At 31.7% G+C, this 72,089-nt stretch overlaps 5 protein-coding genes, 1 long non-coding RNA gene and 1 other non-coding gene across 7 annotated transcripts; 2 read left to right on the top strand and 5 right to left on the bottom strand.

Moving 5' to 3' along the window:
* The first annotated feature begins 3,797 nt into the window (after positions 1 to 3,797).
* On the top strand, positions 3,798 to 4,951 carry LOC104645967 (uncharacterized). Its single transcript, XM_026029097.2, has 3 exons — positions 3,798 to 3,939; positions 3,981 to 4,120; positions 4,166 to 4,951. The coding sequence occupies exons 1-3, from the start codon at positions 3,798 to 3,800 to the stop codon at positions 4,949 to 4,951; spliced, it is 1,068 nt and encodes a 355-aa protein (XP_025884882.2).
* Positions 4,952 to 28,390: 23,439 nt separating this feature from the next.
* LOC101261193 (anthocyanidin 3-O-glucosyltransferase 5) lies at positions 28,391 to 30,252 on the bottom strand. The gene is made up of 2 exons (XM_004233458.5): positions 29,293 to 30,252; positions 28,391 to 29,180 (listed from the first exon to the last, which is right to left on the bottom strand). Exons 1-2 carry the CDS (start codon positions 30,184 to 30,186, stop codon positions 28,527 to 28,529), a joined length of 1,548 nt encoding a protein of 515 aa, XP_004233506.2. The 5' UTR covers positions 30,187 to 30,252; the 3' UTR covers positions 28,391 to 28,526.
* Positions 30,253 to 34,169: 3,917 nt separating this feature from the next.
* Positions 34,170 to 34,694, bottom strand: LOC104645966 (uncharacterized). Its single transcript, XR_740206.3, has 2 exons — positions 34,556 to 34,694; positions 34,170 to 34,446 (listed from the first exon to the last, which is right to left on the bottom strand). It is a non-coding gene; the product is annotated as an uncharacterized lncRNA (long non-coding RNA).
* A 3,437-nt stretch (positions 34,695 to 38,131) lies between these two features.
* On the bottom strand, positions 38,132 to 40,758 carry LOC101260897 (BES1/BZR1 homolog protein 2). The gene is made up of 2 exons (XM_004233457.4): positions 40,245 to 40,758; positions 38,132 to 39,551 (listed from the first exon to the last, which is right to left on the bottom strand). The coding sequence occupies exons 1-2, from the start codon at positions 40,479 to 40,481 to the stop codon at positions 38,829 to 38,831; spliced, it is 960 nt and encodes a 319-aa protein (XP_004233505.1). The 5' UTR covers positions 40,482 to 40,758; the 3' UTR covers positions 38,132 to 38,828.
* Positions 40,759 to 50,900: 10,142 nt separating this feature from the next.
* On the top strand, positions 50,901 to 53,311 carry LOC101260602 (uncharacterized). Its single transcript, XM_004233456.5, has 4 exons — positions 50,901 to 50,994; positions 51,562 to 52,188; positions 52,269 to 52,444; positions 52,524 to 53,311. Exons 1-4 carry the CDS (start codon positions 50,990 to 50,992, stop codon positions 53,213 to 53,215), a joined length of 1,500 nt encoding a protein of 499 aa, XP_004233504.2. The 5' UTR covers positions 50,901 to 50,989; the 3' UTR covers positions 53,216 to 53,311.
* A 185-nt stretch (positions 53,312 to 53,496) lies between these two features.
* TRNAD-GUC (transfer RNA aspartic acid (anticodon GUC)) lies at positions 53,497 to 53,568 on the bottom strand. Its single transcript has one exon. It is a non-coding gene; the product is annotated as a tRNA-Asp (tRNA).
* Positions 53,569 to 64,745: 11,177 nt separating this feature from the next.
* On the bottom strand, positions 64,746 to 68,905 carry LOC101260301 (uncharacterized). The gene is made up of 5 exons (XM_004233455.5): positions 68,178 to 68,905; positions 68,043 to 68,087; positions 67,647 to 67,958; positions 66,869 to 67,077; positions 64,746 to 65,147 (listed from the first exon to the last, which is right to left on the bottom strand). The coding sequence occupies exons 1-5, from the start codon at positions 68,374 to 68,376 to the stop codon at positions 64,941 to 64,943; spliced, it is 972 nt and encodes a 323-aa protein (XP_004233503.2). The 5' UTR covers positions 68,377 to 68,905; the 3' UTR covers positions 64,746 to 64,940.
* Between the last annotated feature and the right edge of the window lie 3,184 nt (positions 68,906 to 72,089).

The following is a 72,089-nucleotide window of genomic DNA, read 5'->3' on the forward strand; positions in this document are numbered from 1 at the left end:
TTTTCCAGATTGTACATAGCTCCCAACACATCCTTAGTATTGTTTTTTTTTTACTTTGCCAGATTAGCTTCAGGTGTTTACATCATTATATTTTGATTCATTCTATTGTAGTTAATAATAAGATAAAAATAAATTAGAGTATAACTTTGTGGTTTAATATCATTTTCAAAGATGTTTAATATCATTTCGTCAAAGCTAATGGGTATCTTAATGAACTCTCACAAAATTCAAAAAATTTAACTTTACTATACTATTCAAAATTCCAATCTCCTTTTTAACGTAAGGTCAAAAATTGGACCATAGGAATATTTCTTTCATAATTTATTTTCAAATTTAATACAACATAGATATTGAGCAACTAATCCTCTTATGAACTTCAATAATTATCTCACTAACAAGCAGAAATGAAATCTAAATTAGGAATACGGAGGAATGTTAAATCAGCTCTTTTTCCCCCAATATTTTTACTATTCCATTGTAAAATAAAATTAAAATAATTTAAGAACATGTAGGTTATAATTTACTCCGTGAATCAGAACCATTAGGCAAAATGATACTATACTAGACACAAGATGAGATAAATGAAACACATTCGAAGTAAAAAAAATATGAGATGTTAAAGAAATACCTAATTTATATAATTTATAGGGACGGATTGTTATGTTTTCGGGTTGTGCTACTCCAAAAATTTGATTTATTTAGTGTGGGGCCGCCTCAGTTGTTGGATTGGGACCATCAATGTTAATCTTCAAAGTGTAAAAAAGCTTAGAAGCCATGAAAGGGAAAGAGAGAAGGAGAAGGTGAGAAGGTAAAATAATTTTCTATAAAATGAAAGATAAAATTCCACTTTATAAAGTGTAAGAAAAAGTTTCGTTATACGTTAAAGATACACATCATTACACTAACGAAAAACGTTTAGAAAATTAGATAAAGTGAAATTTTTTCTTCCACTAAGCTTATTTTAGTTAGAAACTAAAATAGTGATTTATTTTGGTCATTTTTATATTTTTGTTGCTTATTTAGGTTTCCGACTCTTCATAAAATTTACTTTGCTAAGCATTAAAACTACATGCCTAATATGATCCTATTTTCCAATTTACACTTTTGCCCATAGAAGAAGTATCAGTGTATTAAGTGGAATGAACATGTCTGTTTTTGGGGATTAATTTTATCTATCAAGGATTTTTTGGTCATTGCTCACAGCCTCCCATCCCTTTCCTTTTCAATTCTCATATAGCCAAACAGGAAATTGGTTCTTCAAAAGCTCTTTTCAATTCTCTCAAAGGAAAGAAAAAGGTATTAACTTTCATATTTCATTCTTCCATTTTGCTGCAAATAATTACTTTTGGGTTTTCGTCTTTCGTAGTGTCTGCTTCAATTTTCAGGTAATTTTCGTTTTTAGCTTCGGCTTTTCCTTTTTAAATTTTTGAATTGTTGCTGAACTCTTCTTAGTTTTCGAATTGTTGTGTTTTAAGTGTATGTATTGCGTGTCTCGATCTGAAAATCCTTATGGGTGTCTGTTTAATTTCTTGTACAAACTCAATTTACGGTGGTTCATAAATTCTTTATACTTTTATCCTATGTGAAATTCAATACTTAGTTTCCTTTATGCTTTTATTTTTGATTTTTATGATACTTTTGACAAAGTTAGCTCATAAAGCTTGAACTGATCCACCGTTGATGATCGACATAAGAGAAAGGAGAGAAATTGATTTGTACTTTTTTATAAACTGAATGAATATCAAAACTGAATTACAATGAAATAGTGTATGTTATCTATTTATATAGATAGATGGTTCTAGAATAATATAGTTGGGATTTATAACAAATTGTCTAACTAACACTAATATATAAATGAAATGAATAACTAACTTTATGAAAATGGAGTTCTCAATACCACCCTCAAGTTGAAGGTGATGCAATCAATGCCAACTTGGATAAGATATTAGAGTGTTTGATTCCAGACAATGCTTTAGTGAGTATATCAACTAACTGTTGAGTAGTGCCAACATGATGTAGAGTAATAAGACCTTCTTGAAGTTTAGTCCGGACAAAGTGACAATCTATCTCGATGTGCTTGGTTTGCTCATGAAAAACAGGATTTCGTACAATGTGTAAGGCATATTGACTATCACAAAACACACGAAATGGCTCAGTGCTAGGAACAGTCAGTTCATCAAACAGTCTTTGCAACCATACTAATTCACCAACGAGCTTTCTAAGTGATCTGTATTCTGCCTCAGCTGAAGACAAGGAAATAGTTTCTTATTTCTTGGACTTCCAGCTCACTGGACTATTACCAAGCAGAACCACAGACCCACTAACAGATTTTCTAGAGTCGGGGCAGGATGCCCAGTCTGAATCACAAAAGGCTCTCACTATATAATCATCTGTATTGGACATGGAAATACCTAAGGTTGGATCTTGCTTCAGATATCTCAACATGTGAAAAGCTGCTTGTAGATGAGGCTCTCTAGGTGCATGCATGAATTGACTTAAGTGTTGTACCCCATAGACAATGTTTTGTCTAGTATTTGTGAGGAAGTTAAGCTTACCTACGAGCTTTCTGTAATAAGCAGGATCTGAAAGTAATGAACCTTCTTCAGCTCTCAGCTTGATTAATGGATCAAGAGGTGATCACAAAGGTGTGAAATGACTGCAATTATATTCCTTGAGCAGAACCAAAGTAAACTTTCTTTGAGAAATGAGAATGCCATATTCCTTATACAAGACCTCTAAACCAAGAAAATAGTGTAACCTCCCCAAGTCTTTTATCTTGAAAGTCTCATGCAGAAAAGTCTTCATATTTTTATCTCTATGAGATCAGTACCAGTGATAAGTACATCATCCACATATATAGCTACAAACACCATTGAAGAACTTGATTTTTTATGAAATAAAGAATAATCATTCATGGAATGAGTGTATCCTCTAGAGTTGAGAGCATCAGTTAACTTTGCATACCATTGTCTGCTGGCCTGTTTCAGGCCATATAAAGATTTATTCAATTTGCAAACAAGATTAGGATTGCCAGTATCTAACTCTTGTGGTATATCCATGTAAACTTCCTCCAATAAATCCCCATGAAGAAAAGCATTATTGACATCCAGTTGAAATATATCCCAATGTTTCTTGGCTGCAGTAGCAAGCAAAGCTCTGACTGTTGTCATTTTTACAACTGGGGAAAATGTTTCATTGTAGTCAACTCCAGCATGTTGGGTATAACCATTCACAACTAACCTGACTTTCAGTCTTTCTATAGTACCATCTGCTTTATGTTTGATCTTGTACACCCATTTACATCCAATAGGTTTCTTCCCAGATGGTAAGGGAACTAGGTCCCATGTATGATTTTCATGCAATGCATTAAATTCTTGTGTCATGGCTGTTTTCCATGCAGGATTCATTGCTGCTTCTTCATAAGATAGTGGTTCACATTCATGAGAGATATTCATTACAAAAGACTGACTAGAAGGTGTCAAATCCTGAGGGGCAATATGACTGTTGTGTGTAAAAGAAGTACAAAGGGAGAGTGAAGTAGTTTTGGGGGCTAGGTGAATGTAATATTTTAGGTAAGATGTTGTTTTGTGAATTCTGGTTGACTTTCTAGGAACATGCGCAACTTTAGGAGAATTAGAAGAAGGATGTGTTAAACTAGTAGTTTCAACAGAACTAGATGTTATAGGTGATATTGGTATCAGAGCTTTAGAGGTTTTTTTTTTAATCTCTGCTCAATTTCATATATGTTAATTGTTCATCTTCAATTTCATTTTTTTCTCTCTTCTTCAATTCGCACAATGATTGAAGTTGTGAATTACGTTGTTGGGTCCTCATCCTCTGTTCCAGCTCCCACCAATTTTGATGCTGGAAGCCCACTATACATCCACCCCTCTGACAGCACATGTTCAGTGCTTGTTCCTGTACCATTTGATGGTGTTGGTTTTTGATCATGGAAGAGAATGTGTTGCGTTCACTTTTAGTAAAGAACAAGTTAAGGTTTATCAATGGAGAATGCATGAAACCAAGCCCACAATCTCCTGATTATCGTCAATTGGAGAGATCTGATGCCATGGTTACCTCCTGGATACTGAATTCCTTAAGCAAGGACATTACAGAAAGTGTATAGTAGGTGTTTGATTCATTGGAGTTGTGGAGTGAATTACAGGATCGATATGATCAGACCAATGGCGCTAAGCTGTATCAAATTCAAAAGGAAATTAATGACCTCAATCAAGGTATTCTGGACATCACCTCCTACTACACAAGAATGAAGAAACTCTGGGAAGAACTCACCACACTAAGTGCTAAGAGTATTTGTAGTTGTACTTGTACATGTGGTGCTAAAGAGACAATGCATAAGGCTGAGCAGGATAGACGACTCATTCAGTTTCTCATGGGTCTTAATGAGGTTTATACCATCATTCGAGGAAACATGCTGATGATGAACCCTTTAACTTCTATGGGACAAGCTTTTGCTCTTTTGGTTCAAGAAGAAAAACAAAGAGAGTTCAAACCAAACAATCAATTTTCTGCAGACTCTTATTCTTCCCTGAATGTTAGTTCCAGTTCTTCACGAAACTCTGGAGGTCCTTCAGGTGTGCGAGGTTTCCAAATCAACTATGCCAACAGTAATGTAAGGACAAGGCCTTATGGTGATCATTGTAAAAGAGTTGGACACACAAAGGACGGGTGCTACAAGATCCATGGATATCCTAGCAGACCAAATGCCAATTCAGGACCTAATAACCAGCCTTACAATAACTATCCACCAAGAAATCAATACAACCAGAATCAAAACTCTAATCCTTCCCAGTATAAAGGGCACAAAGGTAAAGGTACTGTAGCAAATGTTCATGGAGATCTGCTAGAGAAGGGTGAATCTAGCGCTCAGAGCGGTCCTGCAGGTGCTTTGTCTCAGGAACAATATCATCATTTGGTCAGCATGTTGTAGTAGTTTCAAGGAGGAAACATGGGGATGGATCTGCATCTAATAAGCTAACACCCGATAATGGATCTGTCAACTTTGCAGGTATAATTGCTTGCAATTTCTCTGTAGATTTTGATAAACTTTCATGTGGATGTTTCAAAGAAAAAACTGATTCTTGAATCTTAGACTCAGGGGCTACTCATCATACTATATCCAATGCTTGTTAGAAATGGTTATAGAGTCAAAGTAAAACAAGTTGGAGAAGTGAGGCTAACCTTTGAGATCACATTGTCAAATGTTCTTTTGATACCTACTTTCAAGTATAATTTGATTTCCATCAGTTCCTTGAATAAACATCTTCACTGTATCACTATCTTCACTAATTCACTTTGTCTACTGCAGGGCCCTTCACTGAAGAGGCCTCTGGAGATTGGTAAGATACATGATGGGCTGTACTTTCTTTGTTCAAAGTGCCTACAAAAGAACAATTCTATTCCTCAACAAAATCACACTTTTCCTTGTCTTTCATCTCAGGTACTCAACACAAACAAACCACAATATTTATCTAGTTCCTATTTCTGTTTCCCTAGTACAGATATAAAGAACTGCATTATTGCTTCTGATCCTGTTGTAAAGGATACAATTGTTACTAATAAAAATAGTGATAATTCTTGTTTCACTTCTTTTATATCTCATGCAAATGCTGCTGACTTGTTATGGCATTTTAGGCTTGGTCATGTTCCCTTTGTGAAGATGAGAGGGTTAACTTCAATACCAGTGAAATTCTTAACCAAACAACCTTTTTTTTTTGTCCAATTTGTCCTATGGCTAGGCAAACCAGGTTACCATTTCCCATCAAAACCTCACAGTCCACTAAATGTTTTGATTTGTTGCACATTGATCTATGGGGACCCTACCACACCAAGACATACAATAACTTCAGTTATTTCATCACTTTAGTAGATGATTGCAGTAGGGCTATGTGGACCTATCTCTTAAGCAGTAAAAGTAATGCATTACCTGTAGTGAAGTCGTTTATCTTCATGGTTGAAAATCAGTTTCAAACCTCAATAAAAACAATCAGATCAGACAATGGATTAGAATTCTAAAACACTGAAGCCAATTTGTTTTTTTAATCCAAAGGTATCATTCACCAGAAAACTTGCCCACACACACCACAACAAAATGGTGTAGTGGAAAGAAAACACAAATATCTACTTGAAACAGCCAGAGCACTCCTTTTTCAATCTAAACTATCAATAAAATATTGGGGGGAATGCATTTTAACAGCCACCTACATCATCAATAGATTACCCTCACATACCTTGAACAATAAATGTCCTGTTGAAGTATTACACCAACGAAAATCATCATATTCACACATGAGAAGTTTTGGTTGCCTATGTTATCCTACCATACCTAAAACACAGAGAACTAAATTTAACCCTAAAACTAGTTCTCATATCTTCATAGGATATCCTCCTAACGCAAAAGGATACAAAGTACTAAGTCTATCTACTAAAAAGATCCATGTTTCCAGGGATGTGGTGTTTCATGAGACAATATTTCCTTTTTCTTTGACAAAAAAATACTACTGCTTTTCCTGCATCTCCATTTTTTCATTCTGATATTCCTTCTTTTTCTTCATTATATCCTGATCATGTTTCACCTCATCCTAATCCTGCACAACGTGCTCCTATATCACCTCACACTAATCTTGAACAATGTGATCAAAGAGCTTTGATACCATGACAAAGTTAGATCATAAAGCTTGAACTGATCCACCATTGATGATCGACATAAGAGAAAGAAGAGAAAGGAGAGAAACTGATTTGTACTTTTTTATAAACTGAATGAATATCAAAACTGAATTACAATGAAACAGTGTATGCTATCTATTTATACAGATAGATGGTTCTAGAATAATACAGTTGGGATTTATAACAAATTGTCTAACTAACACTAATATATAACTGAAATGAATAACTAACTTTATGAAAATGGAGTTCTCAATAACTTTATTATATCATTTTGAATTGTTTGATTGAATTTGAAAAAGTTCACCACCTCCTTAGTAAATAGCACAATCAAGACAGGTTCTTTCGTCTCCTAGACTTCACATATAAGTGAGTAAATGCATTATCTGGTTCTACAACTCGAGGATTAGTGCTTTCGATTCTATTGTAGGTCGTGCGTTTCTTTCAAAAATACAAATGTTGACGTTGCAGTTCAATCCAATATGTGGAGCAGTAGTGGTAATGTCAATTGAGAATCGATGATCCAATTTTGGTCATGGAGTTAACATTAGTACTCTCAATCTGTCTTTCTGAGAACATTAACTTTGGATTAGGAAATGATGATTATGCCTTTGATTGAGTACTTTTTATTATTATGCTAGTTTAATTTATGTGTTTGATATAAGTATTTCACATCGATCAATACAATTATATATAAAAATAAGAATTGATGTTAAAATATTATATCTATTTAAATGATATAAATAAATATTATATCTCAATAATTTTTATTTGTCTATGACATTAAAAATATTTTTTTAAATTTTTTTATTAGTTATTTTTAAAATTATTTTGCAATATCTAAGATTAAACATTTATTAATATAAGTATTGACATACTCATGTCAATTGGTATTTCTTAAAGGCGTTGATGGTACAAATTGAACAAGTAAAAAAAAACCCACAAAAATTTTGAATTTTAGATTTTTATTATATATTTAACTTTTTTCTTTTATATTTCTTTAAAGAAACATTTTTCTTTTGATTAACATTTCCATTTTATAGTTGGTGAGGATACAAATCGAGAAAGTTGATGAATAAAAGAGAACCAGAAGATAAATGATAATTGATTGCATTTAAATAAAAAATAAGAGTCCATTGCAATTTATATATAAGAAAATAAAATAAAAAGGAAAATGCACAAGTACCCTCCTCAACCTATGTTCAAAATCTCAAAGACTACTAAGGTCATGTTACCCTCCTCAACTTATTTTATAAGTAATTTTCTACCCCTTTTTGGCTTACGCGATACTGATTTTAAAAAAAATTAACCAGTGTTAAGCCCACAAGATAGTGTCACGTAGGTTAAAAAGAGGTAGAAAATTATTAATAAAATAAATTCAGAAGGTAAGTATAAGTGTGTCTCTGAGATTTCGAACATATATTGAGGGATACTTGTACATTATCCCTAAAATGAATAAAATAGGAGAATGTGACATTTTCAAATATAATCTTAAGAACATTGTAATTCTTCTAATAGAAAACACGCTTAATAATACAGTGCGAAATCGAAATGCAACTGACAAAATTTGATACATAATTTAAGTTGTAGCTCTCATAAAACAACCGAAATCAAATAGTACAAATCTAATAACCCACACATATCTTAAACTCAAACTTTGAATACATAATTTAATTTAAGTTTTAATTCGAAAAAAGATTGAATAATTTTGAAGATTTTTGTATTTTCAAGAGATTATATCTGAGTAATTAAGTATTTCGAATTTTTTTTCTTTGCTAGATCGATCAATGGTGCATTTAAAACACACCGACTACTATGATTGCTGCAACTTTACTGAAAATAATAGCTGGAAAGCATGTGCTATATAACTAGGCCTTATATTTGCATAAAATTATGAATAAATTTTTAAAATTATATAATTTTAATATGAAATTACGATCTAATCATTTTTAATTTGTAATACATCAATCCCTCAAAATTATTACTCCTTTGGTTCCATTTACCTTACACTCTTCCATTTTTAGTTAATCTTTTAAATAATGACATTTTTTAATATTTAGCAAAAGTTTAATTTCAAATTTTTTATTTTATTTTTAATAAAATAATTTATAATCACAAAAATTGTTATATAGAAAATACTAAAAACCATATAATATCGACATCTTTTCTTATGTTTCTCTTAAATGTTATAATTAGTCAAGTACTTTCACGTTATTTGGAAAAGAATTACCTAAGTAAATGTTCTTTTTTATCTAAGTGCTTGCACTGATAAAGGTTCAAATTTTTCTCAAGTATTCATCAGAATTCCATCTGAATAATTAGACTCTACGCTTTGGATCATGCAATTGCGAAATTATAGATCATTTCGTTCCAACATTGAATCTTGATAGAGAGTACTTTATTCTTAGTGAACATAATTACTATGAATTTAGAATAATTGATTTTTTAAACTTCGAATACTGAATATTTTTAAAATGTAATATATACCTAATCTGATATGCATGAAAAGACAACAAGGCAACTTATTTTTAGTTGGATCACAATTATCTTGTAGGATTTTTAGTTTTTTAGCTTTTCTAGGGGTGTTAAATGGGCGGGTTGGGTTACAATTGGAGATATTAAAATAAGTTGAAATTGAAATCGGATTGTGTCTTGACCAGTCCAAGTTTACTTTGGGCTCAATGTGCTAAAAACGGGTTAAGTCTTAACCCACTCAATTTTACCCGATTAATCTCAATAATTTCAACATAGTTATATTTATCTTTTATAATCACAATTCAAATTTCATATCAAAGTTTTTTTTTAAAAGAGTAACAAATTAAATGGATAGATAAAATTCTAAAAGATGTTAATTAGATTATAATCATACCTTTATAGGAATATATTGTAGTATAGAGTTTTTAAAATGGATTGAAATTGGAACTTTAATTAAGCTCAATTTAGAATTCTCTTAAAATATGTTAGGCTTGAATGAGTTGAGATTATATACAATTCAAATTATTTTGAGCCCAATCCTTAGAATTTTGGACGAATTGAACGGGTTACCTATATTTGTGTTCATTTTTGACACCCCTAAAAATTTTCCTTAATACTATTCCCTTTTGTATCCATTAAAATCCTCACCATTCCTTGAATCTCCTCTCTTCACCAGTTTTGAAACTATGATGAGTAGTATTGGGATGGTGGCAAATGGGCGGGTTGGATAAAATGTGGGCAGATTGTAAATGGGTAATAATTCAACCCTCCCCCATATTTGATATGGGTAAAAATTGATTAGATAATAAATGAGTCAGGTAAAATACTGTTTTACCTATATTTTCATGAATAAATAATACTTTAGTTAAGGATTCAATATGAAGAGATATTTAATCTTTTTTTAGATGAAAAATGATGAAGATGCTTTATTTAGTTTTATTATATCATAAAATTCTATAACTTTTCAATATAAAATAAATTTATGTAATAACAAGATGAAAATATTTTTCATTTCAAAGTAAATGAATATTTGCATTTTAGGACTAAAACATGCTTAATGCACTTTAGACAATGTCAATAATAATACATAATTTGTTTATTTTTACACTATTATTGATTATCCAATATAAAATTAATTTTTTTTTTAAAAAGAGAGAGATTATAATTAACAAAAAAATGTCCATTTGAATTATATATTTTTTGAGAGTCAAATACTTCACCTTTTCAATTATAGAGAATAGTTAGTTCTATAGAATAACATAAAAAAAAAAGAAGAGAAATTACATTATTTTTAGTGATATCATCAATTTTGAGTAAACAAAAGTCAAAAGCTTAACTCATTTAACTAATTCATATTTTACACATGTGAAAATTATTCATCCAACAATTAAAATATGAAAGATTTTAACGAATCACCAAAATTTTGGCTTATTTTACCGACACTAACGGAATTAAATGTTCCATGGGAAGGCTTGACACTATAGCAACATGAAGTTGTTTGTTATCCATGGAAAAAATAGAATTAAACACTATTGGTAGGAGTGGAAAAGAGAACAATTAAAAAGTTAATGAATTTTACAAAGTTTGAAAAAAATCATAAACGGAAAAGGGTCTAAAATATTCTCAAACTATTGGAAATGATATAAAATTATCTTCCATCCACCTATTGTTTCCAAAATATCCTTCGCACCCACCTATTGGGTCCAAAATACCCTTGTCATCCACCTTTTGGTTCAAAATTGACCACTTATTTAACGGTTTTATATTTAAACTATTTAAATATTTTCTTAAATACGTGATGATCAACTATTTGTTATGATTTAACTTATTAGTATAATTTAGGGAAAAGGGTCTGATATACCCCTTAACTTTGTCATTTGGAGCTGATATACCCCTCGTTATAAAAGTGACACATATATGCCCTTACCGTTATACAAACAACTCACATATACTCCTGCCGTTACAAAATGGCTCACATATATCCCTGTCGTTACAAAATGGCTCACATATACCCTTCATTTAACGTAAGTTAAAAACTTATTTTTAAATTTATATTTGTTACTTCTAATTTTTTTAAAAAAATTTTTTAGGGGTATATATGATTCTTCTATCAAAGTTCACGTATATTTTAATTTTTTTCACACATAAATTATTTTTGGACTTCTTTTATTATAATTATTTGAGTTTCTTATTCTTATTTTGTTTTTTTTCTTTCAATCCTTAGTTTAAAGAAAAAAAATTTAAACTATTTTTTTTGTGTGTATTGTAATTTAATTTCGTATTCGAAGAAAAAAATTGGTCATCTACAATAAGTTTTACAAGAATACTAGTGAAACATAAATAAATTTGATTATCAAAATAATAATTATAAATTAGTCATTGAAACAAAAAAATGTCAAAAAAATATGTTTGACGAGGATTAAATTTATTCATTTGGGATTATATTTTTTAGAAAAAATTAATAAAAATTTAGATTAAAATTATTTTTTTTCATTTCCGTTAGAGGAAAAGGGTATATGTGAGTCATTTGTTTACAAGTAGGGGTATATGTGAGCTATTTGTTTACAAGTAGGGGTATATATGAGCCACTTTTATAACAAGGAGTATATCAGCTCTAAATGACAAAGTTGAGGGGTATATCAGACCCTTTTCCCGTATAATTTATAAATCAATCTACTACCCACCAATTACTAATTAAACCCCTCCAAATTAATAAACCTATCACATTATTAATGCAACAATAGAAAAGCTACTGCCAATTAGTGTTTTTAAAAATTTGAGGCGAGAATATCTATAAAAGTAAATTATCATACATTCAAGTGTCTAAATAAAAATTATCGATAAACTTAAAAAAGTTTGACTATGTTCATCGTAATTATTCTTACGTCTCAAGTATGTGATGTTACTTCATAGGTAACTATTTTCCAAAATAATATATTAAAGGTTTTAAAACAAATCATAAATATTTATAAAATTATATTCTAAGAAAGTGCATGAATTAATTCGGGATGTATTACTTCTTTACCTTTAATCATAAATTTCTAATTCAATTTTGAAAGAGAATCCTATTGCAAGTGTCCTCCTAAATAAGCTGCTCAATCTAAATTTAATTGGGCTTCGATTCGGACTCTAACAATTTTAAATGTTATTTTCAGGAATCTATAATTTCATCGTGTTTTAATAGTGTTTATGACGATTTTGATATTATAATTGGATTATTAATTGGGTGGATTTTAGTTAGTAATGAGTGCGTAGTAGGTTGGTTTATAAATTATATTAATAAATTAAATTATAACCAATAGTTGAACGCCAAGTATTTTAAAACATATTAAAGAGTTTAATTTTAAAACAATCAAAGAAGTGATCAATTTTGAACTCAAAGGTGGATGACAAAGATATTTTGGAGGCAATAAAAAATAATTTTATACCATTTTCAAAACTTTAAAAATATTTTAGACCTTTTTGCAAATGATAATTAATTTAACTTCTATGATGGACATAACTACATGACTAGTCTTTTTCTTAAGGGACATAAACAAATTAAGATAATTCCTCTAGCAAGGACCACAACTATTCAAGAACTTCACAATAATACTACAAATATTCAAGAACTTCACAATAATACTATAAATAATGTTTGTTTGCTTGGTGCCTGGTGGTTACAAGTGCCACGCCATATTCAAAGAGAACTCCTCTGTTACAATTTATTTAAGATGATAAGATTAAAAATATATTTGGATGGATTTAAAGTTGATCAAATTGATTTAAAAGTTAATTTTTAATTTATTAGAGTGTTTGACAAATATAAAAAATAATTTATTTTAAGTTAAAAATAATTTATTTTAAGCCAAAAGCTAAAAGTTAGGTAAGAGGTATTTTTTTTTAAATTTAAAAGTCATTTTATGTTGATCGTGTATATTACCTTTTTATGCTTAATTCTTTTATTTATTATTTTTAATTATTATTATTATTAATTATTTTATTATTAATATTATTATTATAATAATTATTAGTATTATTAATATTTAATTATTTTTTGTATTATTATTATTATTATTATTATTATTATCATATATTATTATTATAATTATTATTATTATCATATATTATTATTATAATTTATAATATTTTTTTTTTATTATTATTTATTATATTATTCTTTATTTTATATATTATTATTATCAATATATTATTATTATTATTATTATATTATTATTATTATTATACTTATTATACTTATCAGTATTAGTATTATTATTTTCATATTGTTATATTATTTATTTATTATTATTTATTATTATTATTTATATTTAATTATTATTATTGTTGTTATTATTTATTTTATTATTCTTTATTATTATTATTATTATTATATATTATTATTATGTATATTATTATTAATATTTTATTATTATTATTATTCTTTATTTTATTATTATTGTTTATTATTATTATGTATAATATATTATTATTATTATTATTATTTTCATGTTATTATTATTATTATTATTATTATTATTATTATTATTTTCATGTTATTATTATTATTATTTATTAATATATATTGTTATTATTATTTATTATTTCTATTATTATATATTATTATTATTTATATTATATTTATTATATTATTATTTTTATTATTATCTTATTATTATATATTATCATTATTATTATAATAATTATAATTACAATGATAATTATATCATAATAATTATTATTATTGTAATTATTATTATTATTATTATTATTTCACATTCTTATATTATTATTATTATTATTATTATTATTTCACATTCTTATATTATTATTATTTATTATTATTATATACTATTATTATTATTTTATATTATTATTAATATAATTATTATTTATAAAAAAATTATAATATTAAAGAAATATGTGAATGATAGCAAAATATAATTACTTATGGATGTAGAATATCAATTAATTTTTTTTCATATTGTTATATTATTATTTATTATTGTTATATTATTATTTATTATTATTTATATTTAATTATTATTATTGTTATTATTAGTATTATTATTTATTTTATTATTCTTTATTATTATTATTATTATATATTATTATTATGTATATTATTATTAATATTTTATTATTATTATTATTCTTTATTTTATTATTATTGTTTATTATTATTATTATGTATAATATATTATTATTATTATTATTTTCATATTATTATTATTATTATTTTCATGTTATTATTATTATTTATTAATATATATTGTTATTATTATTTATTATTTCTATTATTATATATTATTATTATTTATATTATTATTTTTATTATTATCTTATTATTATATATTATCATTATTATTATAATAATTATAATTATAATGATAATTATATCATAATAATTATTATTGTTGTAATTATTATTATTATTATTATTATTATTTCACATTCTTATATTATTATTGTTTATTATTATTATATACTATTATTATTATTTTATATTATTATTAATATAATTATTATTTATAAAAAATTTATAATATTAAAGAAATATGTGAATGATAGCAAAATATAATTACTTATGGATGTAGAATATTAATTAATTTTTTTTCATATTGTTATATTATTATTTATTATTGTTATATTATTATTTATTATTATTTATATTTAATTATTATTATTGTTATTATTAGTATTATTATTTATTTTATTATTCTTTATTATTATTATTATTATATATTATTATTATGTATATTATTATTAATATTTTATTATTATTATTATTCTTTATTTTATTATTATTGTTTATTATTATTATGTATAATATATTATTATTATTATTATTTTCATATTATTATTATTATTATTATTATTTTCATGTTATTATTATTATTATTATTTATTAATATATATTGTTATTATTATTTATTATTTCTATTATTATATATTATTATTATTTATATTATTATTTTTATTATTATCTTATTATTATATATTATCATTATTATTATAATAATTATAATTATAATGATAATTATATCATAATTATTATTATTATTATTATTATTATTTCATATTCTTATATTATTATTATTTATTATTATTATATACTATTATTATTATTTTATATTATTATTAATATTATTATTATTTATAAAAAATTATAATATTAAAGAAATATGTGAATGATAGCAAAATATAATTACTTATGGATGTAGAATATCAATTAATTTTTTTTAAAGTATAAAAACCTTAATTAATCAACTTTTATCATGTTAACAACTTTAAAGGGTATTTAAGACATTTTTATTTTAAAAAATGTTTACCAGCACTTATTTGTCAAACAACATCAATAATTTTTTTTAACTTTAGCACTTTTATCCTAACACAACTAATTATTTTAAAAATAATTTACAACACTTTCAAAAGTACTTTTAAAAGCTATTTTTTTAAGCACATTCAAACGGGCTCTAAAAGACACTAAAAATAAGTATAGTATCAATATTATTGATTTTGGGAAATAGGTTCCTTAAATTTATCTAAACAATAATGTAGAACACACATAAAGTTATCATTTAAAATACTCATCACCCCATAATCAAGTCAAATATTATGTGATAAATTAATTTGAATTAGGTGAATCAAATTCAAATATTGAAACATGTAATTAAGTTATATACTATTTCATTAAAAGTAATTGTGAACATGACAAACACATGCACAAAACTTACATATATAAGACTTGTGGAGAGCTAGTAATGTACAATATTAATAAACTTGGTCCCCACGCTATATTTTGCCAAAAAAGTTTAACTTATATAGAACTAGAATATAAGTAGTTATGTATAATTGTAGTCACTTACTTCGTGTGCTTTGGCATCCCCATTCAATATGTGGTGAAAGTACCACATATTGAATAATTTTTATTAATCTATTATATGAGAAAATTATTTTTATCTATAATTTTTAATATACTAAGATAAAAAATATTTAGTTATTTTTCTATTTTTGCAATATGTAAAATCAAACATTAATCAACATGATTATTGTGAAAAAGTATATTGATTGATATTATTTTAAGGTGTAACATATAGGGGTGTGCATCGGTCGGTTCGATTCGATTTTATATATAATCGGTTCTCGGTTTTAAGATATGCTAACCCAATAACAAACCAATAAGAAACTTTTTATCGGTTTATCGGTTTTTGATGTTATCGGTTCGATTTCGGTTAACCCAATAAGAAAATGTCGATCAAATAATATATAATGGTACGTATGTTATAATTACATGTTACCAACTTACCGCCAAAACATAATAGAAAACTTTGAATGTTGATCAAATTACTAACATTCACAAACTTGCAAAAGCTATCGCCTACAATTACGAACTAGAATTAAAACTAAAATAAAATATTTCAATGAGACAATCTTGAACAGTTGCTTGCTCCACCAAATAATCAACAAAGTTCTCACCAATTTCTTAACCAAAAAATCACATAGCCTGAAAAGCTAATATTGAATCTATTTATGTATTAAATTATGTATATTTAATATTGAGGAAGGGTAAAGTAGTAAATAACTATCGTCTTATTGGGTTATCGGTTTACCCAATAACCCAATAGGAAAAACCGAAATCGACCCAATAACCTAATAATTATTTTTTCTAAACCCATTAAAAACCCAATAACCCAATTACCCAATAACAATAACCCAATAATATTTTATCGGTTCGATTTATTGGTCGGTTCGGTTTTTGCACACCCCTAGTAACATAGTTTAAATAGAACAAGTAAAGGAAGTTTGCTTTTATGTTTTATTTATATAATTTTACTTTTATATTTTTATTATTTTTGTTTGCGATTTGAACATTTTCATTTTACAACTGGTGAGGATAAAAATCAAGAAAATAGATGAATAAAAGGAAAAGAGAAATAAATGATAATTAATTCATTGTACTTGAATAAAAGAAAGAGAGCGTCGCAATTTATACATAAGAAATTAAATAAAATTAATAAAATAGGGAGAATGTGACATTTTTTTGTGAATACTTTTAAGAACATTTTAAAATTTGATCATAATTTGTCCAAAAATGTAAAAAGGCTAAAATATTCTTCCTTTGGATGGCTTAAAAAAAGTATCTTTTAAAAGGTACTTTTGAAAGTGCTGAAACTTATATTTCAAATAAGTTATGTGTTTGAATAAAAGAACTGAAGTTAAAACAAATTGTTGATGTGTTTGACAAATAAGTGCTGGTAAACGCCTTTTTTAATCAAAATGTCTGAAATACCCCTAAAATTTATTAACATGATAAAAGTTGATTAATTTAATAATAATAATAATAACATATAATAATAATAATAATAAATAATAATAATAATATATAATAATAATAAAATAATATGTAAATATAATAATTATTATTATAATAATATAATAATAATATATAATATATAATATATAATATATAATAATAATGTATAATAATAATAATAATATATTATAATAATAATAAATAATAAAATAAATATTAATAAAATATTAATAACAATATATTATAATAAATAATAATAATAAAAATAAAAATAAAAGAATTAAGGGTAAAAAGGTAATATACACGATCAAAATAACTTTTAAGTTGAAAAAAAAACACTCACCTAGCTTTTAGCTTTTGGCTTAAATAAGTCATTTTTGACTTAAAATAAGTTATTTGATATTTGTCAAACACTCTAATAAGTCAAAAACTGACTTTTAAGTCAGTTTGACCAGCTTTTAAGCCCATCCAAACAGGCTCTTATTTCGTCAATACTTTTCCCTCCAAACAAAGTTAATTTTTTTGTAATTCTCAAACTCCTTAAACTACTAAACATTAACACTATGTTTGGATCATTGTTATCCATTATATTGTATTGTATCGTTACTATACCTACAATGTTTGTTTTGATTGTTACTTAAAATGTATTGTACTATATAGTTAAATTTTATTGTTACGTAACAATGAAAACTCTTGTTTTATGGAACAACCAATTTGGTGTGTAGTCATTGTTACTTAATTTCTTTTTCCAATTATATATTTACATAATATTTCAAAATACTATTTTTACCCTTTACCTTAATTATTTAAATCTAATCAAACCTCCTACCCTAGAATAATTCAGGACATTTAAGTAAATTTATAAATTACAATACAATACGATATAATCAAACCAAACAATTAAAATATTATTAAACAACAACACACAATGCAATCTAACCAAACATTATATCTACCATACAATACAATATAATACATTACGAAACAATTGATAACAATGATCCAAACAAAGTGTAACTATTTGGCTGCCAAGGAGGATGAAAAAAAAATTATAATTTTTTTGTGTGTATAGTTCATCCAATTTATCTTTAAAAAATAAGTATTGTTTAGTTAATAAAAAGATGTACGCTTTAATTAAAAAAATATTAATTATGATCCTAAGGTGTCACGATCCAAAACGAGCCGTGAGTGGCACCCACACTTATCCTACTATGTGAGTGAACCAACCAATCTAAACCCCAACATTTCAACCATAATAAACAGAATATAATGCGGAAGACTTAAACTCATTAACGAAATCAATTAAATAACTTCTAAAGTTTATCAATTACTATCCCCAAAACCTGGAAGTCACCATCACAAGAACATCTATCCTCAAATTACTAAATCTAAGAGTATCTAAGAAACTAAAATAAGTAAAAGAGATAGTCCATGTCCGAACTTCAAGACATCAAGACGCGAAGGAAAGAATCCAGTCCGAGCTAGGAACAATAGCTCACCCTGAAATCTGATTATGCTGAAGTCTTGCTAGAATTGTGGTTAAGTTGAAGACGACGGCACGTTTGCTGCACTCCACAATTAACAAAGAAAGAAACATACAAGTAGGGGTCAGTACAAGGCACAAGTACTGAGTAGGTATCATCGGCCAACTCAAAATAGAAAGCAATATATATCAAATAATAGCATAAAATCGACTACAATACTCAACAGGTGGCAACAACAAGTACAAGAACCATTGGCAACAATACCAATGAGGACTCAAGCCTCCACACCATACTCATTTGGGAAAAAGGTTCTTTAAGTTGAGTATATTAACATAATTCAAGATTTATTCTTTTTACTATCTTGGTGTCGGAACGTGACACCCGATCCATTAATACTATCCTGGTGTCGGAACGTGACACCCGATCCATTAATACTATCCTGGTGTCGGAACGTGACACCCGATCCATTAATACTATCCTGGTGTCGGAACGTGACACCCGATCCGTTAATACTATCCTGGTGTCGGAACGTGACACCCGATCCATTAATACTATCCTGGTGTCGGAACGTGACACCCGATCCATTAATACTATTCTGGTGTCGGAACGTGACACCCGATCCATAAATACTATCCTGGTGTCTGAACGTGACACCCGATCCATTAATACTATCCTGGTGTCGGAACGTGACACTCCGATCCCTTAATACTACGTGTCGGTTCGTGACACCCGATCCATTAACCTCATTCTTTTAGTTCATCAAGCCTTCTTTTATACCAAGGCATCATCATTAACAAAGAGATTTTAAGGTTTTAAGATTCAACAGCCTCATCATGCTTATTTTATCACAATTATATAATCACATCATGCAAGCACACAATTCAGCATATAGAAGACTTTACAATACTACCCAACACATATCATTCGCTATCAAGAGTTTACTATGATATAGCATAAACCATAACCTACCTCCACCGAAGAATTCGTAAATCAAGCAATCTACTTCTCAAATGCTTTGCTTTCCTCTTCGTTTCTCCCTCTCTCGTTCATTCTTCCTCCCTTTCTTCTTTATGTTCTTTCTATTTTTCCTTATTCCAACTCTTTTCTTTTACCCTAATTACCATATAATTAAGTATAAAGAATGGTAAAAGTAACCCACTAATTAATTCAAGGTTACCTCCTTTAACCCCCAAGTAATTGAATTATTAACATTAAACCCCTAACTTTATAATTATAAGCAGGAATAGTCCAAAACGCCCCTTAAAACTTTTAACAGAAATCCGACCCAGTCAGGGTTACGCAGTCTGTGACGGTCCGTCGTGCCTGTGACAGTCCGTCCTGCTGCTTCCGTCACAAAGTTTAGAGACTAAATTTCTCTAAAGGGTCTGTGACGGTCCGTCATACCCACGACGGTCCATCCTGCCATGTCGTCGTGAAGTTCAGAGAGTTGTTCTCAGTACCCAAATTTTTAGATTTCTAAGTATTTTGGAACGAGACACCCTCGACGGTCCGTCGTGCCCATAACGTTCCGTCGTGGGATCCGTCGACCCAGACAGTTATTACCAGAAATAAACTCTACTGCTCAAAACGACTAAATGGTCGTTACAATAAATACCAGTTTACCTATCGTTCGTCCCCGAACGATCACAAGAAGAAAAACAAGGGCGAAAAGGAGTACCTGAATCTGTAAGCAGGTGTGGGTATTTTTCTTGCATATCAGCCTCCTTCTCCCAAGTGGACTCTTCCACTGGCCAATTCTTCCATTGAACTTTGACAGATGCAATCTCCCTTGACCTCAACTTGCGGACTTCCCTATCTAAGATAGCAACAGGCTCCTCCTCATAAGACAAATTCTCATCAAGAAGAACTGAGTCCCAACGAATGATGTAGTTTTCATCCCCATGGTATCTTTTCAGCATAGACACATGAAATACCGGGTGCACTCCTGAGAGTCCTGGGGGCAAGGCTAATTCATACGCTACCTCCCCCACGCACTTCAGAACTTCAAATGGACCAATATACCTCGGACTAAGCTTACCTCGCTTACCAAACCGCATCACCCCTTTCATGGGTGAAACCTTTAGTAAGACTTGTTCACCCTCCATAAACTCCAAGTCTCTAACCTTTCGATCTGGATATTCTTTCTACCTACTTTGAGCCGCTAAAAGCTTTTCTTGAATGCATCTCACTTTATCTAACGATTCCCTCAGAAGGTCAGTACCCCAAGGTCTAACTTCAAATGCATCAAACCACCCAACGGGAGACCTACATCTTCTCCCATACAGTTCCTCAAATGGGGCCATATCAATACTTGAGTGATAGCTATTGTTGTATGAGAATTCTGCTAAGGGTAAGAAGTTATCCCAATGACCACCAAATTCTATCACATATGCACGAAGCATATCCTCCAAAACCTGAATTGTTCGCTCAGACTGACCATCGGTCTGAGGGTGAAATGCAGTACTAAGATCCAACCTAGTACCTAACTCGGCATGCAATGTTCTCCAAAATTTAGAAGTAAACTGCGTACCTCTATCTGATATGATGGAAAGTGGAACTCCGTGCAATCGAACAATTTCTGAGATGTAAAGTTTGGTTAACTTCTCCGTATTATAAGTCACCTTAACCGGAATGAAGTGAGCAGACTTAGTTAATCTTTCAACAATTACCCAAATGGAGTCATACTTACCCATTGTCTTTGGTAGACCAACCACGAAGTCCATTGCGATTCTCTCCTACTTCCATTCAGGAATGGGCATCCTCTGAAGTGTCCCTCCAGGCCTTTGGTGCTCATACTTTACCTGCTGACAATTCGGGCATTGAGCAACAAAATCAACAATATCACGCTTCATTCTACTCTACCAAAAATGTTGTTTTAGGTCACGATACATCTTGGTTGCACCAGGATGTATAGAATACCTTGAACTATGAGCCTCTGTAAGAATAGTGTGAATCAAATCATCGACGCGGGGTACACATACCCTTCCCTTAATCCTCAAAACACCTTCCTCATCGATTTTTGCTTCTTTAGCCTCTCCTCGCAACACCTTATCTCAGATCCGGATCAGTTTCTCATCAGTAAATTGCTTTCCTTTAATCTTATCAAAAAAGGAAGATCTTGCCTCCACACAGGCCAAAAATCCTCCCTTCTCATTTACTTCTAGCCTCATAAAGTCATTAGCCAGAGTCTGAACCTCTCTAGCCAATGGGCGTCTAGAAACTTGCAAGTGGGCTAGACTTCCCATGCTCCCTGCCTTTCTACTTAAGGCATCTACCACTACATTAGCCTTTTCCGGATGATACAAGATAGTGATATCATAGTCCTTCAGTAGTTCTATCCATCTCCTTTGTCTCAAATTCAAATCTTTCTGAGAAAAAACATATTGTAAACTACGATGATCCGTATAGACTTCACACTTAACCCCATATAGATAATGTCTCCATTGCTTTAATGCAAACACTACTGCCGCTAACTCCAAATCGTGGGTCGGATAATTACATTCATGCACTTTTAATTGCCTCGAGGCATAAGCAATTACATTCTTCTCTTGCATTAGCACTGCACCCAAACCCGAATAGGATGCATCACAATAAACAATGAAATTCTTACCTTCCACTGGCAGGGTAAGAATTGGTGCAGTAGTCAACAAAGTTTTGAGCTTCTGAAAACTTTCTTCACATTCGTCCGACCATACAAATGGAACACTCTGCTTAGTCAAATTTGTCATCACCAATTTTGATACTAGAAGGGCACAGCCCGTGCTCCCTAACATGTATGATTACAAAGAAAAATGGTTGTAACAATACAACAATACAAATAAACTAAACATGATGTGCTTGTTTACATCAATAATTCTTGCAGTGGAAATTCTAATTGAATCGAATGACACATAGAATTTCTTTGCTTAGAAGTCTAAGAGATATACAATTGAGTTGCCTATAGATTTCACGTATGACAACGTAACATACAAAGATTACTTGATATATGGACTGTGAAATAGGTAATGTAATTTAGGATATTACGTCTTGAAAACACCAAATGAAATAGGGTTAAGATGTTTTGTTTTTTTTATGGATCTCTAAGAAATTAGGACATATCTGGTTGGCTAAAGATGGTGCATATTGAGCAAACCCCCTTGATTGAATGTAGTAATTGTTGAAATGGTATCTCTGTTAGCATATATACTACTAATCATGTGCTAAGAAATAATATTTATTAGAGATTAAATATTTGCTAAAATTTAATAGATCATATATTCGTTTATGATGTCTATTTACTTATATAGTAGATGGTTTAGTGTGTAGAGTTTTAGCTTATATACAGAGAATTAAATCATCGATTCTTATAAGTATAAAGTTTTTAATTCACAATCTAAAATGAAAAATGAATATGCCATCGAGTAAGATTGTAGCACAAGATCATTGTACAATTATTTAATGTTGTGATAGACCACCCCTTGTTGGCTTATACAAAAGCATATAATAATAAGGAAAAATTTCTTAATTACACATCATTTGTTATCATATTTTCTTATTTTCCCTATTATTTCAAAAATATCAAAAATCCCTTCTTTTTCTTTCAGCATCTCCTTTTCCTGATACATTAACTTGAAATCTCATACCCGTGATTTTCTTGCCTTTTTTCATGCCACAAATCTCTCTATAATTACATCAATTAATATATTTTTGAATTTTAAATCTTTTTATTTCCAATTAATAATTTCAAATTATTCAATAGGTAGATTTCTTTCCATCTCTTCAATCTCTGATTTCTTTTATTATTATTTTTTAGCTTTTCATCTTAAAAAATAAAAACAAAATTATCTCCTCCCCTTGACCCCATTGAAATCTTATTGAACCTTTGTAATTTTAGTTAATCATATCGTCGTTGAAATTTATTCTTGAAAAATATTTATTTTCTTTTAATGTATCTACAGTTAAAAACGTCCAAAAAAATTGTTGAATCTGCCATTGCACGCCATCACTGTCAAAGATACATAATTTTAATGTATCTCATTTATTTAGAGTCTTAAATTAGTGTCACGACCCAAAACCGAGCCGCGACTGGCACCCACATTTACCCTCCTATGTGAGCGAACCAACCAATCTAAACCTTAACATTTCAATGTAATATCATCATAAAATAATGCGGAAGACTTAAACTCATTAATAAAAACCAATTCAATAACTATTATTTCCCAAAATCTGAAAGTCATCATCACAAGAACATCTATGATCAAATTACTAAATCTAAGAGTTTCTAAGAAGCTAAAAATACATAAAAGCTAGTCCATGCTGGAACTTCAAGGCATCAAGACATGAAGAGGAAGATCCAGTCCAAGCTAGAAGCATTAGCTCACCCTGATATCCGGAGTAATGAAGACTGGCTAGAGTTACTGTTGAGTCGAAGATGACGGCACGGTTGCTGCACTCCACAAATAAACAAGAAGAAAACATAAAAGTAGGGGTCAGTACAAAACACGGGTACTGAGTAGATATCATCGGCCAACTCAAAATAGAAATAAATATATACCAAGTAATATCATAAAATCAACTATGATACTCAACATGTAGCGACAACAAGTACTATATCATTAACAATTACCGTCAAGTTCACACATGAGGACTCAAGCCTCAATACCATACTCATTTGGGAATTATGTTCATTAGATTGAGTATATTACCATCTTTCAAGATTCATTATCTTTATTTCTCTTGTGTCGGTACGTGACACTCCGCTCCCTCATATTCATTACTCCTCTTGTGTCGGTACGTGACACTCCGCTCCTCTAAATCTACGTGTCGGTTCGTGACACCCGATCCCCTAAATCTACGTGTCGGTTCGTGACACCCGATCCCCTAAATCTACGTGTCGGTTCGTGACACCCGATCCCCTAAATCTACGTGTCGGTTCGCGACACCCGATCCCCTAATCCCTTCTATCAATTCATCAAGCCTTCTTTCTTACCAAGGCATCATCAATCTCATTATTTTAGTTCATCACGCCTTCTTTTATACCAAGGCCTCATTATTAACAGAGAGATTAGGGTTTTGCAAGATTTGAGATTCAATAACTTCATCATGCTTATATAATCACAATTATATAATTACATTCATACAAGCATACAATTAAGCACATAGCAGGGTTTACAATATTTTCAATACATATCATTCGCTATTAAGAGTTTACTACGAATAGTATAAAAACCATAATCTACCTCCACCGAAGATTAGTGATCAAGCAAGTGATTTCCCAAGCTTTGTGTTTTTCCTCTCGTTCGATCCTCTCTCTATCGTTTCTCTTTTCTTCTCTTTGTTCTTTCTATTTTCTTTATTCAAACCCTCTTTCTTTTGCCCTAATTAGTATATAATTAAGAATAAAAGATGGCAATAATAACCCACTAATTAACTTAAGGTTACCTCTTTTAACCCCCAAGTAATTAGACTTATTAACATTAACCCACTAACTTTATAATTAAAGCAGGAATAGTGAAAAACATCCCTTAAAACGTATAAAGAAATCCGACCCAGACTGGAATTACGCAACCTGCGACGGCCCGTCGTGCCTGCGACGGTCCGTCCTGCAGGTCGTCGCAAGATTCAAAGACTCAATTTCCACCAGAGTCTGTGACGGTCCGTCACACATGTGACGGTCCGTCACACATGTGACGGTCCGTCCTGCCATTTCGTTACGAAGTTCAGAGAGTCGATTTTCAGTACCCAATTTCAGATTTTCTAAGTGTTTTGCAACGAGACCCTGCGACGGTCCGTCGTGCCCATGACGGTCCGTCGTGGGGGTCCGTCGCCTCAGCCTGTTTTTTCAGAAATAAAATCTGCTGTTCAAAACGACTAAACAGGTCGTTACAATTAGTCTTTCTTAGTGTTATCATTGATCTGATACAGTGCTACAATAATCTTTGTTGTATGCAATGTATCATGTTCATATTTAAGGTAGACACATAACTCTAATATTGTTGAATCTTCAATTAGTGTTTATCATGTTCAATATAAATGTACTTGATACATAAAATTTGTGTTATGTATCACACACAAAAAGGGAAGCTAAATTAATACAAATACATGTATAATGTATTTTTTTAATTTTAAATTATAGCATTTCTCAAACAAAATAAAATACATAAATAATAATGTATCATGTACTAATTTTTTAGCTTTGATATATAAATTTGAATTTATACTAAATGTATATGATACATAACAATTACCAAACAATAATGTAATTGATTGACTAAGACAAACTCCTCTAGCAAGGGCAGTAGGGTCAGCAGAGGTAAGTACCACAAGTATTCAAGAATTTCACAACCATACCACAAATAATGTTTGTTTGCTTGGTGCCTGGTGGTTACAAATGTCACGCCGTATTCAAGATGATAAGATTAAAAGACACTAAAAATAAGTATAGCACCACCAATTGTTGATCTTAGGAAATAGGTTTCTTAATTTTATCTAAACAATAAAGTAGAAAATACATAAAGTTATCACTTGAAATACTCATCACCCTATAACCGAGTCAAATACTATGTGATAAATTAATTTGAATTAGATAAATCTAGTTTAAATACTGAAACACGTAATCAAGTTATAAACTATTTCATTGAAAGTAACTGTGAACATGACAAACACATGCACAAAACTTACATACATAAGACTTGTGGCGAGCTAGAAATGTCCAATATTAATAAACTTGGTCCCAACGCTACATTTCACCAAAAAATTTTGACTTATGTAGAACTACAATATAAGTGGCTATATATAGTTGTAGTCACTTTCTTTATTCAATATGTGGTGAAAATATATTACTAGCAATTCAAAATGAATAAATTGAGGTCAAAAACTAACGGCTAATATTAACATTTTATATTGACATGTGACTACTCATTATCAAAATTGGTTTCACTCCTGGTGTATTACTCGCTTCACTAATTTTTCTTTATCTATTATTTGAAGAAAATTATGTTATCCTATAATTTTTAATATATTAAGATAAAAAAAAATATTTTCATATTATACTTAATTTTAATTAGTTATTTTTCTAATTATTTTGCAATATCTAAAAATTAACATTTATCAACATGAGTATTGTGAAAATATAATCAGGTAATTGATATTTTTTAAAAGCGTACACAGTCCAAATAGAACAAGTAAAAGGAAGTTTTATGTTTTTATTTATATATTTTACTTTTTCCTTTTATAGTTTTAATATTTTTGTTTTCGGTTTGAACATTTCCATTTTACAACTAGTGAGGATAAAAATCGAGAAATTAGATAATAAAAGAGAAAGAGAACATTTTTCAAATCAACTTCTCAAAATTAAGGAAAATGACTTCCCTTCAAAAATTAAGGAAAATATTTTTTAAAACTCTGCTCCAATTTGAATTACATATTCTTTTGGAAAAAAATCAATTTCGAAATTTTATTTTTTCACCCGATCCTTATCCACCACTAGCCAGCTCCCCACCCCCCACCCCAACCCCAACCCTCCAAAAAATTAAATTTATTTTTTAAAAATACTATCAATTTTAAATTTTTATTTTTTCACTCCTGTCTGTCTCCTACCCCCACCCACTACCCACCACCACCATCCAGAAAAAAAATTGTTTTTAAAAAATATTTTCAATTTCATAAATTATTTTCTGCTCTAATAAAAATAAAATATGTGTCTCAAAAACATTTTTCATTCATAAATCAAACACTAAAATTATTTCGGAAATTTTTTTCTATTCACCAACCAAACATTAGAAAATAAGTCTAAAATCTACTTGTTTTTCAGGAAAACATTTTCTAAAAAAACATTTACCATGAAAAACATTTTCCTTTCGTACCAAATAGATCCAGTGTAAAATTAGTAGTTCTCATAAAATATCTGAAATTAAATAATACAAATCTAATAACCGCACATATCTATCTATATATACAGTCAAGAAGCACTATTTAAACTTTGAATACATAATTTAAATTGTAATTAAAAAAAAAGATGGAATGATCTTAAAGATTTGTATTATCAAAGATTATTGTTCGAATAATTAAATCCAAAGAAATTTAATATTTTCATTATGCTTTTTGCCAGATCGATCAATTGTACATATATTACACACCGACTACTGTAATTGCTACAACTTTACTGTAAACTGTAATGAAAATACTAAAAATCATATAATATCAAAAAAAATCTCTTTTTCTTTTCTCTTAAATTTTGTAATTAGTCAAGTACTTTCACCTCATTTGGGAGAGGACCAAGTCTAAATGTTCATTTATCTAAGCGCGGATACTAATAAAGGTGCAAATTTTTCCCTAATATACATCAGGATTCCGTCTGAATAATTAGACAATACGCCTTGGATCATCCAATCGCGGAATTATAGATCATTCGATTTCAACATTAAATCTTGATAGAAAGTACTTTATTTTTAGTGAATATGCTCAACGTGAATTCAGAATAACTAAATTTATAAACTTCGAATACTGAATATTTTTAAAATATACTATACACTTAATCTAATATGCATGGAAGGATCACAACAAGGCAACTTATTTTTAATTGAATATAAAATAAAATTGGACCACAATCATCTTGTACGAATATCCTTCACAAGCTCACACATTGAGTTGTAAGATGAACCTCCTTCACTTAGTGCATTTTCAGCACTTATCTTTAGTTTCTTAGCTTTTTCCCTTATACTCTTCCCTTCTTTTGTATCCATTAAAATCCTCACCATTCCTTGAATCTCCTCTCTCTTCGCCATTTTTTTTGTTGGTAAAACTGCCGGTCGAATCGCCACCCCTAGCTCCTCCGTGAGCATGGCGGCGTTCATTTTTTGTTCTGCGTGTAATGGCCATGCAATCATAGGAACCCCATTCGTAAGGCTTTCAACCGTTGAATTCCATCCACAATGTGACATAAATCCACCCACTGATGAATGACTCAAGATTTCGACTTGATTGGCCCACATAGGAACTACTAGGCCCATATCTTTAGTCCTAGTTAAAAAACCCTCCGGTAAGTATTCGAACGTGCCATGTGTATCACTCCCATTGGACTTTAAATATGCATTATCTGGATCGCCATCAGACGGTGGACGCACCACCCAAACAAATTTTTGTTGGCTTAATTCCAAACCCCATGCAAGCTCAATCATTTGTTGAGATGAAAGGGCTCCACCACTTCCAAATGATACAAATAGAATTGATTCGTAATTTTGCTTGTCTAACCATTGAATCACCTGTTTAAAAATATAAATAAGAGAACAATAATTTAGACTCAAAATATATGCATATATGAAATTGAATATAAAAGGCTTAAATTTCTCGTATGATCACTTAATTAATTATTACCTCATCACGTTCAGTTATTTCAACGGTTCTCCTCAAGGGACCAATTGGGTAAATTGGAAGTAGCACTTTTAGACCTTGTTGCAACTTTTCATTACTTCGTAGCTCTTTGATAGTCTCACCCTCTAAATCTTCCCAAGTATTAATCAAGATTCCATCAAAACACGTATATTCTATTGTTAGCTTAAGATACTCATGATATTGCTGATCGCTCCGATCCATCATAGGATCCACCACATCATCGGGTCGTAACGCTTTGCAACCCGGAATTTCTAAAGGTTGTTTAAGATCAACATATTCACCCTCAATTTTTTGGTCAAGAACTTGTAGGTATATAAATAATGCTAATGCCCATGCACTAGTAGTATGGAACACATACTTAGGAATGTTAAATTCTTCGGCTATAGGCAATATTTGTGTGCCAAAAATATCTACAATGAGAGCATCTAAACGATGATTCATCGAAGCTATGACAGAACGAATTCCAGGCAATGCTTCGCGAACCATTAGGCGTAATTGAGTGAGAACTTTAGTATTGGAGTCTATTAGATGGGAAATATCGACTGATGGAACATGAATAATTTCGATATTTTTTTTCTTCTTGAGAAATTCGATTTCGGGTGATGAAGAGTTGGTTGTGATAGTGAGAATTGTAATTTTGATATTATGATGAGTAGCTAATTGATTGCCTAAAACTAGTACTGGGATTAAATGTCCCATGCCAGGGCTTGAGAATATAGCAACATGAAGTTGTGTACTATCCATGGGGAAAAAAAAAAGAGAATTTTGTAACACTATAATTGGAAAAGAGAATATTAAAAATGTTGATGATTTTTTACAAAGTGAAAGCTGTTTATGTATGGAATTTATAGGAATCACAAAGTTTGGCAAAATCATAAATAATTTGATTTCTAGATGAATATAATTGCAGTAGGGTTAGTATATGTAACAACCACAAATACTAATTCAGGATGTTCAAGAACTTCCCAATAAGACTACAAATACAAATTAAAAATGTTTGTTGTTTGTGTGGTCGAAATTTATTAGTAGTATTCAATTTGAAATTTGACGGATCAGGTTGGATTAGTCTATTTTTTACGTGGATCAAAAAATAGTCGGCCTAATTTATAAGGACGTAGGTTAAAAAAATTGTAGCTAAATTATAGCTTAGCCTTATCGAATCACCGATTAGGTTAGGCCTGTCTAACGGACGTAGCCCATATTGTCGGTTCTGTTCATAACCAAATAAAAGATAAAATATGGTCAAATTATAGAAATCACATATTTTTAAGGTAAAATTATAATTTATCACTTAAAAGTTTATAATTACAGAAATCCCTCAAAAAAATAAAAGTATGGATACAATAATTGTAAATCGGATGCATTAGACATTGTCTCGGATATATTAATATGTAGCTCGGATACATAAGATGTAGTTGTAGACAATAAAATTCGCGTCGAGAAACAATAATCAAGAACAGAAGATTATAGGAACAATCATTTTATTATTTCAAGTGTGAGTGTTACAATCTCTATGATTTCTCTGAATTCATCTTTTCAAATATAATTCAAGGGTTTTAAAGCTTGATCTTGAATCTCTAACGAACTTGAACTTGACTTTATCTTGATCTTGACTTTTATTTGAATTCAAGGGCTTCGAACGTGTTCTTGAATACGATGGTCTTGATCTTGATCGTTCTTGAACTTGAATGCTTGAATTCTTAGAATTTTAACTTTGTAGAGAAGTAAATGCCATTTGTACCACGGATTTCTCTAGCTTCTTGTTTAGAATATTTTTTTCTTGTGTCTTTTCTGAATTATGAGGACCCCTATTTATAGTTTTTGAATAGAGGAGTTGCGATTGGAATAGGATTCCGTTCGGTCAATCAGATTTGAGTGACATGGCATATGGATTTTATAGAGTGGGCTTGTCATCTTTGACACATATAATAATTCTATCGGTTTCTTATTTGACTTGACATGCCACATCATTTGCACGTGTGGCGCCAAGATGGGTTCTAGAATGAGATGAAATTGGGCTTAACAAATTGGGCTTAACAAATTGGGTTCATCCATTGTAGTCCAAATCAATTAATTTAGACTTTAATTAAATTCATATTTATTGGACTTAAATATTTAACTCAATTATATCAATCCACAATATTTATTTGGATTAATATATTTATGAATTTAATATAATTCCAATTATTTTATAAATTTATTTTTAATAAATTTTAAATTATTATAATAGCTCAGATATATTAAATACTGACTCAAATACATTAATATGCAGCTTGAATACATTAAAGAAAATAAGAAATTTAAAAATTTATAAAACTAATAGAGAATAATGAAAAACTAATGGAGAATAATGATAATAAGTGAAATTAAATGTGAGATCTCTATAAATTTTACATAAAATATACTAAAAACATGGATTTATATATTTTATCCCAAAGCCAAGTTATGACCCAAAAAAAAAAGTTTCAACTAATTATATGAGGCCATGGATAGCTTTAGTCACTTACGTGTTCTTTTACGGAGATTAATTTTGTTTGCGTTTGGAATACGTTATCTCATTATATAGCTAAATTTTCTCTTTTCGTTGTTACGTTAAATTTTTTGGAATTCTGATTTTTTTAAAAAAAAATTGATGGTAAATAATGCAATGAAATCTTTTTAACACGTCACTTAAATCTGATTGATCGAACGGAATCCTATTCCAATCGCAACTCCTCTATTCAAAAACTATAAATAGGGATTCTCATAATTCAGAAACAGCTAGAGCATGAGATAATGTAAGCCATAAGTATATATGCTTTCTTTGGACAAACAGCTGGAGCATGAAATAATGTAAGCCATAAGTATATATGCTTTCTTTGGACAAAACCAAAGGCTAATATGAACTATCAATTTTCTTCTTGTCATGTAATTGATGGTAAATAATGTAAATCAACTTGCTCCACTAATTTTTATTTGTTTATTATATAAAAATGTATATTTTATTTTTATTCGTAAGTTTAAATTTTATAAGTGAAATCTGATGAGAATAAAATGTAAGTAAACCTTAATGATCACACTATCTCGTAAAGATAGAGACTAAAGAGATTATTTTCGAAAGATTTTTGGCTCTGACAAGTCATATAAAAAAAAGTGAAAAAATATAGCAAATAATTAGATAACAGTGTGAAGTCTACCAAAAAGTTAATTAAATTTGGACCAATAAAAATAATGTCATATATTTAAATAAAATTTTGTTTATGCAACGGTAACTTCTATTAAAACAAGGTTAAGTTTGAATTTAAATTTGAATTCAAAGGGCATTTTTTATTTAATAAGTGGATGATAAGACTTTTTTTATTGAGATAATATCAAAAACACATATAAATTATTTACTTTTTTTGAGTTTCATATCTAAATTATTAAAAAAGTGTGTTTCATACTTAAATTATTATTTTTTAGTTGAGAAACACATCTCAGAAGTGTGTAGTGCACTCTCTCTTTTATATGAAAAAACTTTGACACATGGTATTCCACATAAATAAAATATTTTATCTAAATAAAAATTAAATAATAAAAAATCCATATTAATTAAAAATTAAAGATTACTATCAATAAAAAAAATTAAATTATTTTTCTTATCTCACTCTACCACCTCCTCCACGTACCTCCCCTCCCTTCGACAACCCCATCCTTTTTTTTAAAAAAAAAGTCATTTATAAAAAAAATTTAAAAACTTCATATTTCATCCTCCCCCTCCCTCTCCCCCCGAATGAAATTGATATTATTTTATTTTAAAAAATCTATCCCATCCTATTTAATTTTTCGCTCTTAATTTTTATTTTTTTTTTACGTTTTTCTTATTTTGTGTTAGATATGCACGTACATATATTTTTTAGAAAAAAAATTCTACTAGTGTACCGAATATAACATAAAGAACTAAAAAACATAAAAGTCTTGTGGCAGCAAGTAAAAAATATTTTCAATATGTATATCTTAACACTGGAGGAAAAAATTGAAAGAGGAGAGTTAAGTGGGATGGGTAGAATTATATTTTTAAGAAAATAAAATAATATCTAAATTAGTATTTGATGAGGGGGAGGAGATGAAGTAAAAAATGAAATACTTTTATAAAAAAAATTTAAACAAAATAAAAAACATTAAAAAATGGTGTGGGGTAAGAAAAATATTTTACATTTTATTTTATAAAAAAAGTAAAAAAAATTATAATAGTTTTTTAATTTTTAATTTTAACTAATACTTATAATTTATTTATTTATTGTCAAGGTTGAATACTTTGTCCATGTGGAGTGTGATATAGAAATTCTTTAAATTATTACACATACCATGATGAGGGTGGTATAAAAGAGAGAGGTGTGTTTCTCAAATGAAAAAGTGATAGTTTATGTATGAAACTCAAACTTTCAATAGTTTAGGTATGAAACTCAAAAAAAAAGTACAATTTATGTGTGTTTTCGACACTTATCTCTTTTTTATCCAATAGATGAAAGAAAGACATTTTTGAGTTATTTTCAATACACTAGAATAATCATTGTCATAGACTCAAAAAGTATTGCAATTGCATTATGGCAACGAAAACTGGTGTGTTGTATATAAGTCTGTTGCGATATGTCTATAGTAACGGTTTTATAAAAATAGTTGTAAACTATTGCAACACACTATCTATAGCAACAATTATTCTTTAGTCTAGGACGACACCTTTCTGTGGTTGCTGCAACATGCGAACCGTTGCAAAAGACCTATAGCAACAACTTTATTATACAACTCGATCTACTCATTACAACGGTTCTTCTAAACTATTGCAACAGTGTTATTAAGGTAAACTATAATATAATGATAGAAAATATTAAACCAATATATACTTCAACTAGTCGCATCCATATATTAAAGATAAGTACACAATTCAAGATTTAACATACATTGATGATCATAAAAATTAAGCTTAAACATAAAATAATCCTAGAATGTTCAAAAATTGACATTCATTCAAGTTCACAAAATTAGGCCAAAAAGTAGAAAGTACTGAAGCCTTTAGTTTGCTCCTGAGTTTCATGGTCAATCTCATAGCCCTCTATATCTTCTGCACTTCATTTGTATATGCTCCACCTTTAATCAGTGATGCAACTTCCTTCAAATCTAAACCACCACAAACAAACAAAGAAGGCCATGAAAAAAAATATGCTTGCTAAAGAAGGAATTTTTTATTCTACTTTTAAAATAGTTTAAAGTGCAAAACTTTGATTACCAAATTCAACTCAGCTAAAGATTAGGATAGAACTATCGATACTCATGTCTGATAGAAATCAACTCTACGAAGGAGAAGGTGGCTGCATCGGAGCTGCTTCCTCGTAGCTCGCTGATCGGAGAATGGAAAAGAGAAGACCAGACGCTGGTCATCTCCGTGCTATTGTTGATCATCGTCGGAGCTGCTGGAAAAGAGAAAAGAATGGAGGGAGGCGCTAGGGATATCGGTTGCTGGTGTTGTCGTTCTCTCGTCTTTGCTGGAAGAAAGAAAGAGGTGACGTTGTCTTGAGCTCGCCGGCTGGAGCTTGTTGTTTCCGTCGATAGAGCCTGCTCGCTGGAGCTTCTGGCTGTTGTTTCTCGCCGGGGAGAAAAGGGAAACAACGATGAGGAGGGGAGGAAAAGAGAGAGTGGGCGCCGCTGCTATAGTGAAGGGTGGGGAGTGGAATTTTTTTTAAGGATTTTTCTCTTGGTAGATTAAAGTGGGTAAGCCAATTGTTTTGATCTAGATCATTGATTTTTAAAAAGATGTAAGGCTGAGATTGAATACTAGAGATCAGCGATTTGAATTAAAAATGAGGTTTTTTTATTTTATTTTTACAATTAATTAAAAAAAACTCTTTTGACGGGTGTAGTGAAATAAGTGGAGTGAAATAATTGACGGAATTGTTGCCATAGAGTATCTAAGGCAACAGTTTGTACGAATCGTGCAATATAAAGATAATATGGCAACGTTGCAGTACTAATGCAATGATTTAATTCTCAAAGTGTTTCATTATGTCCAGTTGTCTAATGCAAAAGTTATAACCGTTGCGAATGAGTATCTATTGCAACACATATTTAATTGTTGCTAAATAATTGTTGCTACAGGCATGTTTTCTAGTAGTGTGTTATTATTATTATTATTATTATTATTATTATTATTATTATTATTATTATTATTATTATTATTATTATGTTTGTGCAACTTTCTAATTGTTTGTATTTTGAACAATTTATAAAATTTAATAAATATTAAAATTATAACTTGCAATTTTTATGTGTAAATGTAGATGATTTATTCAAATTTACTATTCTTTATCGTCTTTTCAATTTTAAAAGTTGATAGTTAATCTTTTTTTAAAAAAAAAATGAAAATTGACACTTTGTAAGTGATCAATTTACTAAGATGACAATTATTTATCCTTAAATAATAAAAAAAGACAAACATGACAACTAAATTGTTCTTTTCATAACTAGTTAAGAAGGCCATAAAAATAACATGGATTGTCCACCAATTATTTACCTTAACTCAGGTGTATGATTGAAAATAAGGTTTTTTATAATAATTTAATCCAAGCACAAGGTGAGGTGGGAAACAATGAACCAAACACTTAGTAAAATAATTTTTGCATTACTAATTTATGTATTACTAATCCCTGCAATGTTAATCTCAGTATTACCAATTTCATTATTAATCTTTGTACCAAACGACCCATAGACACTTCTTAATTTGAATAGGTATTAATATATGCCCTTGATCTTAAATCAGTGGCTAAAAATGTGTTGGATTGTTACATATATTTTGAAAACATAAAAAAAAAAAAGACCTTCAGTTAATTTGTAAGAATTAAATGGATTGGGTTATGATTTGTATTTTAGCATAACTCAGCTCAACTACTTTTTGAACGGATCAATAACTTATTAATTTATTAATTCAATTTATTTTAATTCATCCAAAATTTCAAAATTTAAAGTTGTATTATACAAAAAAAAAAATATATATCTTCACCAAGGCCTTTCTTTCTTGTAACCATATGTGTTTTTTTGGGTATATTTTATGTTTTCATTAGACATCTTAGGTTTTGTTGTTCTTTATTTCACACTTACTTTTTATGCAATTCTTCAATATAAAAGCTTAGATTAATTAAATCATTATTAAATGTAGGGATTTTGTTTAACTGGATCTTCCCCAGACTTTAATCTGACAATTAATTAACAACAAAAATAATTAGTGGGATTATTAAAATGTATGATAAATTATAAAGAGGGCGATAATAGTTTGACCTGGAATCTGATTATCAGTCAAACTTGTCAGATGCTGGTTCATTAACATATATATAATCTTGCTTTATCTTGTTTCTCAACCAAACAGCACGTGAAGATCCTACTTATTAGTATATTCTTTTAATACACTCTCTGTTCGAAATTATTTGTCATGTTACATTTATCAAAAGTTAATTTAATTAATTTTTAAAGTTAAATTAGATCACATTAATTTGATAATTTAAATTAAAAAAATTAGATATTCTAAAACTATATAAATGTAATATAAATTATAATTTTTTGCATATTGATATGATCGAAAAATACATTTTAAATTACTAATTAAAATTTTTATAATTTGACTCTAAAATAGAAATTATAACAAATTATACCGAACGAATGGAGTAACAAACATAATCACTAAAACTTTTGCTGATATCACAAGAAAATTAGCGAAAAGCATATTTTGTAGTAACTTATAGCAAATGCTTTTAATTTATGTAATATTCCCTGATATGAGAGATATAGAGTACTAATTAGGAAGCATGAAAGAGAAGACACGCTCATGAACTTAAAGTAAATTGTTACCAATTTTGTTCGTAAAAAAATATTTATTTACTTGACTAACTAAAATTTGATATACCTTTGATTTATCACATGACATAGCAAGTGATCTCAAATACTTATAGGAGCATAAGACTCGTAATAAAAATCCAAAAGAATTGCCAAAGACACCCTAAAACTTCACGAGAATTTAGAAGTATATTTCGCTCATGTTGCAAGATTGAGGATATATTTTCAAATAGTTAAAATAGTCTTTTTAAGGCTGTTGATAATTCAAAAAATGAAACTGATAATTTGCGCAAATCTAAGAGAGTTTTTGATACTTTTCTCATATATTATGAATTTTTAACCAAACGAAGCCATTATATAAAATAATTTACCAAAGTAATAAATTTTTCTAAAATTTTACAAAACTATTATAAATGTATTTCACGGTAACGTTTTAGGGTATATTTTATTTTTTAAAAACTAACAGCATTAGGTTGATGAACGTTACTGTAAGTAACGTATTACTCCTAAAACGTCATTTTCAGTAACGTTTTACTCCTAAAACGTTACTATGAGTAACGTTTTAGGAGTAAAATGTTACTATGAGTAACGTATATCAATCTGACGCCATCAACTTTTAAAAAATAAAATATACCCTAAAATGTTACTGTGAAATACGTTTATACTAATTATGTAAAATTTTAGAAAAACATTATTTTGGTGAATGACTTTATATAATAACTTAGTTTGGTCAAAACCTCTGTATAATCGTTCACATCCAAGGGTTGCATTCATTCAATTTTCGTAGACCAACAAGATACATAATAGTGGGTCATTAGAAATGATTTATTTGTACCATATTGTATTATGAGATACGATACAAAGCGTGACAATGGTCTCATGCCCTACAAAGTAAGAATGCACGTGGGGAGGGACCCTTTCTCCCCATTCCATGTCTCCTTTGACCCACAAGTACTAAAAAAAAACAAATATAGACAGCACATGAAGTAAGTATTACAACTTTCAACATCACTAAGAAGCCAATACAAATCTATATACCATTTTCATTGTTGTGTTACTAAAGAGAAGAAAATGGTAAACAGAAAGTTCACTCTAAGACATTGTCAATGAGAAGAAAATCCACAATAAAAGCTAAGCTCTAATTCAATGTGACCTTCAAGTTTAACAACTAGTAGTAATGGATGTTCTCACCATGATTCGTCGCACTTTTCTACATTACAATGTCATATGAGGGTCTTGCAAACCCAGACAAATACAAACACACAGCATCTATGAGTTCATTACTTAAATACAGTAAGAGCAGCTCTAACATTAACAGAGAACTGTTGCTTCATTTCATCAGTTTGACTTCACAATTCTCTGGACAAATCTAGCTCAACGAGCTGCTCAATTCAATGGACATCTTAGCTTCATATGGTGATCACTTGTTTAGAGAACTATACAATAGAGAACACGAAATCACATGCTCAAATTCAACTTCTCAGGTGTGTATAGTAAGAGAATTTACAAATGAGATCCATGTAGTTGGCTCAATATGACTTATAGTGCACATTTGATGTGGTGAACCGCGTGCAAATTGCAACGTTGCAGATATGGAATAAGCTCTCCATATTCCTTCTTTTTCAATAATTAACCTCATCCTATTCTAATCCTTTATCGGAATCATCTCATTAAGGAGCTTAAGCACGTGCTTTTGCACTACCAAGAGTGAGCTCTAGATCATCCACAGCAACTTCATGTATTCTCTCACCTTCCCATGCCTTCACTTTACAGCTCTCAAAATCAAATTCAGCGCCATGTCCCTTTTGAGCTGCTGTTTCGCCCCAGCCAACCATTCCATGTCCACTTAAGGCATCTAAGAGAATGTTCTGCTGAGGAAGAGGTTTTACAAGGTTAAAAGTAGGCGAAGTTGGAGCTGCCACCGTCTGGAAGCTGACCCAGCGTGCAGATTCAACTGAGGCGGCATCAGACTCATCACATTCTGGAATTGTAGCAGGCTTAGAGTATCGGCGTCGAGTGGGACTTGATGGTGCAGAAGCAGCAAAAAGTGGGTGCTGGAAAGAATTCAATGGAACCCTGGAGAGGGATTCCCATAAAGGTTTGGGGGGCTTTGAACGTCGGGTAGGAGAAGAAAGAGGAGGGGTAACAGGGGCACTATTAGATATACGAAGAGGTGGCAGAGTAGAGGGAATGGAAGCTAAGTTATGGAGAAAGGGAAGGATGTATGATGAGGGGTTCCCGTCACAACGGGAGGGACTAGGAAATGAGGATGATGTTGGGCTGGCATGGTAAGAAGGTACAGGACTGGGGAAAGAGGATGACATTGGGCTAGGCTGAATCGATGAAGATGCACTGATATTCATAGAGACACATCCATTTTCAATTGGTGGAGGCCTGTGTCCCTGCGATTAAGAAGAAAAATTAGCATCCCATTCAGAGTAAATTGTTAAACAATATTTCGAAAACATATCCACACTCATTCATCATATGTAATACTCCAGCAGTGAATCCACACACAACTTCACGGACAGAACAGCAAATGGTGAGCAAATTGACAGAAATTTGTTTTCTTAACCCAAATTGCTAGGGAGGGGAAAGGTTCATTTTTCCTTTTTCATGACTGCAGTCACCAACTTTAGCACACCTCGACTAGTTCTACGAAATACGTACCACCTCCCGCCAGCAACATACCTGCTAACTCTATCCCCAAATTGCAGCAATTTGACAGAAAAAAAAGGAGAAATATACAGGTTACTCACTATCTGTTCAATTCCTACCAACTTCATAAACACTACTAAACAGCACAACCATTTCAGATCTCAAACTATTAGGGAACTGCAGTATGAATACTTTGCCAAGCAAAAACTAGAATCATCAACATATGCTTTTCACCAAACAGGACATCGAAAATTGAAAAACTTATTTTCAGAACTTGAAATCAAACAGTAGAAAGCAATAAACAAGATCCTATTGCTAAAAACGAAAGTTAATCTCCAGATCTACTGTTTTCTAGCTGTTATGTAGATCTACGATTATAAAAATTGGCACAAAAACAGTAATAATTCGGTAACAATAGCATCGAATCGAATTCTAACCTTGCGATAAGTGGTGCCATCATCTTCAACGATCCAACCAGCTTCAATACATAGAGCTTTCAAGACCTCGTTATTATCACAGTGTTTTGGAAGCTTGAAGTTACCTTGAGTTCGTAAGCCAGTAAATATTTTGGCGGCAATAGCTCTTCTTCTCCTCTCTCTTCTCTTATTGTTTTCCCTCTCCTTCCACGTCGGCAACCTTCCCGACGATCCTCCACCGCCGGTGCCGGCCGTCATATTCTGTTACAGGCGACGACGACGACAGTACAGAATGGAAATGGGAGAGAGAAAAAGAGAGAAAAGGGCTTATTGGTTTCACAAATGGTGAAAAGCTTTTCTTTATTGGAATTGCGCAACAAACACTCTGGCGTTGGCCTAGATTCTTTCTTCTCTTTTTTCATGGATTTGACCATACAAATATTATGTGGCATTTTTATACAACAAAAAATGGGAGCACATAATATTATATTAAATTATAAAATAAAGAATTTTTAATAGATATGCCAAATACTTTATTTTAATTCATACTTCCTAAATTATTATTCATTTTATTTTTTTTAGTTATCCTTATTTACTTGTCCTTTCAACAAATCAAGGAAGGACAAAATAATTTTACATATTAAATTTTTAATTAATTGCTTTACAAAATATAGAATTTCTTGAAAAAACTAAATTATTAATTCATTCAATTTATAATTAATAAGAATAAAATGATAAATTTACTATGTCAATAATTATTTTTTAATAAATTATTAATTTAAAAGTGAATAAGTAATTAATAACCGAGAGAGTAACATTTATCTTTTTAGTTATATGATGGATTATGACTAGAGATGCTTTATGACTTACCTTAGGAAAATTAAGGATGCGTAAGATGGATCCAAGGCCCAGTCAAAACAGTGGAGGAGACTCTAAAAAGACGTTTTGGTCATGATGGATTGCACCAACGATCAACATTGAGTCAGTTTATATTTATATTAATGATAGGATGAATAGACACGACATATAGGAGAGATAATCTGGTGTGTATTATTCGCAAATGATATAGTATTGAATGACAAGATGTGGGTAGAGAAAATGATAGGCTAAAAGATTAGAGATAGATCATACAGTCTAAAAGTTTGAAGTTAAATTGAAGTAAAATAGAGTATACAAAGTTTTAGTTCAGTGACGTAATGTATCAATGCATATGTGCTAGTTCAGTGACATAATGTAGGGAGCGAAGGTGAAAGTGAAGAACAATGCATAAATCATAAACGAGAAAGGAAGCTTCAAGTTCATAATTCAAAAAGATATTGTAATCATTTAAAATTTTAAATATAAATTTATTAAATGGTTTGAATTATATTAAACTAATAAATATATTAGTCCAAATAAATATTATGAATTAATATAATTGATTTAATTATTTAAATTCAGATAAATATAAATTTAATTAAAGCCCGTTTCATAAAGCCCATATGATATTTCACTTAAATGTGATTGGTCGAAGGGAGTCATAATCCAATCGCAACTCCTCTATTTTAAAAACTATAAATGGGGTCTCATAATTCAGAAAAGAGGACCAAGAATTTTAACAAGAAGCTAAAGAAAGCTTGTGGATCAAAAGCTGCAGACTTCTCTACAAGTTCAAGAATTCAAGCATTCAAGTTTCAAGAACGATCAAGATCAAGAATGATAAAGATCAAGAACGATCAAGATTAAGACGTCGGATTCAACATCAAGCTCGAAGCCCTTGGATTCAACTAGAAGTCAAGATCAAGATAAAGTTCAAGTTCAATTTCAAGATCAAGATAAAGTTCAACATAAAGTTCAAGTTCAAGTCCAAGATCAAGATAGAGATTAAGATCAAGATAAATCCCAAGTTCAAGATTAAGCTTTTAAGCCCTTGAATTTATATTTGAAAAGGCGACTTCAAAGGAATCATAGAGATTGTAACACTTGTATTTGAAATAATAAATTGATTGTTGCTATAATTTTCCGTTCCTGATAATTGTTTTCTCATCGCGAATTTTATTGTCTACAAATTCTGGCACGCCCAGTGGGACAATCTCTACCTCTCATCTCAATTTTTCAAGCCTTAAAGAACATCGAGATGACTTTCATGAAGAACAACTCTCAATCAACTGTCTCTAAGGCAACTAGCTCCAAGTTCTCTATCTGAAGTTGAAGACATTCTGGGTGTTACCTTTCGAAGTCTTGGAGCTATTACAAGGAGCAAAGCTGCTACGCTAGTACAACAAACACTTCAAGTGTCGTCCGCGTCAATTCCAGTTTTTGGGTTTGTAACTCCAAGAGGATCAACTTTCTCCACAGATGCTTTAGAAGGGGAAAATAGTGTTGCTGAAAAATCAAGAAGACATTAGCTCTACTTGAGCAATCTGGTTCCAAGAACTCTACGACAAGGAAGAGCTATGATTCAACCGGTGAATCATCTCCTCGTGCATCTTATAACGTGAGCCCACTAAAGATCAACTTACGCGAATAATGGTGACTGTTGCTTCTTCCCCTGAGAAACAACTCGCAAATCTGACAAAGTTGGTTGAAGGATTGACAAAGCATGTACAACACCAAATATCTAGAATCAAAAAGTTGATGGATCGAGTGGAAGGACTTTTAGATGGAGAAACGAGTCATGCGCCTGGAAAATGTGTTGAAGTTCAAGAGATTTGAGATCCTGCGAAGAAGGCACCACTTATTACTGAGAAGCCAGTTTCTTTCGAAGGAATGATCCCAATGAGTTCATTGAAGGCACTATCAAAGATAAGTATGAAGTCTCAATCAAGTCCTCTCATATGTATGCCAAGTCATACACTGCAAGATTTGATAACTTCAAGATGTTTGCTTGTTATCAACCTCTCAAGTTTCAACAATTTGAGGGCAAAGAAAATCCAAAGATACACGTTGCACACTTTGTGGAAACATGTAATAATTGGGACTTATGGTGATTATCTTGTTTAGATAAATTTTGTTTGCAACAAATTTTAAAGTGACATAAAATAAACTAAATCACAAATAAAATATGAAGAAACATGATTTTATTGATCAAGATATATTGCGGGTACAATTCTGTTGACCCCTTGATTCTACTCTCCTAGGATTTATCTATGATTCAACGGCCGTTAGTGGTGTATTTCTCGAACTAGGATGATTTAAATTTGACCTCTCTATATGAATAATCCATCAATTTGTGGAGTATTCGAGATTTTGATCTCTTTATGGAATTTATGAGATGCCTTTTAAGGGAATTTAGTACTCTTTATATAGGTGTGAACTAGGGTTTAAGGTTGAGTAGCCTCCAACAATCCTAGTTTGAGTTGAACACAATTTGTAGAGTCTCAACTCGAATTGAACGCATCTTTCAGAGTCCCATAAAATTTCAATGTCTACAAATGCCCCCAGCTTCAAGGCTTGTCGGAGTGTAGACTTGATGAAACTCAAAGACGAGGCTTGAAGTACGTACTCATTCATCCATCTTTGCAACTTCATATTTTCAAATTTGATTTAAGAGAGAAGAGATGAAGGGCAGATTTGGTCCCACTGGCGTGCCAATTTTGTTTGCAACATTAAAATCACAAATAAAATATAAAATAAACATGATTTATTGATCAAGATAGATTGTGGGTACAATTTTGTTGATCCCTTGATTCTACTCTCCTAGGATTTATCCATGATTCGAGGGTCGTTAGTGGCGTATTTCTCGAACTAAAATGATTTAAATTTGACCTATCTATATGAATAATCCATCAATTTGTGGAGTATTTGAGATTTGATCTCTTTATGGAATTTTCGAGATTCCTTTTAAGGGTATTTAGTACCCTTTATATAGGCGTGAACTAGGGTTTAGGGTTGAGTAGCCTCCAACAATCTTAGTTTGAGTTGAACACAATTTATAGAGTCTCAACTCGAATTGAACGCATCTTGTAGAGTCCCACAAAATTTCAAGTCTCAGATATAAAGATTAATAATGAAGTCACATATCATATTGGAGCGGAGTGTGTGAAATGGAGGCTCAAGTTTGAAATACTAGGTTATAAGACTGTTGTCAAAGCTTAAAGGTAAATTCTACAAGTGATTGTTAAGTCAACACTTATTTATCATGTATGGGGCGAAGTGTTATAAACTTATAAATGTGTATATGTTCAAAATATAAATACAATAAAGATAAGGATATTCAGATGAATGTGTTGACTTACTATGACAGATATGATTAGAAACGGAGTTATAAAGAAATAATGTGCAGATATACAAATAAAAAGGTGTTAAAAAGTTAGTTATTGGCAAGAGTTAGGAGAGGTAGAATTATGTTAAAGAAGAATTGAGTGATTCAGAGGTAATTAGACATGACATAACCTAATTTTAACTTACTAAGGACATGATCAGGTTGAAAAATATAGAAATCGATGATTAAAGTAAAATATTCGTAGATAGCTAAATTTTGATGCACTTTATATGAAAAGAAGAAAGGGATTATAAAACATCATTAATGTATATACTCAATTGGTATTTCTTACTTTCTTTTTTCATCTTAATATTTACTTTTTTAGTTAAAAGTTTATCATATATTCCATGATTGAAAAACAAAAAAAAAAATTAGAAATTGATGATGTAAGGTAAAGTAAGGATATAATAAATCAATTAAAAGAATACTACAAATTATGTATTATTTAAAATTATAATTGAGAGAGAAATTTAATGGTTAAAGAATAAAGATGCTTTATTTTAAGAGGAAGGGACAATACACGAGTGAGCTAGATAAGCGTGGAATGGGTCCCACTTCAAAGAGAATAAACCAATGGGAAATGAAGCGCACTTTTTTTATCTGTCGGCTACTAAGCACGTGCGATGCAGACACCTTTCTAGCAAAGAAAAGTGTTTGTGGGGTCCATTTAACATGTGAACCCACTCGCATGCTCACACTCTCATTCTTCTACTTTACTCTCTTGGGAAGTTGCTCGGATGGTAATTTCAAATTAAAGATCGGAAGTTTAATTTATCAAAAAAATAAAAAGGTTGACATATAGTTTGATTGACATAAGGATATGGTTGATGAAAATATTTTTAAAAAAGATTTTAAATTTTTTCATATTTTGTTGATCAAAATAATTTTAAAAAAAAGAAGAATTTTCTAAAAATAATAAAATAAAGTCACGGAGGTAGTTATTTGGATTTTAAGTAGGCTGTATATAGCTTTTCTATTCGTTTTTCTACAAAATCATCTACTTTATCATATCAGCTAGATTTATGAGTGTCAAAAATGAACTCAAATATAGGTAATTCGATCAATTCGATTAAAATTTAAAGGATTGGGATCAATATAATTTGAGTTGGATTCAAGTTTAACCCAATTTTAAGAGAATGTCAATTGAGCCTAATTCAATCTCCAATTTCAACCTGTTCTAAAATTCTTTATTAAGACATGTTTCTATATTAGAGGTATGAATTGTTATCTACTTAACATCTTTTAGAATTTATATATTCATTAATTATTTTTAATTTTTTTAGTTGACATTTAAATTGTAATTATAAAAGTTAAATATCATTATGTTAAAATTATTGAGATTAAGCGGGTCAAATTGAATGGGTCAAGACCCAATCCGTTTTTAGCCCATTTGAGTCAAAAGTAAATCTTGACGGGTCAGACCCAACTTGATTTCTATTTCAACCCATTTTAATATCTATAATTTCAATCCAATACGTCTATTTGACGCTACTCAAGCCTTTTGACATTGTTTAAATGAACTTGATCTAAAATCATTGCGATCTTGCCCATCTCTTGGTAAAAAATAGACTGATGAACAAGTTCCCTTCTTTCGAGTGAGTACTAGATGATAGAGGTTTGAGTTCAAGTATTACTAAAAGATAGTACTCCCTCCATTCCGTAATAATTTAAACTTTGAGGTATTTTACATTTTTAAAAAAAATAGATTAGGTCATAAATTGAACATATTTTTTTATTTTTATCCTTATTTATTGTTATAAAAATTAATTACAATAACTAATTTCAATACTAACTTAAAGGTTAAAATTGCATGAATAGTCTTACAGGGTAAAATTGGAAGAATAGCGTTGAAAATTGGAACCTTAATTAATTTAAAAAAAAAAAACTCAAAACTTAAATTATTACGAAATAGAGGGGTACTACATGTCCAAAGGTAGATATAGGGTGAAACGAAGTGTCTTTTCGAATTTTCTCGATAAACAATATTATATATTATAATTATTTTATATTAATGTGTTTTTTTATGTATAAATAGATTTTGGATGTGTTAATGAGAAAATTAGAGAGAGGGCAACAAAGCAAGCTGGCGGTTGTTGCGGGATGGAATCAAAATGTATTTATTCCCGCTGTCCGGTATTATTTAGTATTATTTATATTTTTAGAGTTAAATTATGAAAATTTTGACTAATATTTTAAGATGCATATTTTCATCATATAAATATGCAAAAAATTGTAATTTATAATACTTTTCATATAGTTTTAGAATATCTTTTTTTTTTTGTTTAAAATATCGAATTAATGTAATCTAATTTATCTTTATAAATTAATCAAATTAACTTTCGACAAGCGCAATATAATAAACATTTCTGAACGGAGAAAGTAGAAAGTATTATTATAACTCCAAATCCCAAATTAAAAATTATTGACAAACGTGTGATTAAGCATTGCGTGTGGACCACATAAAATTATTGCGATATTTTTAAAGCCATTTTGACGGAGATAGCCGATTGGTCTTATCTAAGCTTTGTCCACTTTTAATTATTATAATTTTTTTAGCATCAAAATGATAAGAATTAAATTAAAATTTAACGATATATTAATATGTAAAAAATTATAACTTATGATTTTTTTATATAATTTTTAAATTTTTAATTTTTAAAAAAAATTAAATTAATATAATTTATTTTAAACTTTAAAAATTAGTTAAACTGATTAAAAAAAAACATGAAAACTGAAAATGAATGGATTTAAATTTCTTGAAATGCAAAGCAAAACTTTGGGCATTGATCTTACTATTGGCAGTTGGATATAAAAAAATCCTTACTAATTTAGTAGTATTTCTTTGTAATCTTGTTTTGCACTTATTATTCAATTTTATACCTTTGAAAATAATCAAATTAGTGAATATATAATAGTGCACTAAGGGTGTATTTTGTGGATATATTCATAGTCAATGATGGTAATATAAATAATACTAATACAAAGACTTTTACTTTATAATATAAGTACACACGATTTTTGACATTTCTTCGCTTTTATTTATTTAGGAAAAAGGACGCATATTAAGTAAGAGTCATTTGCTGATTTTTAATTTATTTAATTTTTTGTAAGAAAATTCTTCACAAACAACTATTTTATGGGACATAAGTTTATATTTTACATCATAATATTTCACAAGTTATTTTTACGTTATTAAAGAATTTAAGCCTAGTCAATTGCTAATTTTTTTTAAAAAAAATCTCATTTGAATAATAATCGTGCAACTAAATATATTTAATTGTCTCCTTTATTTTCATTAAGATTTAGATGCATGAATCTAGATGCATATCTAAATGATTAAGAAATATATTTAGATATGGACATTGAATGATTAAAACTGGTTGTTTTTTGTCTAAATCTAAGTAATTTATTTATATTTACATAATGAATATGCAATTCAAATAAAAATTAATTAAATATAAATAAATAAAATAAATCATTATTTGATTGAAAAATCATATTTATGCTTGCTAGTGATAATGGGATTGTTTATAGTGATGATATTGATGGTAATAGTTGTTAATAGTGGCTAATATTAATGATGATGGTAATAGTTGTGATGGTGGATGTGGTTGGCATTGTTGCAATTGTCATAGTGGTGGCGATTCCTAATGGTGTTGGATTGTCATAGTGGTGGCGATTTCTAATGGTGTTGGTGGTTGTAAATCTGAAATTGATTGATACATTAATAGTTGATTGTGTTGGTGTATGTAGTAGTTGATAGATGTGTTTGTGATAGTTGGTGACAGTGCTAGTTGCGATGATATAGTGATTGACCACAATGGTGAATGGTGGTAGTGGTTGATAGTAGTAGTAAAAATAGCGTCAGTGATGGTGGTACCGAAGAATGTATCGTGGTAGATTGTGACATTGCAAATTGTGATTGTGGAGTTTGTTGGTAGTAGGAATTGACCGTATCGGTGACAGTTATAGAGACAAGTCAGGTGATGGCCTAATGAATATACTTATAATGATGGAGGAGGTAAGTGTGGTAACAACTAATAATAATGATTAGCAACGATGGTGATTGTGTTGGCAGAGGTGATTGATGATAGGCGACGTGTAATGATGGTTTACAATAGTAACATTATTATAGAGTTTCACTTATCAAATTTAAAAGGGAAACTTACATAAATATATTAGAATAAAAAAATATTTACCATTTATAGCAATAACATTTTTTTCACTTGACCACTTTTAATTCATTTATAATACAAGTTTAATACATATTACAAAGATAAATTTATTATTCAAATATAATACAAGTTTTAATGATGGATAATACATTTATCATACATTTTAATACATTTATAATACATTTTAATACAATGTGACAATTTTTTACCAAACAAACATAATATATTTCAAAAACAATTATAATTCAAATATATTGCATACATAATCCACTTTTAATACATATTACAAATTTATCACAATATTGTTATAAATAGTAATAAACAAAAAAATATCGCTAAAATGAGTTATTATTTTTAATAATATATTTATTCATGTAATTTTTCCAATTTAAAATACGTAACAATAGTTATTTTTTCAATCAAAAAGCTAAAAATTGGCCAGCCCACATTACTTCAATGGGCCGTAGCTAGGTTGATCTGCAAAATTTGCCGATGGTCCAAAAGCCTAAATAGCTTAGCTTGGGATTAAATTTGTATCATACTTAAAAGATCAGTGTTAACATATGCATGATTGGTCAGTGTTTAGTGAAATTAACTCATGTTTTGGGTTTCAAATCTCACAGCCTGTTTGGCGCAGCTTAAAAGCTGATCAAACTGACTTAAAAGCTGATTTTTGACTTATTTAGCAATTTGGCAATAGTCAAAATAACTTATTTTAAGTTTTAAAAAAATCTTATTTTAAGCTAAAAGTTAAAAGCTGGGGTAGAGGTGTTTTTTTATTTTTTAGCTTATAAGCTGTTTTAAGTTGACCACATTTTTATCTTTTTGTCCTTAATATTTTTATACAATCTCCAGATTACCAACATAACCCTAACATCTCTTTCTTCCATTTTTCCCTTTTCACGTTTGGCATAACAACTTCAGCACTTTTATCCAAACACATAACTGCTTATTTTAAAAATAAGTTTCAGCACTTTCAAAAGTACTTTTTTAAAGCTGCTTTTATTAAGCTCATCCAGACGGACCCTCAGTTTGAATTGTAAATTATAAATTGTATATACTCAATCACAATAGTAACATATTCAGTGTAATCTCGTAAGTGAGGTCTACAATATACTCATATTTTAGCCTTACACATTTCGTGATTTTAATTTCAGTGTTATATCCTATAACATAAAAAGAAACTACTTATAAAATATAAATCCATTGAGTGTAAGAAATCTTTCACTTATTGTGTAAAAAAAGCTATATACTATCACCACAGGAGCAGACCTAGAGCATTAACTATATATAAGTATGTTCAAAATCAAATAGTTTTAACTTCAATCACGTTTCACTAAATTAGTTATAAAAATAAATTACTATCAACCCAATAGATCGAAGAACCATTATTGTATAAGATGATATTATTCATATTACTAGTGTTCGTCCTAACAAGACAGACAACGGTTTAAATTATTATTTTATCATATTTAAATTCATCAATTATCCAGCCTGTAAAAGTCGATATTTTTATATATAATATAAAAATAATAAAAAATAGATGATTTTTTTATTACTCAACAAAGTAATGTCGTGTTGCTATTGATTAAACTATAGTATATATAATAATTCATTAGATTAATATTGAATATTCATATCTTCCTAAAGAAATTTCTCTGCTCTCACGTTAAATGGTTCCCTACCAAACCCAAACACGTGCGTTTACTCGACTTTATCAAATACTTCTCCCTTTCGATTTCAAAATTACTTTTCCATTTTAATTTGAAGACTTTGGTTTAAGACCGCATTACTAGATTAAAATGATTTTTAAGGAATAACTAATTAACGTAAAAGTTCAATCATTCTTAAATATATATTTTTAGTGGCAATTATCACTAATATTTATAACGATATTGTATCCATAGTAATCAACTAATGTCTAACAAAAGATCCTTAACACTCTTTGTTAATATACATATTTATTATCGTTAATAGTTATTTTTGTTACAATGTTTTTTTGATACATATTATATTAATACTCTCTCCGTTTGGTATTAATTGTCATGGTTTCTATTTTTAGAGTCAAACTATGAATAATTTGACTAACATTTTAAGACGTATTTTTTCATCATATTAATATGCAAAAAAATTGCAATTTATCGTATTTTTCATATAGTAATGTATTCGAATTAATAATTAAACATTAAAAAATAGTCAAATTACAGACAAATAATATCGAACGGAGGGAGGGAGTATAAGTTTATGAATCCAATGGTGAGTGAATGGGGGAAGAAGACCGTTGACCTCTTCTTTGGGATTTCCTCCTCCAATATTTGGATCCAAAACTCTGCAAGAACTCAAGCACCATGAGGTTAGCTTCACTCTTTATTTTTTTTCAAAATGGTTACTGTATCATTGATTATTTATACGGTATATAGACTATCCTCATGCTGTTTGATCATTTATTCATTCAACTATCTGCGAATATCGATTGCTTGTTGAACACTATGAATTGTCTAAAAGTAGGATACTCCAAATTTGTGAATCAAAGGGTTTTCGAATAATTTCAAATAATCAACTCAGTTACATTTTCTTTAATGCACCTCAGAGGATCCTGTTATATTACTATGAAAGTTGTTGTATCGAAATATGCAGGCTTACTATTAGAAATTGACACTTTTTTTCGGTAAAATTGAGGGCAGGGGTGGAGAAACAGAGAGGGGATTACGAGGTACGGAATTAAAACCCTCACCAATAAGTTGAAAGTTTACATAGCTAACTAACTGAGCTACTAGATTCCCCGTGAGAATTAGTAATTTGTTAAGTTTGACAGGGATTTTCTGCTTTAAATTTCTGTTATGTTGATCATCAAATGATAAGATATTACTTGTGACACACAGTGTTTCGATTTTAAAAAATGTTTATCGATCCATTTCAGGACAATGAGAGTATTTGGGATTTCTCTTTCCCTAATCATCATCAACATGGCAGCTATAATGGAGCGTGCTGACGAAAATCTCCTACCAGCTGTTTACAAAGAAGTCAGTGAAACTTTTAAGGCTGGTCCATCTGATCTTGGTTATCTTACATTCATAAGAAATTTCGTCCAGGGGATTGCATCGCCAGTGGCAGGTATTTTAGTCATTAACTATGACCGTCCCACTGTTCTTGCAATCGGTATCCTGTTCTGGTCCCTATCAACTGGTGCAGTCGGCGCTAGTAACTACTTTAAGCAGGTTGGATTTTGGAGGGCAGTGAATGGATTTGGACTCGCAATTGTGATACCTGCACTTCAGTCCTTTATAGCAGATAGCTATGCGGATGAGTCCAGAGGAACTGGTTTTGGATTTCTTAGTCTTGTTGGAACGGTTGGTGGGATAGGAGGTGGAGCTATTGCTACGGTTATGGCTGGTTATAAGTTCTGGGGAGTTCCTGGATGGCGCTTTGCATTCGTCATGATGGCAACTTTCAGTATTTTTATTGCATTTCTTGTCTTTACGTTTGTTGTTGATCCAAGAAAAAGAGCCAACGTAGAGCATGATAATACGAAAAACAGTACTGATAGGTACCGTGTTGCTTGTTGTAGCTTCATTTCCTTTGCTATAGTTAAACCTCGTTTGAACTCTTTTCGTGATCCTGTCTTAGGGAGGGACTGGTAGAGAAGGGAAATACCAATTCAATGTCGATTTGGACGGAGTCATGGACAGCAATGAAAGCTGTCATGAAAGTGAAAACGTTTCAGTTCATTGTTTTGCAAGGTCTGGTTGGGTCCTTACCATGGACAGCCATGGTTTTTTTTACATTGTGGTTTGAACTAATCGGTGAGTACCCTGCATTTCATGTCTTGAAGTTCATGACTGTCCATTGAGTCGATTATATAAACGTGAAATGATGATGCAGGTTTTGACCACAACAGTGCAGCAGCACTGGTCAGTCTATTTGCTGCAGGATGTGCGATAGGATCCTTTTTTGGTGGCGTAGTTGCAGATAGAATATCTCATGCGTACCCTCATTCAGGGCGTATCATGTGTGCGCAATTTAGTACTTTTATGGGAATCCCATTCTCATGGATCCTTCTTCGAATTGTGCCCCAGTCTGTGAGCAGCTACTACACATTTGCTGTGACATTATTCCTTATGGGGCTAACAATCAGCTGGAATTCTACTGCTTCAAATGGTCCCATGTTTGCAGAAGTTGTGCCTTCAAAACACAGAACCATGATTTATGCATTTGATCGCGCCTTTGAGGTCTCGTTTTCTTCCTTTGCAGCTCCAGTTGTAGGAATACTCGCGGAGAAACTATATGGTTATGATACCAAGTCTGTTGATCCAGTGTTAGGATCTGCAAAAGAGGCCTTAGCATTGTCAAAAGGCCTCTTTTCAATGATGGCCATTCCTTTTGGCTTGTGTAGCTTATTTTATACACCCTTGTATTGGACATTCAAGCAGGACCGCCAAAATGCAAGAATAGCTAGCATAAAAGAAAGAAACAGAGATGATATGACTTCTATTCGTTACATTAGTTGTGCACTAAGCTCTTGCTACATGTGGGATCTCGGGGAGGGCAGGATCACATTGGATCGTGTATTCTAACCTTATCTTGCTTTACTGCCAAAGAGTATTTTCGCATTCTTAAACTTGTGACAACAACTTTTATCTAAACGTCAAGGCTCCCCCCTTTTATTTCAAGGATTTCTTATCAACTATAAACGTCTATTTTATCGAGCTTTGAAACGCCTATGCTAAAATTTAACAAAAAGTTTTTTGGAAAAAATACTTGTGACAACAACTTTTATCTTAACTCCCCTTTTATTTTAAGGATTTCTTATCAACTATAAACGTCTATTCGCTAAAAGTATTTTTGAAAAAAAATACGCCGTTGCCGGGGATCGAACCCGGGTCACCCGCGTGACAGGCGGGAATACTTACCACTATACTACAACGACATCTTGTCGTGTAACGATAGTAAAGAATTAATATATATAAATACACACACACACACATATATATATATATAAAAAATTTAGAATATTATCAATTTGGTTTAATTTAACATTGTTAAAAGTCGAGAGTAATTGTTTTGGTTTTGTTTAAAAAGTCAAAGGAATAACCGAACTGACAAATTATATACTATTATTTTCATGAATAATTTTTTATGTGAAATATGCAGCCCGCTAATGAAAAAATAAATTATGATGCATCTTTTATTTGTGCAACAATATCGATATCTTATACATTTCTTTTATTTTAATCTGTGTATGGTTAACATCCGAATTTAAATCGATAACAACTAAATTAATAAATGTATATTATATTTATTTGGTTCAATTTAATAATTTAAAAATCGATCAAATTATTTAATTTTAATCAATAACGGATCCAAACCAATACATCTGACACCCTTATTCACAAGTTGACTTGTAAGTGAGTTTTGAATATGAAACTCAATTGAATTTTAAGATTTTAAATTATACACCAAAATTGATATGTACTTTGTATTATTTTCGTTATCTTATTATATGTATGCAATAATGTTTCCGCAAATATATGTAAGAAAAAAGTTCCAAGTGTATGATGACATGCACGTTTGGGATACAACAATATATACAAATTGATGCATTATATATTGTTTGCATCTCTACGCTAAATAAGTATAGGATGGAGTGTATATCATATATATAGTTCATATACACACCCGTGATACCATACCCAACTTTTGTCAGAAAACAAAGTTACTCGCTACAAAAGATGTTCAATTTATCGTCAATTCATGACTATTATACTGCAAAAGGAAACCAAAAGAGAACAGAAAAAAAAGTGAAAAAGATCCCACTATATGACCCCATTATCCTTGAATTGCTTCCTATCCATGATTCCACTTATAATTTTTTTTAATCGGAATAAACATCTTAAAAGGTTACTCAACTATAAAAAGTTATATTATAATTTCATTTGATTTATCGTTTTTCTCTAATAAATAACTCATTCTTAATTTCTCATCAAACAAATTCATTTTTACCCCTTGACATTTTGAGTTTTTGGGAAATGATAACCCCTTCACATTTTGAATAGGACAACTCCCTTCAATCTTATATCAATGGCTAGAAATGAATTGGATTGTTAATTTTTAAGATGTAAAAAAACAATCGTTGGATTAAATAATACAATAACAAGATATTATTTTCTAATCTCAAAATTTTAGTATTATTAATAAATAAAAAGTACTCCCTTATGAGGATGTTAGTGCAAATATGTGGATGCTAATATGGATGTATGGATGTCACGATCCAAATTCGGGCCGCGACTGGCACCCACACTTACCCTCCTATTTAGCGAACCAACCAATCTAAACCTTAACATTTCAAGGTAATATCAACATAAAGTAATGCGGAAGACTTAAACTCATTAATAAAATCAATAACTATTATTATTCCCAAAATCTGGAAGTCATCATCACAAGAACATCTACGATCAAATGACTAAACTAAGAGTATTCTAAAAAGCTAAAACAAATAAAAGCTAGTCCATGCCGGAAGTTCAAGGCATCAAGACATGAAGGAGAAGATCCAGTCCAAGCTAGAAGCGTTAGCTCACCCTGAAGATCCAGTGTGACGAAGACTGGCTAGAATTACTGTTGAGTTGAAGACGACGGCACGTTTGCTGCACTCCACAAATAACAAGAAGAAAAACATAAAAGTAGGGATCAGTACAAAACACGGGTACTGAGTAGATATCATCGGCCAACTCAAAATAGAAAACAGTATATGCCAAGCAATATCATAAACTCAACTATGATACTCAACATGTAGCAACAACAAGTACTATATCATTAACAATTACCATCAAGTTCACACATGAGGACTCAAGCCTCAATACCATACTCATTTGGGAATTAGGTTCATTAGATTGAGTATATTAACATCTTTCAAGATTCATTATCTTTATTTCTCTTGTGTCGGTACGTGACACTCCGCTCCCTCATATTCATTAATCCTCTTGTGCCGGTACGTGACACTCCGATCCCCTACTACTATGTGTCGGAACGTGACACTCCGATCCCCTAAGTCTACGTGTCGGTTCGTGACACCCGATCCCCTAAATCTACGTGTCGGTTCGTGACACCCGATCCCCTAAATCTACGTGTCGGTTTGTGACACCCGATCCCCTAAATCTACGTGTCGGTTCGTGACACCCGATCCCCTAAATCTACGTGTCGGTTCGTGACACCCGATCCCCTAAATCTACCTGTCGGTTCGTGACACCCGATCCCCTAAATCTACGTGTCGGTTCGTGACACCCGATCCCCTAAATCTACGTGTCGGTTCGTGACACCCGATCCCCTAATCTCTTTCTATCAATTCATCAAGCCTTCTTTCTCACCAAGGCATCATTAATCTCATTACTTTAGTTCATCAAGCCTTCTTTTATATCAAGGCATCATCATTAACAAGAGATTAGGTTTTTATCAAGATTTGGGATTCAATAGCTTCATCATGCTTAATATAATCACAATTATATAATCACGTTCATGCATGCATACAATTAAGCACATAGCAGGGTTTTACAATACTACCAATACATATCATTCTCTATTAAGAGTTTACTATGAAAGCATGAAAACCATAACCTACCTCCACCGAAGATTAGTGATCAAGCAAGCAAATTTTTCTCCAAAGCTTTGTGTTTCCCCTTCTCGATCGTCTCTCTCTCTATCGATTCCCTTCTCTCTTTTTCTGTTCTTTTCTTTTTCTTATTCCAACCCTCTTTCTTTTACCCTAATTAGTATATAATTAAGAATAAAAGATGGCAATAATGCCCCACTAATTAACTTAAGGTTACTTCTTTTAACCCCCAAGTAATTAGACTTATTAACATTAACCCACTAACTTTATAATTAAGGCAAGAATAGTCAAAAACGTCCCTTAAAACGTATCAAGAAATCCGACCCGAACTGGGATTGCGCAACCTGTGACGGGCCGTCGTGCCTGCGACGGTCCGTCCTGCAGGTCGTCGCAAAGTTCAGAGACCCAAATTTCCACCAAGGGTCTGTGACGGTCCGTCACACCTGTGACGGTCCGTCCTGCCATTTCGTTACGAAGTTCAGAGAGTCGATTTTCAGTACCCAATTTTCAGTTTTTCTAAGTGTTTTGAAACGAGACCCTGCGACGGTCCGTCGTGCCCATGACGGTCCGTCGTTGGGTTCGTCGCCTCAGCCTGTTTTTCCAGAAATAAAATCTGCTGCTCAAAACGACTAAACAGGTCGTTACAATAGATACCAATTTACCCATCGTTCGTCCCCGAACGATCACAAGAAGGAAAACAAGGGCGAAAAGGAGTACCTGAATCTGTAAACAGATAATGGTATTTTCTTGTTCCTGAATGGGTCTGTTTCATCTTTTTAGGTTTATGCTCTACTCCGGGTAAAGATCCGCCCGATTTGGATTTGTACATATAGGACAAATGCTCTCGCATATCCGCCTCCTTCTCCCAAGTGGCTTCTTCAACGGGTCGATTCTTCCATTGCACCTTGATGGATGCAATCTCTCTTGACCTCAACTTGCGAACTTCTCTATCTAAAATAGCAACAGGCTCCTCCTCATAAGACAAGTTCTCATCAAGCAAAACTGAATCCCAACGGATAATGTAGTTTCCATCCCCATGGTATCTTTTCAACATCGACACATGGAATACCGGATGTACTCCGGACAGCCCTGGAGGCAAGGCTAACTCATAAGCCACCTCTCCTACTCGCTTAAGTACTTCAAAGGGACCAATGTACCTTGGACTTAGCTTACCCCTTTTTCTAAACCGCATCACCCCTTTCATGGGCGAAACCTTCAACAAGACTTGTTCACCTTCCATGAACTCTAAGTCTCTAACCTTTCGATCTGCATATTCTTTTTGTCTACTTTGCGCCGCTAGAAGCTTTTCTTGAATAGACTTCACTTTCTCTATCGAATCCCTCAAAAGGTCAGTACCCCAAGGTCTAACCTCGAATGCATCAAACCAACCAATAGGAGACCTACATCTCCTCCCATACAATGCTTCAAATGGGGCCATATCAATACTTGAGTGATAGCTATTATTGTATGAAAACTCCGCTAAGGGTAGGAAGCTATCCCAATGACCACCAAACTCTATCACACATGCACGAAGCATATCCTCCAACACTTGAATCGTTCGCTCAGACTGACCATCGGTCTGAGGATGGAACGCATTACTAAGGTCCAACCTAGTACCCAATTCCGCATGCAATGTTTTCCAAAACTTAGAAGTAAACTGCGTACCTCTATCTGATATGATGGATAGTGGAACCCCATGCAATCGAACGATTTCTGAGATATAGATCTTGGCTAACTTCTCGGCATTGTAAGTCACCTTAACCGGAATAAAATGAGCAGATTTAGTTAACCTATCAACAATCACCCAAATGGAGTCATACTTACCCATTGTCCTTGGAAGACCAACCACAAAGTCCATTGCAATTCTCTCCCATTTCCATTCCGGAATGGGCATTCTCTGAAGTGTTCCTCCGGGCCTTTGGTGTTCATACTTTACTTGTTGACAGTTTGGACACTTGGCAATAAAGTCAACAATATCACGCTTCATTCTGCTCCACTAAAAGTGTTGTTTTAGGTCACGATACATCTTGGTTGCACCCGGATGTATAGAATACCTTGAACTATGAGCCTCTGTCAGAATAGTGTTGATCAAATCATCGACGCGGGGTACACATACCCTTCCCTTTATTCTCAAAACACCTTCCTCATCGATTTGTGCTTCCTTAGCCTCCCCTCGCAATACTTTATCTTGGATTCGCCTTAGTTTCTCATCATCAAACTGTTTTCCCTTAATTTTGTCAAGAAAAGAAGATCTTGACTCCACACTAGCCAACAATCCTCCCTTCTCATTTACTTCTAATCTCATCAAGTCATTAGCTAGAGTCTGAACCTCTCTAGCCAATGGGCGTCTAGAAGCTTGCAAGTGAGCTAGACTTCCCATGCTTCCCACCTTTCTACTTAAAGCATCTGCTACAACATTCGCCTTCCTCGGATGATACAAAATAGTGATGTCGTAGTCCTTCAGTAGTTCCATCCATCTCCTCTGTCTCAGGTTCAAATCCTTCTGAGTAAAGACATACTGAAGGCTACGATGATCCGTGTAGACCTCACACTTAACCCCATATAAATAGTGTCTCCATTGTTTTAATGCGAACACTACCGCAGCCAATTCCAAATCATGAGTTAGATAGTTACGTTCATGCACCTTTAATTGCCTTGAAGCATAAGCAATCACACTCTTCTCTTGCATTAGTACTGCACCCAAACCAGAATAGGATGCATCACAATAAACAATGAAGTTCTTACCCTCTACTGGCAAGGTAAGGATAGGTGCGGTAGTCAACAAAGTCTTGAGCTTCTGAAAGCTTTCCTCACATTCGTCCGACCATACAAATGGAACATTCTGCTTAGTCAAGTTTGTCAATTGGGAAGCAATAGAAGAGAATCCCTTGACAAATCGACGGTAGTAGCTAGCTAACCCAACAAAGCTCCTTATTTCTGACACATTAGTAGGTCTTACCCAATTCTTCACTGTCTCAATCTTAGAAGGATCCACCATCACTCCATCCTTAGAAACCACGTGCCCCAAGAAGGACACTGCATCTAGCCAAAACTCACACTTAGAGAACTTGGCATAAAGCTTTTTCTCCCTCAATATTTCCAATACCATTCTCAAATGCTCTTCATGTTCCTTCTTGCTCTTTGAGTATACCAATATATCATCAATAAATACGATCACGAAGAGGTCCAAATATGGCTTAAAAATCCCGTTCATCAAGCTCATGAACGCAGCAGGGGCATTCGTAAGACCAAAAGACATCACTACAAATTCGTAATGCCCGTACCTCGTTCGAAAAGCAGTCTTTGGCACATCCGTTGCCCGTATTTTCAACTGATGATAACCGGATCTCAAGTCAATCTTAGAGAAGACACAAGCACCTTGTAACTGATCGAACAAGTCATCAATGCGAGGAAGAGGATACTTGCTCTTTATGGTTACCTTATTCAGTTGTCTGTAGTCTATGCACATTCGAAAACTCCCATCCTTCTTCTTCACAAACAAAACCGGAGCACCCCAAGGAGATGCACTTGGTCTAATAAAGCCTTTGTTTAACAACTCTTGAAGTTGGGCTTTTAACTCTCTTAACTCCGCGGGAGCCATTCTATAAGGGGGTATAGAAATGGGGCGTGTGCCCGGTTCGAGATCGATACAGAAGTCAATATCCCTATCTGGTGGCATACCAGGAAGATCTGCAGGGAACACATCCAAAAACTCGCGGACTACCGAAACCGACTCAATCGAAGGTACTTGGGTAGTGTCATCCTTGAGATGTGCCAAGAAAGCTAAACACCCTTTACTAACCATTTTCTTAGCACGAAGAAAGGAGATGATACGCACCGGATTGGAAGTGTAGTCACCCTCCCATACTAACGGATCTGTCCCAGGCTTGGCTAACGTCACCGTTTTAGCATTACAATCCAAGATCGCAAATTGCGGAGAAAGCCAAGTCATACCCAGAATTACATCAAAATCAACCATTTCTAAGATAACCAAGTCTACATAAGTATTGCTCCCCACAAAAGTTACAAGACAAGACCTATGCACCTTTTCAACTATCACAGACTCACCCACCGGAGTAGAAACACGAATAGGTATGTCAAGCAATTCACAATGTAAATTAAGACCATTAGCAAATGCGGAAGATACATAAGAAAATGTGGATCCGGGATCAAATAATACAGAAGCCATGCAATCACAAACCAAAAGATTACCTGTGATGACAGCATCAGATGCCTCCGCTTCAGACCGCCCAGGGAAAGCGTAACAATGGGCCCTATCGTTTGTCTGTCCGTTGCCCCTACCATGTTGTGATGTAGTGGCTCCAGTTTGCCCATCACCTCGGCCGTTTTGGTGACCACCATTTTCTCGACCACCACGCCCTCCAGAAAAATGGCCTCTACCATGACCACCTCTACCTCTAGCTATTGGGGGTCTGTAACTCTGTTTTGGACAATTTCTCCTAATATGTCCAGTCTCCCCACATCCGTAACACTCTCTGGAGTCAAGCATAGGTCTCTCGGAGAAGTGTTGACCGGTCTGAGGTGGTCCCCCAACTACAGTCTGTAGTGAAGACTAAATTGGTCGGACTGAGTAACTTCCCGAACCCTGTCCTCTAGTGTAAGCACCATTAAACTCACCTCCCTTTCGAAACCTTTTTGATGTCGATGTCGTAGTGAAGTCGTCTGGCTTCACTCCTTCCACTTCTATCACAAAGTCTACCACCTCTTGGAAGGATTTTGCCGTTGCCGCTATCTGTAAGGCCGAAATCCGCAATTCTGACCTCAACCCCTTCACAAACCGGCGAATTCGCTCTTGTGGACTGAAACACAGTTGGGTGGCATACCGGGATAATACATGAAACTTAGCCTCATATGCATTGACCGACATCCTACCTTGTTCTAGGCTCAAGAACTCATCCCTTTTCCTATCCCTCAAAGTTCGGGGGATATACTTCTCCATAAACAAGCTAGAGAATGAGGCCCAAGTCATAGGTGGTGCCTCTATTGGTTGACACTCGATATGTGACCGCCACCACATTTTGGCGTTCCCTTGAAACTGATAAGTCACAAACTCCACACCAAACCGTTCTACTATACCCATCTTGTGTAGTAGCTCATGACAGTCAACCAGAAAATCATAAGCATCCTCCGATTCAGCACCCTTGAAGACTGGAGGTTTCAATTTCAAGAACTTACTGAAAAGTTTATGCTGATCATTTGTCATTATAGGCCCAGTAGTCAGGCGTAGAAACGTGCCTATTTCCAATGGAACATCCATGCGGGGAGCCATAGTAGCCGTATGTTGTACCTCCGGAGCCTGAGGTGCTGGTGCAGAAAACACTGGGGGTGTCTGGCCCTGATCAGATAACCCGCTAAGATAAGCCAGAACCTGATTGATCATCTCTGGGGTAGGTTGGGGTGGCAATCCCTTATTCTGCACTTGTTCAGTTTCACCATCCTCCCCTTCTCTTATTACTTCCTCAGTCGGTAGAGGAGTCACTGCCCTAGTATCAGATTGGCTAGGCGCTCGTCCTCTTCCCCTAGAGGACGTCCTCCCACGACCTCTACCACGGCCCCTTGCCGCTGTTCTCCCTCGAGCCACAGCCCCAGTGGCTGGCTCAGTTGTTTCTTGTCTGGCCGGTGTTGGTGTTGGCGTAGTCGTTGCTCTAGTTCTAACCATCTGCGAAAGAGAGTGAAGATGGTCAGATACCAATTTGTATCGCCTAGATACCAATTGGACTCAAGTAGTAGCACGAAAGAAAGAATGAAAGAGTGAAATTTTCCTAAAGTCTTATAGCCTCTCAAGGAAAAGTAAAGGCGTCCCCTTACCGTTCCTTAAGACTCTACTAGACCTGTTCTTGTGTGATGAGACCAACGAACCTAATGCTCTGATACCAAGTTTGTCACGACCCAAATCCGGGCCGCGACTGGCACCCACACTTACCCTCCTATTTAGCGAACCAACCAATCTAAACCTTAACATTTCAAGGTAATATCAACATAAAGTAATGCGGAAGACTTAAACTCATTAATAAAATCAATAACTATTATTATTCCCAAAATCTGGAAGTCATCATCACAAGAACATCTACGATCAAATGACTAAACTAAGAGTATTCTAAAAAGCTAAAACAAATAAAAGCTAGTCCATGCCGGAAGTTCAAGGCATCAAGACATGAAGGAGAAGATCCAGTCCAAGCTAGAAGCGTTAGCTCACCCTGAAGATCCAGTGTGACGAAGACTGGCTAGAATTACTGTTGAGTTGAAGACGACGGCACGTTTGCTGCACTCCACAAATAACAAGAAGAAAAACATAAAAGTAGGGATCAGTACAAAACACGGGTACTGAGTAGATATCATCGGCCAACTCAAAATAGAAAACAGTATATGCCAAGCAATATCATAAACTCAACTATGATACTCAACATGTAGCAACAACAAGTACTATATCATTAACAATTACCATCAAGTTCACACATGAGGACTCAAGCCTCAATACCATACTCATTTGGGAATTAGGTTCATTAGATTGAGTATATTAACATCTTTCAAGATTCATTATCTTTATTTCTCTTGTGTCGGTACGTGACACTCCGCTCCCTCATATTCATTAATCCTCTTGTGCCGGTACGTGACACTCCGATCCCCTACTACTATGTGTCGGAACGTGACACTCCGATCCCCTAAGTCTACGTGTCGATTCGTGACACCCGATCCCCTAAATCTACGTGTCGGTTCGTGACACCCGATCCCCTAAATCTACGTGTCGGTTTGTGACACCCGATCCCCTAAATCTACGTGTCGGTTCGTGACACCCGATCCCCTAAATCTACGTGTCGGTTCGTGACACCCGATCCCCTAGTCTCTTTCTATCAATTCATCAAGCCTTCTTTCTCACCAAGGCATCATCAATCTCATTACTTTAGTTCATCAAGCCTTCTTTTATATCAAGGCATCATCATTAACAAGAGATTAGGTTTTTATCAAGATTTGGGATTCAATAGCTTCATCATACTTAATATAATCACAATTATATAATCACGTTCATGCATGCATACAATTAAGCACATAGCAGGGTTTTACAATACTACCAATACATATCATTCTCTATTAAAAGTTTACTATGAAAGCATGAAAACCATAACCTACCTCCACCGAAGATTAGTGATCAAGCAAGCAAATTTTTCTCCAAAGCTTTGTGTTTCCCCTTCTCGATCGTCTCTCTCTCTATCGATTCCCTTCTCTCTTTTTCTGTTCTTTTCTTTTTCTTATTCCAACCCTCTTTCTTTTACCCTAATTAGTATATTATTAAGAATAAAAGATGGCAATAATGCCCCACTAATTAACTTAAGGTTACTTCTTTTAACCCCCAAGTAATTAGACTTATTAACATTAACACACTAACTTTATAATTAAGGCAAGAATAGTCAAAAACGTCCCTTAAAACGTATCAAGAAATCCGACCCGGACTGGGATTGCGCAACCTGTGACGGGCCGTCGTGCCTGCGACGGTCCGTCCTGCAGGTCGTCGCAAAGTTCAGAGACCCAAATTTCCACCAAGGGTCTGTGACGGTCCGTCACACCTGTGACGGTCCGTCCTGCCATTTCGTTACGAAGTTCAGAGAGTCGATTTTCAGTACCCAATTTTCAGTTTTTCTAAGTGTTTTGAAACGAGACCCTGCGACGGTCCGTCGTGCCCATGACGGTCCGTCGTTGGGTTCGTCGCCTCAGCCTGATTTTCCAGAAATAAAATCTGCTACTCAAAACGACTAAACAGGTCGTTACAATGGATATATTAAAAGTAATAAGATTAGAAATGAGGTTATCCATGATAATATATAATAGTGACCTCCATTATGAATAAAATAAAATTTAATGAAATTGAGACGATTTGGTGTATAAAGAGGAGATGTGTAGATGTCCATGTGAGGAGGTGTGGGAGAGTAGATATAACAGCCACGGGGAGAGGTAGAGATAAGCCGAAAAAATACTGGAGAGAGTTGACTAGACAGGGCATAACAATTTCATATTAATGAGGACATGACCTTAGATAAGAAGGAGTGGAGATCACTTATTAGGATAGAAAGTTAATAGGTAATGAAATATTATCTTAATTTTCAAGGATTTAGGTTGTAGGTGTATATCCTTACTTTGATATCCATCATTATATATGTTTATTGTATTTGGGTTACTGCACTAATTATTGTTCTTTTCTAGATCTTACAAGGTCTTGCACAACTTTTCTTTCCTTATTAATTGTTATATTTTCTTCATTGTATTCTTTAAATTTGTTGCACTTGAGCCGAAGATCTTTCGAGAACAATCTATATAGTGATAAGTCCTCCGTACTGATCCCCCCAAATTTAGTCTGTGAAATTTTATTGGACATGTTATTATATATACAATATCATTCTACGACCAGTAAAAATAAAAAAATAATTATTCTCGAAGACTACGAATATCTCATTCTTAGTCAAAATATTTAATAAAAATAAAAGGAATCAAGATAATTCAAAACTCTATAATAATAATAAAAAAAATTATTCATGACAAGATATTAGAATAGACATGCATGTTTTATAGATCCTTGGTAGATATACTAGAATCTAATAATAGAGAAAAGGTGTGATGGAAAGAGAATCTTTCTATCCCCAAGGACATGTTTTTTTTTTGTTTTTGTTTTTTTTTTTTTTAATTTAGTGTTTATAGCATCCATTTATATGGCAAAGAAAAATGTTGTTGTTTCTTGGTTTATGCTTCTCTCTTTGCCTTTTTCTTCTCAACCACAAACTCTTCCATGACAAACAACCCCCACCAAATTTCACTTTCTTTCTCTCTCCTTCTTCTTGCATTTCTTCATTTCTTCTTGTGTCTTCTTCTTCTTCTTTTTCTTTCACTTCCACCTATATATATACATACACACACATTATTGTACAATAATGTCAGTAAGTGTTTGAATGAGATCCTGAAATCAATGTACACTTCAATGTATATTATATTTTGTCAGTGTATACTCTTTTTTACACTATTATGTCATTTTTATATGTCGTGGCTAGCAGATAACATGTCTTATTTTAAAATTTTATATATTATTATTTAGATCGATATGACTATATCTAAAACTTAAACTCTTAATTAGTTTTATATCAACAATGCAACTTTTATTGTTTTAATCAACTAAGTTGTTTAAATAGAATTTAAAAAACTCATAATTGTGTATATTGATTGATAAACTAATAAGCTAAGTTGAGCCTAACTATCAATCTTAGTTGTAGTTTGGTTACTAACCAGTGTGTATTTTTTTCCCTATATATCAGAGCCAATAGATATAACAGATACAAAGCGAATCGATACAACTTCAAGTGTACAGATAAAACTAAAACTCTCACTTTTTAAAAACTAATTAAGCATATGTTTGTTGTAATTTTCACATAGATAAAATTATTACTATTTCTTAGGGTTACTGAGTAATCTTGAATAAGAAAAACCAAAGTACAATAGCTTGAAAGGGTGAGGGGGGGGATTAAAGAGGGTAAAGACAATATGTATTAAGGTGATTTTTGGCTTGTGGGGTTAGGGTTGTGCTTTGGTATTTGAAAATTGAAATAAACTTGTCTTGCATTAATTGTTGAGGTTGTACACAACAACAATATGAAAATATTCATTAAGAATTTTATGGTATAAGGTAAGTTCTTTTTCCTAATAGTAGATAGAAAACTTGTTAACCATTCTTAGTATAGTAAAATAAAATCTAAAGAAATGTACAAATATGAAAAAGGCTAAGGTCCAACACAATTAAATTTGTGCCCACAAAAGCAAGTGATTGGCATGTGCTTTTGGTGAATTATAATGATGGAAAGGACCAATTAATTATGTAGTCCCCCCACACTAGTTAATAGGGCATAGTCAATTCAGATAATCTTGTCTTTCAAGTACTATAGTCCCTCATCCACCATGATCCTTAGATCATTTATAAACACATGGTCCAAAGTTGAGAATTATTGACATAGGGTTTCTTTTTGTAATTTATGTCACTCTAAAATCATTTTGAAGCATACCAAAATATCTTAAACAAGTCTACAATATGTTAGAGATAGATTAAAATTGAGAAACGTTATCAGTAGTTATTCATATAGTCAATTCCAAATTGAATCATCATTATTTACATAAACTTCAACAATCAAAACAAATTTACATTCTCATTGTGATATATTTTCTTCCGGTTAATAATTGTGCCAATCTAATTAATACGCTAAACTTATGAGTAATTAAATCGTGTCACGTAAAATATGACGGAGGGAGCACCTAACTTTAATAGGGGGAAAGATTTTTTCGATGAAGTGATGTAGGCATAATTTCTCTTTTAAAGGCTGATAAACCATGCAAACATTTCATGATTAACAGAATTGGTCAGACTTCTCAATATTTTACTCCTTCCGTCCTTTTTTATGTGACATTTTTTTTATCCGTACAAAAAAAAATATTACCTTACTATACTTGAAAATACTTTTAACTTTAAAAAATTCTTCTTTCATCCTTGTTGAAATGATGTACAGCTACACAACTATCATAAATTTTAAAAGTACCACGTAAAATAAAACGGAGAAAGTAACTAGTTTCTTACCTCTTGTTCAGATTTTGATTTAGGACTAGTGACTGGAGAGTGATCTGAGGATATTTCCTTAATGGATGGTGAAGAGTCAGCTGCTTCACTTAGCTTCATAGACATTTCTTCAATTGATGGAGTTGGAGCAGGACTTGGACTATTTGAACTTACATAAGCTGAAATGCTTTGTGTTCCCACATCTCTTCTAATGCTAACTTCTTTCTTCTCTATAATTATCAAAGTGTTAAAACACCAAAAAAAATATTGTTAGTAGAATAAAATAAGAATGGTTCATAGTTTTCAACATATAGTTACTTTTAACCGCTTAAACTTTAAGATTAGATTATCACGTGGTATTACTAGGAACGAATTTTCATGTGCTTAAATCATTATCATAAAAATAATCAGACTCGCTCGAGGGATCGTGGGAGGTGTATTCAAGATATAATAAAGCAAATAAAAGTTACGATATTATAATGATCAAAAACACATTAAAAGTATCAAAGTCTTTTCACTTGAGCTATCAGATATTCATTTTTCCTACCTAAATTATTTATCAAAACATACCTCAACTTTTCGTTATTCCTTTTTCCTATCTTAACGGCGTTAATAATTGAGATGTATTTTGATAATATTTTAGATTAAAAAAAAAAAAGTGAAAACCTAGGAAACTCTCAAAAAGTATGTTTGACCATTAACTAACTTTGAATAAAAGTATACCTTGTTTAACTGCTAGATGAGAGGGTCACACATTTTAACGACCGATAATAAAAGAAGCTGTGAAAACATAAGTCACCTTTAGTTGGGATTTTGATTTCAACTACTTCATGTGTTGGAAAAGAAGGTTTTTTCACATGGTGCTTTGTGTGGACTTGTGATGTACTACTCTGAATGTGAGAAGGATAAATTAGAGGTCCTGAAATAGTAATTCTGCTTGCTGTTTGTCTAAATGATCTTCCATTTAGTATTTTTGTAGACAAACATTCTAAAGGAACTTCCCCTGATAATGGATTACATATATATTTCTCAGCTTCATTCCATTTTGAATTCAAAGCCAATCCATCTGGTGACATGTATTCCCAACTATATATTGTTTTTGCCTGTAATGCTGCACTTCAAAAAAACAAAAAAAAAAAAAAACTTTTATACGCAATTCAAGATTTCGTTTGTTGTTCAAAAATCATGAACTCACCTTTGAGGGCAGTAGTAAAAGAATATTTTGATGGATCAATTTCCTCTGTAGTGAAAAAAAATAATAATAATTAGTACTACTAGAACTAGTACTGTTTTTATACGCAATTTAAGATTTCGTTTGTGTTGTTCATACCTCTTAAGGTGTAGCCAGGAGATGAAGCTGTACTTGAAATTGTTACATTTGATCTAAAAGATTTTGTCTCTTCTCTAAAACTTCTAATATAAGATGCAGAGTACCTTCTTGAATTGGTTTTTTCTCTGTTAAGTTTTGCCTTAAGAGCCCATTCTCTTAAGTTGAACTCTGGTTCATCTTGTTTTCTTGATTGTTCCATGTTGATAATGAAACACTTTGATGAAACTTCAAAAAAAATTTAAAAAAAAATTGTAGCAAATATATTTAACCTATGCCATGTTTAAATGAAATTTGGTTAATGAAAAAAAATTGAGCTAAAAATTGGGTCACATGAAATATTTGGTTTATTTGCAAGTAGCAAGATCAGACATAGCTCTAATCTGATTTTCTTGCTTTTGCATTTAAAAAAAAAATGAAGGGGGACTATGATAAAATAATTGTTGTAAGGGTTTGCTTTATACACACTGAAAGTGTTAAAGAAACAGTACCTAATTTAGGAGCTGAAGTATTGTTACTATATATGTCTACAAACTATAGGCGCGCACGAGTTATGGTGGGATGGTTGCGATTATTTCACTTTGAAAATTAAAAAATCATGTTAGGAGTGTCGCTCATAAAAATGAGTCTTGCAATGTGCGTGTCCAAACTTAATCAGAGCTTAATACGGATACTGGACCTGGTGGGGTAGGGGGGGGGGGGGGTGAGAGGAGGAAAAGAAAACAGAACATGTAGTTTAGTCCTTATATTGTGGTACAAATAAATAAAAGTACTAGGTAGCCTGGAATTTTATGTTGATTCACCAAAACAATTTGAAGAAGTAATTACAAAGCTCTATATGGGTATCACCCCACTTAAGATAAAAGAGATTCCATATAGAGCGATTAGATATACATGTAAGCAGACCTTACCAACTATGGATTGATACGTTCTAAAGTCATACGTGCTAGGCCTTGAACGGACAATAACACTATGCCGTTATAGCTAAGTTGAGGTTATTAGAACTTTCAAATCATTGTTCTTTTTGGGAGTGAGTGCACACAAATCAATCAAATATTAGCACTAATAACTTGTATAATTTTTTAAGTAGTTAAGCTTATTAATAATGATGATACTAGTATTATAGTAATACAAACAATGAAAATGACATGTTGAAATTGATGTACTCTGGGCAACAATGAGAATCAATTTTAAATGAAAATGATTTCTTATATTGATTATAAAATTTCATTTTGTTGGCTGAACCAATGAAATAATGACATGTGTTAGATGGTCACATTGCCATATTTTTCAAAGAATCAATGAAGGTGTATTCCACAGTGTTGTGTTATTTTCAGTCTAGGTTGGAAAGATTGTTGTGAAAGAGAAATTAGGGGAATAGTAGGGACAGTTTACATAGAAGAAATCTAATGGTAAGTTAAAATAAATATTATTTGTATGTAAATAATTCATATGTGGACATACATGAATCCATGTGAAAATGTCAAGATCATTATATTAATAAGATAAAATGAGTGGGGGTATATATATATATATATAAAAATATATAAATAATAGCTAGGTAGGTCCCCTTCTTCTTTTTTTATTTTTTATTTTCTTGTTGATCACTCTCATATTTTTGTCTCAATTGTATGCAAAGTAGGTTTCATGGCAGAGGATAGATATAAAGTATAATTAAGTTTGTTTTATGTCCGTTGGGTCATTTGATTGATTCAATCATTTTAATCAAATCGAACGTTGTTTTAAGAGAGATAGATATTAAAAAAAATGAGGTGTCTAACTAGAAGTAACTTGAATTGAGAATTGTTTACTTTTGATTCGACGGATGTCAGAATTATTTTCTTTTACTAGATACACATTAATATTAATAACTCGTAATCAGCACTTGTTTCACCCTAGCTTTAGATGTAACAAAAACTCATAAAATGCAACTCACAAGGTTCATGAAACATCTAAGAGTTAATAATGAGTTTTATCTACTAATAATTAACAAAACATAGTTATTTGTATTTAGCTTTTGTAAATTACAAAATTAGAAAAAAAAGCATCTTAATACTACTCGTGGCTAAAAGCTAAAGTGTACTGAACTCCAATTAATTTTTATTAGTTGATTGAATGTGTGTTTGGCTCATTTGCACACAAAATTCGATACAAGTGGGATTAGTTGGGTATATAGGGCCACCTGGGGCGGATCCACGTTGAATTCAGAGGGTTCACCCGAACTTTCTTGACATAAACGATATAGTTTTCAATTCAATCCATGATAATGTTTTATTTTTCTCCTTTTAGTTTCGGTTTTTTATATAATTTTCAATTCTGTTTTTCAAAATTTTTTTAAAAAAATAAAAAATATGTTAAAAATGTGGTTTTAAACTCAAAAAAATTCCAATTATTTCATTTCTAAAGACTTTGTTTAGACGTTTACATATTTTTCGAATTCTTTGAACGAACATTCTAAATCCGCCACCAAGGTCATAGAAGCAAAGTTTAGGGCTCTAAAAGAAGAGAAAGCAGTCAATTTCATTCCTGACACTAATCAACGTGCATGTATAGTTCATATAGTACTAATATTGTCAAGTGTATACCCACTATCTTTTTTACTACCTACTTTCCACCTCAATATAATGGACAAGAAACTTTTACCATGCAACTCACGCGTTCATTGACGAACTCAAAATTTTCATTAAAGAGATATTTTAAATATATAAAAAAAATTAAACAAATTCAATATCTTATATAAATAATATCATTTTTTTTGTTAAAATAGGGTTTAAATTAACCCCTTGAACTTACCTCTATGAAACAATAGTAATAAAAATAATAATATATGTGAGGATCTTTCCGAAAAAAGAAAATCAGGCCCACATACTCAACCCCACCCCACACGGAATATTGGATGTAAGAAAGATGTTAAATCATAAAAGTCCCTAAAGACATAATGTATAAACATGATTCTTAATTTGATATCAGTCGATAATTATGACCCTTAACTTTGGGTATGTACAAGTAGGTACTTAAATTTGTATAGAATTGAACAAATAGACACATTCGTCCTACATGACATCCTATCTGGTCGATGTTGTGTCCTACATGGCATCGACATGTATTATGTCATGTAGGACACGTGTGTCTACTTGTTCAATTTTATACAAGTTTAAGTGTCTACTTGTGCACACTTAAAGTTGGAGGGCACAGTTGTCCGCTGAAGTCAAATTAAGGATCATGTTTATGTATTATGTCTTAGCTATTTTATTTCAATTTATGTGATATCAAGCGGATTTTAAAAGTTTTTTTTTTAGTTTTGATCATCAACAAAATTAAACATAAAATTCCTTTCAAAAATTAAAATAAAATATTGTAAAAATTTATATATTTGAAAAATTGTGTTAGAATACTACAAATCACAATGATTAACAATTCAAATTATTTGAAAATACATAGAAAAAATGGGATAATTTCAAAAGAATACAATTGCCTAACTTATATGCCCCAAACTTTACATTACAAAATTTTAGCCAAATTAGAACACATCTAATATACAGTGTTATACATCTCATATACAATAATATACATAACACTCATATTTTGTTCTACAAAAATGGTTGGAAACTTGATATACAATAGTATACCACCCATATATAACATTATACAACGTATAAAAGGCACTATACACTCATATACAATAATATACAGTATTATACACTACAAATCAAAAAAAATAAATGAACCGAGTCTTCTCTCTTGAATCCAAAAAACACCTCAAAAACTACATTAAATCACCCAATATTTCATATTTAGGCTCATCAATGTATAATCAATCTTTTATTACAATACTCATTCAGAGCTTATTTGTAAAAATTATATTTCTAACTTCATAATATCCACTTATGAAGTTACTGCACAAAGTGAGAACTT

The sequence above is a fragment of the Solanum lycopersicum genome, chromosome 2 (genome assembly GCF_036512215.1).
Source record: "Solanum lycopersicum chromosome 2, SLM_r2.1".
NCBI classification, from domain to species: Eukaryota; Viridiplantae; Streptophyta; class Magnoliopsida; order Solanales; family Solanaceae; genus Solanum; species Solanum lycopersicum.

What these genes read in the sequence shown, in the direction of transcription:
- LOC104645967 (XM_026029097.2), top strand. Translation starts at nt 3,798, where the DNA reads ATGATTGAAGTTGTGAATTACGTTGTTGGGTCCTCATCCTCTGTTCCA. An exon ending in TGTACCATTTGATGGTGTTG is followed by an intron (nt 3,940 to 3,980) that starts GTTTTTGATCAT and finishes GTTCACTTTTAG; the next exon opens with TAAAGAACAAGTTAAGGTTT. An exon ending in GCAAGGACATTACAGAAAGT is followed by an intron (nt 4,121 to 4,165) that starts GTATAGTAGGTG and finishes AGTGAATTACAG; the next exon opens with GATCGATATGATCAGACCAA.
- LOC101261193 (XM_004233458.5), bottom strand. Translation starts at nt 30,186, where the DNA reads ATGATTTTGCCAAACTTTGTGATTCCTATAAATTCCATACATAAACAG. An exon ending in AAATAACTGAACGTGATGAG is followed by an intron (nt 29,181 to 29,292) that starts GTAATAATTAAT and finishes ATTTTTAAACAG; the next exon opens with GTGATTCAATGGTTAGACAA.
- LOC101260897 (XM_004233457.4), bottom strand. Translation starts at nt 40,481, where the DNA reads ATGACGGCCGGCACCGGCGGTGGAGGATCGTCGGGAAGGTTGCCGACG. An exon ending in ATGGCACCACTTATCGCAAG is followed by an intron (nt 39,552 to 40,244) that starts GTTAGAATTCGA and finishes TCTTAATCGCAG; the next exon opens with GGACACAGGCCTCCACCAAT.
- LOC101260602 (XM_004233456.5), top strand. An exon ending in ACGAAAAACAGTACTGATAG is followed by an intron (nt 52,189 to 52,268) that starts GTACCGTGTTGC and finishes ATCCTGTCTTAG; the next exon opens with GGAGGGACTGGTAGAGAAGG. An exon ending in ATTGTGGTTTGAACTAATCG is followed by an intron (nt 52,445 to 52,523) that starts GTGAGTACCCTG and finishes ATGATGATGCAG; the next exon opens with GTTTTGACCACAACAGTGCA.
- LOC101260301 (XM_004233455.5), bottom strand. Translation starts at nt 68,376, where the DNA reads ATGGAACAATCAAGAAAACAAGATGAACCAGAGTTCAACTTAAGAGAA. An exon ending in TTTTACTACTGCCCTCAAAG is followed by an intron (nt 67,959 to 68,042) that starts GTGAGTTCATGA and finishes TTTGAAGTGCAG; the next exon opens with CATTACAGGCAAAAACAATA. An exon ending in AATCAAAATCCCAACTAAAG is followed by an intron (nt 67,078 to 67,646) that starts GTGACTTATGTT and finishes TGATAATTATAG; the next exon opens with AGAAGAAAGAAGTTAGCATT.